The sequence below is a fragment of the Paroedura picta genome, chromosome 2 (genome assembly GCF_049243985.1).
Source record: "Paroedura picta isolate Pp20150507F chromosome 2, Ppicta_v3.0, whole genome shotgun sequence".
NCBI lineage: Eukaryota > Metazoa > Chordata > Lepidosauria > Squamata > Gekkonidae > Paroedura > Paroedura picta.
Window position 1 is genome coordinate 152,964,784 of NC_135370.1, and position 70,335 is coordinate 153,035,118.

The 70,335-nt window shown below is 42.8% G+C and overlaps 1 protein-coding gene across 1 annotated transcript; it reads right to left on the reverse strand.

Moving 5' to 3' along the window:
- Positions 1 to 33,701: 33,701 nt before the first annotated feature.
- Positions 33,702 to 58,478, reverse strand: DIO2 (iodothyronine deiodinase 2). Its single transcript, XM_077323392.1, has 2 exons — positions 57,637 to 58,478; positions 33,702 to 40,548 (listed from the first exon to the last, which is right to left on the reverse strand). The coding sequence occupies exons 1-2, from the start codon at positions 57,856 to 57,858 to the stop codon at positions 39,979 to 39,981; spliced, it is 792 nt and encodes a 263-aa protein (XP_077179507.1). The 5' UTR covers positions 57,859 to 58,478; the 3' UTR covers positions 33,702 to 39,978.
- Positions 58,479 to 70,335: the final 11,857 nt, after the last annotated feature.

Genomic DNA, 70,335 nt, shown 5'->3' on the forward strand with positions numbered 1-70,335 from the left:
AATAGGGAAAGTTGGGTTTTGTTCCACTGAGTGACCTGCATGTTGGAGGATACAACTTGACTTGCCTGCAGGATGATGAAGGAAAGAAAGTTTAAATTCCTTTGAATGGCATGTGGGTCAGTCTAATTCAGCTCAGACCAGCTTCTCAAAAGCCAATCTCAATCAGATTCCACCATCATCACCCTAGCTATTTGAAGAGCAATTCAAAATGTTTATATACTGCTTCTGAAAACAGTAATTGCCCCAAATAATAAACAACTGATGGGTTGGGGGACTTCCTTCCTTATCTGTACATACCCTAGTGTCAGTGGCCCTGAACTCAGTGGTGCCAATTCTGGTTGACCCTCTGGCTCATCCCCCCCCCTGCCCATGACAGCAGTGCTAGGGGAGACAGCATGAGCTGACACTGATTATCAACAAAGGATCTGAGCCACGTGGTCACTGGCAAAGATGGTGGGGTTTGGCTGCCAGTGTCCTTCTGGGGCAGTGGCCCACCAGGAAATTTCCTGGCAAGTTAAAAGGCCAAGCTGTCCTTGGAGCTACCATCTAGCTTACTCCCAGACATGGCATATTGCCTTATTCAAGAGCATATGAACAAACAGCACCAATTAGAATGCAGGATCACATAACACACAGCAATTTAAAATGGCCGCCTGAAGCTCAAATACTACTTCTTGGTGTTAATTTAAAATGGCTTTCTGACAATCAGCATTTAATTCTAAATTCTGGCCTGGTCTGGCGGTAACTGTGATCACAGGCAAAACAATGACCACCCCCCTCCCCCATAGAGCTTTCTTGAAGCAGGGGACAGCTGCATCTGTTAAATTTGTGTGAGCCATGGAACTTTTAAAGGCACAGGAGCCCAGCCAACATATAAACATCCAACCATGTGGTTGGGCTTCCTTGCATGTTTACATGCTAGCAGTATCTTCCCAGGGGGCAGGTATTGCTTGAATATTATATAAACCCAGAAGGAAGCCCAGGGATGTGGGTGGAAGTTTTTATGTGTTCCTGGAAGTGATATGGGAGCAACTGTGGAGGCGGTGGGAACCACATTGCCCTGGGGGTAGGGGCTTCTTCCAGAGCCTTTTTTCCCCAGTTCTGCTTTGAAACCAAAACATAGCATCACTTACGTCAGATGATGGAACTGATTGCTAAAATGGATTTCACATTTTTCTCTTTTGCTAGAATTTGTTCCAGTAACTTCAAAGTCCATGGTAAATATGGATGGAAGAAACATTTTGCTGGACCTTCAGAATATCTCATGGGTTCTTGACTGATCCTACCCATCTTAGTGAGAAAGATTCAAGTCTAGGGGCACCTTAAAGATCAACAAGATTTCCAGAGTATCAGCTTTTGAGAATGAAAGTTCTTTGACTCTTGAAAGCTTCTACCCTGAAAATCTTCCTGGTCTCTAAAGGTTGTCCTATACTCAAATTTTGCTTTTCTGATGCAGACTGACATGGCTACCACCTAAAGCTATCTTCAGGGACAGAGGTAGATAATAAATGAAATAAAATGAACTCCCTTTGGATCATTGTATCCTCCACATAATTTAAAAAACTGTTGAATAATATCATTCTATATATAAAAAAGCATTGGATTCTTCTTACATGTTGAACATCCCAAAGACTCCAGATTGATCCCCACCCATACCTGGAGGCTATGGAACATTCAAGTCGCAATCCCACCACTAACTTCACAGGCAAAATTTTGCCTGCAAAGGTAGAGAATAGCTTTGGGGCTGTCAGAATCAGCTGTAATGGGGGGACAAAGTGTGGGGAGGATCCAACAGCATTTAAAAGCTCTTGACGAAGGTTGGAAGCCTTTAAAGGGACTGCTCACTTCCATGTTACAGCTGACTGCCCTACGGCTGTCATGATCACCTTTTAGGTGGCCTGCAGTCCCTTTCAGTACTCCCACCCTCCCTCCCTTGGCAAGCTGGGAGGGAGTATTGAAAGGGAGTGTGGGCAGCCTAGAATCTGTTGTACAACAGACTTTATTGCTAGTTTGTATATAACCTGTTTCTGGAAAATTATATGCAACAATGCAATGTAGTTTATGGATTTTTAGAAGATTCATCACAAGGTTGACTCCAAAGTTGCCTTTATGTATGGAAGGCACATCCACTCATATAGGGGACTCTCCGCAATCCACACTGAACCTCAGAAAAAGCTTTTCATATGATATGGGGAAACACAAAAGACAGGAGGAAGCAGGAACAATCTGCCCCACAAGCAATTATTTGTCTTCAACCCACTAATTTTAATCTTCAAGTTCTGTTCTTCTCTCCACAGGATTATTTTTCTTAACGAGTATCTTAAGAGCTTCCTAGTCAATGGTAACCTATTATCTCCAGCTGCCCTGCCTCTGAGGTCTCAGTCCACATGCTGTTAGTAAATGGTACTATGCAAGAGATTTGAGAGAACAGATAAAATTCTAATAGCCTTGTCCCAGGTGCCAGTTTTAGTAATAGGGGGAAAAATGATTACATGTCTAGTAAATCGCCTGGCACTCTGTAGCTGGAAGGGACTCGCATTTGCCTTCTGGCCTGAGACTGAAGCCAGTATTATGAAGAGGGAGGAAAAACACACAGACAGTGGTAATATTAACCAAGACCTTCTAAAACTCTATTGCTCCCATTAGACGGAATACATAAAAACGGAGCCTGCATCATTACAAAAGAGACAGCTGGCAGAGCGGCCACATAGGAGCAGTGGGCGGGACATGAAGCTTTGCAAGTTTATAATAATGAGCCAAGCACAGAACAGCATGGAATGATGTGGAGATGTGCCCCTTGATCCCTATTCTTGCACAGCTGGGAGCAGGCACCTTCCAAATGTATGTAAATCCTTCTGCCAGCTATGGCGCTCAATGGAAACGTTATTGCTTTAACTGAAGAAAAAAGGGAACTCTTGGATAATATCCAATTGCACAGAAGTGACCTAGATCCATTAGAGAGGCAGATACACAAGAGTGACTCTAAGAACTTCTGGAGGTGAAACAGACTCGAGAAAGCTTCAGTGGGTTTCACAGGTGAGATGAGATTCGAATACAATGCAGCCCAGAATGAATTTGACTCGAGCAATGCCACTGTGGGTTGGTGGTTAATTTTTGCAATGTGCTTTTCCTCCAGTCAAAATCACCAGTGCTACAATAAGAGAAGGAAATTCACGTGCAGCATCTATATCTCTCCAGCAGTTTAAAAGCAGCTTCAGAGGAATGGTCGATTTTGACCCAGAAAGCACGTGCAGGGGGCAAATTAGCCATTCCTCTACCATCATCACCTCCCTAATCAAATTGGGTGCACTCTGCAAGTGAGCATGCTAGGATGAACTTCCTTGGCAGGTACAATAGCACTTACAGTATGAGCAATCTCCAATACATGTTCATGTGACAAACTTCTTAATTTTATGGGCAACTCTAGGTGCTAAAGTAATTTTTATTAAAACTGAAAACTGTACAGTGGTTCTGACTTTAGAAGTGCCTTATCCGAATCCTTTGTCATTTATTCTCTCTCTCTCTCTCTGTCTGCACAATGCAAACACACTCTAATACTTGTTTGATTATGATGATATGATGATTAATTGTTTAATGCCTTCAAATGCAAAATACTAATACCAGGGGACAAAGGGGAAAGCCCAGAGGCTCAGGAAACAAGTTTGGACCTGTTGTAGCTTATTCATCAGGAAGAACGTGTGGGCTCCTGCAAGTTAAGCAACCAGCAGATCTTTTCACTGCTTTTATTTGTTTGCATAGCATAAATGTTTTATAATCTTGTCTTTTTAATAATATGCAGTGTTGAGAGGAGAGTCCAGGTGCACCACGGCTCTTACATTATGCAATGAGGGGGAGGGGGAACACCGTACATAGAAAATGAATACTGGATGCCAGCACAAAGCCTGGGTAAAAGACTCAAAAAATCATTTATCCAGTGAAAATGGGTATCCTCATATGCTGCATGAGTGAGGAGCCCATGAAAAACTAGGGAAGAGCAACTGTGCTCTGTTCCTATCTTACTATATTTGTTTCTATTTTGCCAATTGTTTTCAGTCTCCTGCTTTTCAATGTTGGTTTTGTTAATTTGTTAATTTGCACACGTGCAGAACACTGCTCACATACCCTTTGTACATTTATTTCATTTATATGTATAGTATGGATATGATGTGTCATGTTGATTTACGGATAGAATCATAGAGTTGGAAGGGGCCATACAGGGCAACTGGTCCAACCACCTGATCAATGCAGGATCAGCCAAAAGCATCCTAAAGCATCCAAGAAAAGTGTGTATCCAACCTTTGCTTGAAGACTGCCAGTGAGGGGGAGTTCACCACCTCCTTAGGCAGCCTGTTCCACTGATGAACTACTCTGACTGTGAAAAATGTTTTCCTGATATCTAGCCTGTATCTTTGTACTTGAAGTTTAAACCCATTACTGTGTGTCCTCTCCTCTGCAGCCAACTGAAACAGCATCCTGCCCTCCTCCAAATGACAACCTGGGTTGATAAAAGACAATAAACTGCTCTTAAAAATGTATATCAAGAGGGTCCACATATTTATCAATCTGTTCTTCTGTTCATATGTATCAACGGAGGCATCACATCAAAATCACAAGATATCATATCCCATTGTATACGGCACTGGTCAGACCACACCTGGAGTACTGTGTGCAGTTCTGGAGGCCTCACTTCAAGAAGGACGTAGATAAAATTGAAAGGGTACAGAGGAGAGCGACGAAGATGATCTGGGGCCAAGGGACCAAGCCCTATGAAGATAGGTTGAGGGACTTGGGAATGTTCAGCCTGGAGAAAAGGAGGTTGAGAGGGGACATGATAGCCCTCTTTAAGTATTTGAAAGGTTGTCACTTGGAGGAGGGCAGGATGCTGCAGAGGAGAGGACACGGAGTAATGGGTTTAAACTTCAAGTACAACGATATAGGCTAGATATCAGGAAAAGGTTTTTCATAGTCAGAGTAGTTCAGCAGTGGAATAGGCTGCCTAAGGAGGTGGTGAGCTCTTCAAGCAAAGGTTGGATACACACTTTTCTTGGATGCTTTAGGATGCTTTGGGCTGATCCTGCGTTGAGCAGGGGGTTGGACTAGATGGCCTGTATGGCCCCTTCCAACTCTATGATTCTATGATTCTAAAGCAGGATGTGTGTGCAGGTTTATTTATAGGAAATGGGGTGTGCAGGTGAGGGCAGCTAAACCCTGTCTCTTCTCACTACACTCTCTTGCTTGATGAATCTGGTTTTGGTTGCCGGTTCAGAAGGGAGCCAGACTATAAGAAACAGGGTTGTAAATCCTGGGTTGGGAATTTCCTGGAAATTTGCAGGCAGAGCCACGGCAGGATGGAGTTTGGGGATGTGTAGGTGCTCAGCAGGATGTAATGCTATACAGCCCACCTTCCAAAGATGCCATTTTCTCCAGGAGAGTCCATTTTCACACCCTGGAAATTAGCTGTAATTCCAAGAGATCTCCAGGCCCCACCTGGAGGTTATTAATTGTACAGATAGACGGTTTAATGTACCTGGAGCCCACAAGGATTGTAGTAATATTCAACCTTCCCATCATTATGATGGGCATTTGCTAGTTTAAATAATGAGCCTCAAGGGAAGACTTGTATTAAGCATGTTTATGAGCTCTCCAAAGCTGTGAATTGCAATCATGCAAAAATTAAGAGAAGATAATGATTACATCAGGGTGGGAAGAAAGAGGGGAAACCCCTGACCCAGTCATTAATGAACTCGAAAGCAAGAGATGGTTTGATTTCCTCTAGCTCTGGTGCAGGCTTGGAGAATCACACCAAGGCTTAATTGTATCTGTCAACAGCAAATCTTTTGGCAGTAGGCTACAGATGTGAAGGCTGATCCGAACGGCCACCCTGCTTTAATCGTATCTGCTACCAAGTAGTTCACTTTCACTCTGATTAGTTTGATCAAATCTGCCAGAAATGGTTTCTCTTCTTCACTGAGCATCCAACAGGGCCGAGCCAGAGACTGAAATTGAGAACAGAAAAGTAAGGCAGCCAACTGCAACTCAGACTTGCAAGAAAAAATGAACAAGCAGAACAACGAAGGAAGAAAATCCATATGATGAAAAATGCACTGATTCAGAGTCAGACGGGGCATAGCTGGGCAGGAGTATGTAAGGTGCGATCTTAGTGACCCCTGCAAATTTAGAGAGGCTTCAGGGGTACAGTTCTTGGCAATAGGGACCCGTGGAAGGAGCCACAGCTAGAATTGCCACAGCTACATAGGAACTCAGATATTCGCCATCCTAATCTGGCCCATTTGCTACTGGCATTTCGCCTCTTCCAGAACAACAAAAAAAAAAACTGGTTCAGCTGGTTCCAATACAAGTAATGTAAAGGAGGGCGAATGAATGAATGAATGAATGAATGAATGAATGAATGAATGAATGAATGAATGAATGAATGAATGAATGAATGAATGAATGAAAGGATGGATGGATGGATGAATGAAAGGATGGATGGATGGATGACACATACAAAAATACAAAGTTCTTTTTTGCTCTTTAAAAACATTGTTTTTATACTAATATTGAAGACATTGATGCTGCAAGGACCAGTTCAAGAAGAAGTTGGGTTTTTATACCGTACTTTTCACTGCCCAAAGAAGTCTCAAAATGTCTTACAGTTGCCTTCCCTTCCTCTCCCCACATCAGACACTCTGTGAGGTAGGTGGAACTGAGAGAGCTCTGACAGGACTTTTCTGCAAGAATGGCTCTATGAAAACCTGAGTAGCCCCATGTCAACCAGCTGGCTACATGTGGAGGGGTGGGGGAATCAAACCTGGTTCTCCAGAGTAGAGGCTACCACTCTGTAACCACTCTCTAAGTACACCAAGATACTCAAACAATCCCTATAATTCCTACAACTAATAACAGCTCTCCCCTTTTCCATTTTTGCAGCTACATTCCAGTTTCCTCCTGCAAGAGACAGGATAGAATAAACAGTGAAGAATCACAGAATCATAGAGTTGGAAGGGGCCATACAGACCATCTTGTCCAACCTGTTGCTCAACGCAGGATCAGCCTAAAGCATCCTAAAGCAGTGGTCCCCAACCCCCGGGCCAGGGACCGGTACCGGTTCGTAGATCAGTTGGTACCAGGCTGCAGCTCCTCCTCATCCTCCTCCCTGGCTGCTGCCTTGGGGGCTGCCCTGCCATTCTCCTGCTGGCTCAACTTTGGTGCTCTCCGGCGGCTGCCATGTCTGTGGCTGCCCCTTGGTGTGGTACTGTGCAGCTGCTGCTGGCAGTGCCCCCCAGTGGGTGGCGGGAAGTCAGGGGTGCCAGCGGGAAAGCATGCAGAGTAGAGGCTCAGGCGGTGACATCCCTCGGCAAAAGACTACCCCCCCCCCGGGCCTCAGTAAAATTGTCAAACGGTGACCGGTCCCCGGTGATAAAAAGGTTGGGGACCACTGTCATAAAGCATCCTAGAAAGTGTAGCAAAAGGCTGAAGAGATAGCTCCCCATGGTTTATGGAATTCTGTATCACCTGGTCTTTTTTTTCAGAGAGAAGTTGATGCATATTCCACTGCAGTTTGTATTTCCACAAATTGTAGACAGCACCATGTACCCCCATCTCGTAGTATTGTGTTCCATCTGTTCACATGTACACTTCTCCCTTGTACATGTGCTCCTGTGCCTTGGAAAGGTGCTACAAATATGCTCCCTTCCCATTTGTCATCGTGAAGTTTTTTCATTTTACCCATTACTATTGTTGGTGTTCCCAATCTGCTGACACCTTTTTGATGCAAAGCAGGCATCAACTTTGACAATGATATTCAACTCTGACAGTAATGTTTCTATTGAATTTCATTAATATGTTTAGGGAAGAAAAAGATTGATGCAGTATCTTCCCGAACTAGGAGTTTAGGACTGAAACGGTATAGACTGGAAGACATTTGTATCTTTCTTACAAGGAGCTTATGCATAGGAGCTTCCCACTTCATCCCTGCTGTAGGCCTGTCAACTATGTTAAACTGAGAGATTAGCCTTTTTCAGTCATTACTATTGGCCTTCCTATCTCATGTACTAGAAGGACATACTAATCATCATCTTGATGCACACAGTTGCCATTAGGGTGGCCAGCTCTGAGTTGGGTGGAGTTGGAAATGGGCGGGATTTGAGGCAGGAAGGAACCTCAGTGGAGTATAACGCCATGGAATCCTCCAAAGTAGCCATTTTCTCCAGGGGAACTGATCTCTGATGCTTGGAGTTGAGCTATAATTCCGGGGGATACCTTGGCCCCGCCTGGAAACAAGCATCCACACCTGTCATTTTGTATGAAAAGGGTATTTCCAACTGTGGTTCATGCACTCAGAAACTCATTTTTTAGAAAAAATAGTTTCTGCTTGCATGTACTGATGCTGGAAAACACACGCATTGCCTTAATCTCACAAAATGGTGACTATGCATATTCCGAGACTGAGCATAGCATGCTATAGAAGCGCATGAGGTAGGAGCCCCAAAAGTGCAACAACTGAAAAGGACCCATCTCTCGGATTAATTCATCTGGCAGGGTTGTTGCAGGGGAAAAAGGAGAGGTCCCTATGCATGCGGCCTTGAGCACCTTCAAGGAAAGGTGCAATCAATAATTATGAAGGGATTAGTCCAGGGGTAGTCAGGCTGTGGTCCTCCAGATGTTCATGGACTACAATTCCCATGAGCCCCTGCCAGTGTTTGCTGGAGGACCACAGGTTGACTACCCCTGGACTAGTCCACATAGTGATTTCTAACAATTATCAAATCATTCATGATCACCACAATCAATGTAGAAAAAAAAGAAAGCAGCTCACAAAGATGTGTCTCATTTAATGCTCCCCACTTCCCTGAGCGCTGGTGAGAAGATCCATGGACAATGTTCTGGGGTTTAATATCCTGCGGATAAGAGAGCACAGAGGACTTAATGGTGTTACAAGTGCTTGTTTACAATAATTGCAAGCATATAGGCAGAGAGTACTGGAAGAATGTAAGCACTCCTTCAGTCGGCAGCAGATCACAAGTACGCAGCCTGAACAGCTCCCTTTCCCAAACTGTACACCAGCTCCAGCTAATGCCAGCTACAAATTAATTGCCACTATGTAATAGCCTACTGGCTCCTGGTGTCGGGATACAGCATCTGTTCACAGTTCTTCAGAGGTAAGAAAGCCAAGGGGGGTTTCCAAAGGACAGGGTCATTTCAGTCTGAAGTCAGGGTTCCAGAAGTACATCAAAGCAAGATACTGCCTGCTGTTTGCATTGCATCCATGCAGTACAGTCTCTCCTGGGAGACTTTAAAGTTCCACACCAGCTTTTCAGCCACAGTCCTGCAAAGACTCTATTGCTTTCAGCAGGTACCTGGCATGGAGCCGGGAAGCTTGCGCTTTGCCTTTTTTCTTGGAGCTCTTTGTACAAACTCCTTCCGCATCTTTTCCAAAGTGTAGGTCATCTTGGATGACTAGGAATGGGCAACTGGCTTTCAGCTCCTGTATCAGAGCTGGGGGTGGGAGGTGATTCTGCACCAGCTCTTGAGTCCTGGCATGCCTGCACCTCCTCTTCCTGATAGTAGGCTTCTGCTGCCCCTGGGCTGGCTATACCATGCCCCACCTCCTCTGAGGAGTCCTATGCTCTGGCTGACCCACAAGTGGTGGTTTTCACCTATTCTACTTACTATGTAAAATTGGGTGAATTGATTGGATTTTGCAGATGATTTCCATAAGTGAAAGAGAGGCAGCTTTTCCCCTTTTGTTGTAGGCCTCCAAGGCCACCCTCATGCCATTTAGGAGACTCCCTTTCTCCCAGGACTAACAACTCAAGGGGCATTTGGACTTTCAGTCATGCCTGGTCACCCCCCACACACACTTGTTGGGTGGGAGAGCTGGGAGAGAGCAGGGTGGACACGCTGAACAGATGCTGTGGAGCTCACCTGGCCACTCCTCCCCCACTTGCTTAGTGGGCAGAAGGGATGGGAGAGACAGGGATGCCAAGGCATGTGCTGCATTCTGGGTCATAGTGCCACAGACTCACCTGGCCACCCTTCTCCCACTCTCTTGGCAGATTGGCAAGACAGTAGAGAGGGGAGCATCTGAGGCTGGCACAAGGCTATTGGGTGCAGTGTGCAGAGCACACCTGGCCACCCTCCCCCTGCTCACTTGGTGGGTGGTAGGGACGAGAGAGAGCAGGGCGTCTGAGGCCAGCACTAGGCCACAGGGCACAGCACTGCAAAGCTTTCCCAGCCATCCTCCCTCTACTTGCATGGTGGGAGGGCTGGGACAGAGCAGGGCAGCTCAGTCAGGGGAGACAGGCTTCTGAGGCTGGCACAGTGCCATGGAGCACAGAAAGCCTCCTTTTTCCTGCTGTTGGCTTTTCATCCTCCCAAATGCCTGGAACGGGCAGTAAGGAGGAGGATGGAGGCGGGGGGGGGGCACAATTGGCCATCAGTGGGAGAGTATCCTTTTTCTATTGGGAAAAACCCCCACTGAGGGCCAATTCGGTAGGTATGCATCATCCACATACCAATCCAACATTATCTTAGCTAAAGATTTATTTCGATAGGTTTAATGTCACTCTCCAAAGATCTGCTTAAGGAGGATCGTTCACCAAGATCAAGTCAAAATCACCATGTTATTTTAATTGTTTGTAGATATGTGTTGTCTTTTCTGTATGTGTAAGAAAGATAACATGGTATATCAAGTGGAAGGCAAGTCTGGATCACAGATTTCTTTCCCTTAGGCTTGGGCCAGGATTTACCAGAAAAGTTGCTTTGTCAATGGGCTTGACAAGAACTGTCAACACCTTGACAACAGTCGAAACACCTGCATTGTGGTTAAAGTTGCACTGATTCCACAAGATAACCAGGTGCCCTATGACCTGCTGGGACACATCCCATTTTCTCAGGGAGCTGGGTTTTGCTTTCCCCCAAAGTGTTAAGAGAAGAAAACAGCAGCAGACTGAGGTATTATCAAATTGGTCTTTTAAAAAAGAGATTTGAGTGCCTTGTGCAACCTTTGAACTCCCCCCCACCCTTATGTAATATGACCTCATTGTCCCAAGGGGTAAAAGGCATGGATTACTACGGAAACGTTTGTTTTTCTGCACAAATAACACAAGACTTAATGGTGATGTTTTTTAATCCAGATCACTGGCCCCAGCATACGTGTAAGTGTTTGGTTTCAGTCCTCTTTCCCCCCAGTCACAGTTCGAGAAGCCGCAAAATACAACAAGGCATTTTATAACTTATAAATTTGAGCCAAGTTTATACAGTTACATTAGTTGAACACATTCATTGCAAACCCTTCAGGCTTTTTAATTCTTGCTCACATGGTTCCCAGTAAAGACCGATTTGTGTATGCAAAGCAGCAGTATCTTTTTACATTTTAATTCCACTTTTTCCAGGCAGCCACCCTGATTATCCTGCCTGCTGCTTGCTGGCCACATGCTAACCTGTACATGGAAAGTAAATCTATGACTAGGATAGTGAGTGGCCAGCCTCAGACGCAGGACACTAATAGGTGCAAGCTTTTTAAAGCAAGCTTTATTGTTAGTGACATGATTGCTTTAATTTAAAAACAAGGTCTTGATTTCAGAAAGGGGGAAACTTCTGGTTTGAAAAAATCCAGTGCCTCCCCAAAAATGGTAGTACTGCATACTTCATCTGAGAGATCAGAATATACAGTATTTGCTGGCATATAAGACTACTTTTCCCCCCTGAAAAACATGCCTCCAATTGGGGGGGTCGTCCTATACGCCAGATGCACTTCAGTTGGGATAGACATAGCTGCCCATAGTGGCCCATAGTACTGTAATGTAATGTAACAAACTCTATATTTTGAGTGGAAATGTTGGGGGGTCGGCTTATACGCCCAGTCGTCTTATACGCCGGTATCTACAAGTCACAGGCAAAAAAGTTCAAACATTTGACAACATTTTTCCTGTGGCTTCCCCTCCACAAATACATGTGCTCTGCTGACATATCCCTTCTCTGTCTGTTGTTAGCCACCTTCTTTAAGTATCTACAACATTTACTTTTCACATTGAGATGTCTTACGTATGTGAAGTGTCTCCTCTGATACTGAGAGTGCTTGAGTCAATGTTTATTAAGAGCAAGGGCAAGCAAAATGTGCAGATCATGAACAATTTAATCATATATATTATCTTACCGCCTTGTGAAAATTAGAACAATTAAGGATGGGATGGGCTGTGCCGGGCCAGTGCTTGTACATCAGCAGGGCAAATCCTGGCAAACACAAGACGTTGCCAACATCCTGGCTCCCTCCCGGCCCGGGCCAACGTTAGTGCCTCTGACGCCCCGCAGGAAGGGAATGCTGATTTTTCAGCATTCCCTTACCTACCGTGGGCGCCATTGGTGCCCATGCTGGGCTGTGCCTGTGTGTATAGGGAAAATGTGCATAGGCCTGTGTGTATAGGGAAAATGGCCTCGCTCCTCCCCCACCCATAGTGTCCTTGAATGGACACAAAATGCCCGGTTCTGCGTCATGGGGCTGCAGAGCCAAACGGCATTTCTACCAATGCACGATGGTGGGAGAGTAGCATGCTACTCTTCCACCATCATGTGGTGAGACCCCTGTGCCCCCCTGTCCCTCCTGCTGCCACCTCTGCTGCAAGGTGCGGCAGCAACCTCTGGCCCCGGGGTTGTGCATGTGCATGCACAACTTCAGGGCAGACCATGTGCGTTGGGGGATGTGCATACATGGGAAGCAGTGGGACACGCTGCCCTGCTGATAGGAATTGGCGGCAGCCATTGTGGCTCCCGCCGTGCGTAATTGGTTTTATAGAGCAGCGGTCCCCAACCTTTTTTGGGCTGGGGAGAGGGAGGCGCTGGCACATAGGTGGGTGCACCCGCCTAGCGCAGTGCTCACTGTGTCAGGATTGATTGGCTGCCAAAGCCAAAGTGTCCTATTGCTCCCGGTGCAGCGAGCGCCATGCACAAATGCGCAGGTGCGCCAGCTCTGCTCCTGCACGTTAGCACCTGCCTGCATGCCAGCGTCCATGCCTCACCCCCCCCCCCCGTGCAGCATGGCGCTCGCTGTGCCGGGGGCGAGAGGCTGCTGAGCAGTCGATTGCTCCCAGTGCAGCAAACACCATGCCATGGGGGGGCACACCGGCACCTGCACCTCCCTCCCCCCTGCCACAGCACGGTACCAATCCGCGACCCGGGGTTCAGGAAGACTGTTATAGAGGTTCTTTCCCCCATCTTTTTACACTCCCCCTCACAGTAGGGGTAGCAGGACTGTGGATAGCAATCTATCCATAAAAAGTTATGGTTGAAGATAACATCATACAGCTGCCTTGCTAAAGGTGGATCTGATCAGTGCCTGGACCAGAGATCTGGACATCCTGGAAAAGCCGTCTTGAATTCCATGATAGAAGAAAACTGGGATTCAAATGCCATAGATTGATTATTATTATTAATTATTATTAATTATTTATTATTATTAATTATTTATTATTATTAATTATTAATTATTAATTATTAATTATTAATTATTATTATTATTATTATTATTATTATTATTATTATTATTATTATTATTATTATTATTATTATTATTATTATATTTCCCGCCTCTCCCGATAGGCTCGAGGTGGATCACAACAACTAACCCCATTAAAATTCCCATTAAAACATCAATCTACTAACATGACGGCTAAAAATCCCATCCCTCCTCCAATTATCAAAGAGGTGAAGAGGAAAGGATAGGGGAGTAGCGTACACTCCAACTTCTAGGGGGGGAGCGATGTCCCTAATTCGCTGACCCCAGCCTCAACCATAGACTTGGTGGAAGAGCTCCCATTTATAATCATTTTAATGTATTATTGATGACAAATAATGTCATCAACATACAATACAATTTCACAGCCAAATAACAGGTAGATTTCAATAGTATATGCACAATTAATAAAAAGACTTAGCTGCTGCCTTGCTGAACATGCTGAGATGCAAAATTTGTCCACCTTAAGGGTGGGTTCGTTAAAACAATCTGAAAGGAGAATGGAATCATAGAATCATAGAATCATAGAGTTGGAAGGGGCCATACAGGCCATCTAGTCCAACCCCCTGCTCAACGCAGGATTAGCCCTAAGCATCCTAAAGCATCCAAGAAAAGTGTGTATCCAACCTTTGCTTGAAGACTGCCAGTGAGGGGGAGCTCACCACCTCCTTAGGCAGCCTATTCCACTGCTGAACTACTCTGACTGTGAAACTTTTTTTCCTGATATCTAGCCTATATCGTTGTACTTGAAGTTTAAACCCATTACTGCGTGTCCTCTCCTCTGCAGCCAACAGAAACAGCATACTGCCCTCCTCCAAGTGACAACCTTTCAAATACTTAAAGAGGGCTATCATGTCCCCTCTCAACCTCCTTTTCTCCAGGCTGAACATTCCCAAGTCCCTCAACCTATCTTCATAGGGCTTGGTCCCTTGGCCCCAGATCATCTTTGTCGCTCTCCTCTGTACCCTTTCAATTTTATCGATGTCCTTCTTGAAGTGAGGCCTCCAGAACTGCACACAGTACTCCAGGTGTGGTCTGACCAGTGCCGTATACAATGGGACTATGACATCTTGTGATATATATGATTTGTCAGATCTACCAGGAAAATTCAGTGAGACTGGAGTTATGCATAGCCACTAAATATCCCTAGACTCAGGGTAATACAATAGCACATGACTAATGGTTTCAACTGTGTCCAGTTGTCAGGGGCAAACATGTTGAGAAGGATATATGTATATCTCCCTTCCAAAAGGGATGATGGCAAAGTGTTAAAGCAGGCCAAAATCAAGGCTTTTTGGTATAGAATTATGATGACCTAAAATGTGTACTGTGCGTTTACATGCAGAGTATGAGAGTAGACTCCTTTCATTCCATTCCCGGAATACCTAGGGCGGCCACTGTTTATTTACTTCATTTGTCATTCCCCTTTCTCATTGAGGTTCAAGGCTGACTAGAGAATTATAAAAACCATGCAATAAAGACGAGGGTAATGCTTATAATGAATAGTGCAATGAGACTGGGTCCCACAATTAAAGAACAATGAAATAAAAACAGTGCAATGCATCCTATTAACGGGGATTCACAATTAAAGAGCAATGATCCGATAAACTGGATTTCTCATATTAGAGTGGAGAGAAATAAGAGCATTATGATATATCCAACAAAAAACAAAGGGAGAAAAAGAAAACTGCCAAATGTTTTCACAAACAATTAAAATTAGAACCCTATTAGATTTCTGAAAAGCTAACCTTCCTTCAGAATTCGTTTTTCCCCCTCACATCACTATGGCCATTTGGATTGTCAGAAACAGAGCAAGGCTATTGCTTCTGGGAGCAATGTTGGCAAATCCTGATATTAAAGCACAGGGGAAGTAAGACAGTACATCAGGGGTAGTCAAACTGCGGCCCTCCAGATGTCCATGGACTACAATTCCCAGAAACCCCTGCCAGCATTTGCTGGCAGGGGCTCCTGGGAATTGTAGTCCATGGACATCTGGAGGGCCGCAATTTGACTACCCCTGCAGTACATCATGGTTGACAGAAAGGTGAATGAATATCTCACAACATGTGAAGAGTTGGATTTGGGGCAAGACTAGATTCAGGGCAGGCTAGGACTGGAGCAGAGTGATTTTGCACCTTTTCCCTGCCCAAGCATTCTCTTGTAAGGAAGTGTCATGTGAGAGTGGGTCCTAAGATTGCTAGCCAAATTATCCAGCCGTACCTATTGGTGATGAATTAGAGGCAGCAGAGCAGAAACACAACTGAGCCTGAAAAACAGAGATCTTTCCTAAGCTAAGCAGCCAGGCATATCTTAGAAATAAATAGGCTGCCTAAAATCAAAGTGCCGGTTGTATTTCAGCAATAGCATCCTGAATGGTCCGGTTTTGCCTTGTTGGAAATCACTTTTCTTCCTCTCCTTCTGTCTTTCTTGACCAGCCTGAGGATTTCACTAGCAAGCATCCTCTGGCTCAAGGAAAGTCACACTGCAAAGTAAGACTCTAACCTGCATGAGACTCCCACAAAAATGAGACTCCTGGCAAAATCTGTTTTTGATATCTTCGCTAACTATAAATTAAAAAGGGCCCGGAGATTTCAATGGCAGCATCTTGATATGTCACCTCTCAGCATATAGCCAAAGTATGTCAGCAGGCTATCTCACACTCTCTTCAAAAGCAGCACACACCCATGTGATAAATGCCTTGGCAACTAAAGTGGATTAAGGAGTGTTACAGTACAGTCTTAAAAAGAGCTACACCCTTCTGTCTCCATTGACTTCAATGGACTTAGAAGGGTGTAACTTTTCTCAGCACAGTACCGCTGGGGCCAAATTAGAAGTTATAATTGTTTAGGAGTCCAATCTGGGTTCTCCAAACTCAGATCTTTTTCTCCCATCACCTGTAGGGATTGCCTGTTTAAACATAAAGGAGAACTTGACTGAGCTGAGAACTGCAATGTGCAGAAAGAAGGATCTCTTATCTTCCCCTGCATGCCATTTTCCCCCATCTGAAATGACACTAAGGGGGAATTGTTTTCCCCTTTGTTCTGTTCCACATACATAAAATACTGCACATAGCACATGGACATGACTCTTTAACATCTTTGTAATATCTCTGTAACGTCCAGTTTGGCCCTTAGTGTCTTCACACACATCAGTTTTGGCCCTTAATGCCTTTACAGTCCATAACCCTATTGACACATCAATTGGAAGGCTCGGCTATCTTTCCTTTTGACTAGACCAATAACAATGTAGCACCAAATCCGTCTTCTAATTGGCCAAGAAGCCAAAGAAAAATTCCACCCCCTAAAAGGTCCCTTAAAAAAAAAGACAATATTCATTAAGGAAAAGACTATCCATTACATTTCATATTGAGATGTAAGTACACTTGTTCTTTAATTGTGATTAAGATACATGCTGAGAACTTAGTGGGCACATTGAGCAGGAAAATACACATTTTGGATAGCCATGATCACCAAAAAGCCAAGCCTCAGACTGGTTTCTCTTGCCTTCAGTTTTTGGTATTTCCCAGCTTGTCATGCAGTGCTGTGGCTGCACAGTAGTGGTGGTGGTGGGGGGAGGAGTTTAGTTCCCTTCTGACTCAAAGCTGCTGTTATACCTAGGGATTAGCTGAAATCGTTCCCCCCCCCCCCAGGGTCGTGGCTGGATTAGGTAATTAAGTGATATTGTGGAAAACGGAAAGCTGTGAGCTGCCTAACAAAGATGCACACACCAACTACTGGCACTTCCAGACAAACTGGCAGCCATTAACATTGATGCATGGGATGCAGGCTAGAGTTTGAGCCAGACAGGTTGCCCCACCTCTTCCTGCTCCCTCATGGGGGAGCAATTGGCCTGGTGCACCTTGTCCACCCTGGATTTGTGCTCCCGCACAGGAGACAGGGCATTGAAGTTCCCAGTGCGGAAACAGTCAATGTTTGTTTCATTATTCAATTGAGGCAGTGTTGTGACAGAACTGAAATGCCAGCATTATATTCAGATCTGACTGTACTTCCTTCCTTCCTTCCTTCCTTCCTTCCTTCCTTCCTTCCTTCCTTCCTTCCTTCCTTGACAAAGCCTATAGTTCGTGGCTCTATTTATTGCAAGCATTTTATTTTTCTTGCTCTTATTGCATTGTTTTCTAATTTCTGCAGTCCAGGTTTCTTACTCTATTAACTATTTTCTGTAATCTGTTGTTTGTATTTATGCATCATGTATTATTTATGCATCATGTCTTATGCATCATGTCTCACTGGCAGTCTTCAAGGAAAGGTTGGATACACACTTTTCTTGGATGCTTTAGGATGCCTTGGGCAGATCCTGCATTGAGCAGGGGGTTGGATTAGATGGCCTGTATGGCCCCTTCCAACTCTATGATTCTATGATTCTATATGCCATGTCTTAAATTTCTTGACGTCTTGAATACACACTGGCATAAATACACAAGTTCAGATACAACTGCACAACCTCAAGAAACTTCAAGAAAAATGTCTGTTCCAAGGAGAAGTGTCTACTGGAGACACTGGTGATAGCCTAGCAACCCTATAGCATATTCTCCTAAGCATTCACTCAAAGGGCATTCCCAGCTGGTGAAAGCTGCCTGTCTCTAGGAAAGAGCCCAAGGGTATATTTAGCACCTGGAAATACCAGGCTGAAAAGGAATTGCTGGCATTTTGTCACAGTGAGCTGCCTCAGACATTGTGAAATTCTCCAGCCAGTGCTCCTTTCTGGTCGTAAATGCATGCCCAGCTCTTGAGGAACCTGTTCTTGATTAGTTGGTATGGGTTGATTCACAGTTGAAATTGTGAATTGACTCCCTGTGTACAGGTAAGGGGCTGTGGCTCAGAGATGCAACATCTGCTAGTATGCAGAAATGTTCCAGTTCAATTCCTGGCATCTCTGCTTGAAAGGATAAAGGAGAAGGTGACCATGCCATGGGACACTTGCAGGTTTACTGCCGATCAGGGTGGTTTGAAATGAAGTTATATCCAAATGGTGTTTAATTTTTTTGTTTACTGAATCTGTTTCTAGGTCATGCTTCCACCCAGAAAATTCTCAGGTCCCTGCTTGATGTGGCCATCAATGTAGGCTGAATATGACTGGCTTTGCATTGGAGAGCCAGCTTGGTGCAGTGGTTAGGAGTGCAGACCTCTAATCTGGTGAGTCAGCTGGGTGACCTTGGGCTCCCCACAGCACTGATAATGCTGTTCTGACTGAGCAGTAATATCATGGCTCTCTCAGCCTCGCCTACCTCACAGGGTGTCTGTTGTGGGGAGAGGAAAGGGAAGGCAACTGTAAGCCGCTTTGAGACTCCTTCTGGTAGAGAAAAGCTGCATATAAGAACCAACTCTTCTAAGCCAGCTTCCCAGTCTTGATGCCTCCCAGTTTCCAGTTCTTCTGTTTCCAAGATAACTGGATTTCACAAGTTGCTCTAAGCATCACTTGCTGAAGTCAAATCATTGGGCTAAGATGCAAGAAAAGTGCTAAGAAAAATGATGGAGGACTTTTCAAGGCCTTTCAAAAACTGCTGTGCATCTGGCGGCTTTCTGTTCATTATAATGCAAATCTCAATGGGAGAAGGGTAAATCCTATCATTTAAAAGTAGTCTGGGAAGAAAAAAACAACTCCCAAAGAGAATCTCACAAAGAACAGTCTTGAACATGCCTTCGGGCGCATGGATTAGATGAAGAAGCAAAACACGACCAACTCAAACCCCGCTGTTTCTATTGTCTCTGCAATCCAGGAATTGTCATAGACAAGAAATAACCAGCGGTCAAATTATTGTAGTTACCTGTTTGGATGCATTCCAGTTCTTCCGAGGAAGCTGAAACACTCCTAAAAATTGCCAGGTCAAATGTTTGACTCTAATTGCCAGGACAATACTTGGGGACCTTGGGATTGTAAACTAAACATGAGCAGGCAGTGTGATGCAGCGGTAAAAAAGGTGAATGCCATTTTGGGCTGTATCAACAGGGGCATCACATCAAAATCACAAGATGTCATAGTCCCATTGCATACGGCACTGGTCAGACCACACCTGGGGTAGTGTGTGCAGTTCTGGAGGCCTCACTTCAAGAAGGACATAGATAAAATTGAAAGGGTACAGAGGAGGGCAACAAAGATGATCTGGGGCCAAGGGACCAAGCCCTATGAAGATAGGTTGAGGGACTTGGGAATGTTCAGGCTGGAGAAAAGGAGGTTGAGAGGGGACATGATAGCCCTCTTTAAGTATTTGAAAGGTTGTCACTTGGAGGAGGGCAGGATGTTGTTTCTGTTGGCTGCAGAGGAGAGGACACGCAGTAATGGGTTTAAACTACAAGTACAACGATATAGGCTAGATATCAGGGAAAAATTCACAGTCAGAGTTGGAAGGAGCCGTACAGCCCATCTAGTCCAACCCCCTGCTCAACGCAGGATCAGCCCTAAGCATCCTAAAGCATACAAGAAAAGTGTGTATCCAACCTTTGTTTGAAGACTGCCAGTGAGGGGGAGCTCACCACCTCCTTAGGCAGCCTATTCCACTGATGAACTACTCTGACTGTGAAAAATGGTGGGGGAGGATCCTTTTTGGGCAGAGCCTGAGTCTGTGCGCCGGGTTCAGCCCATGTGTGGGAGCCTTCTTAAGAGGCTGTCCATGTGCTTGGTTGCTGGCTTCCCAGGTGGGGAGTTGGCTGCCTCTCATGGCGGGGTGGCTGGAGAAGCTCCAAGAGAGGTTGATACCCATGGGGCTTTCCTGTGCTTTACCTTCCCAGGGTCCAGCAGGGCTGATGGTTAGTGAGACTTTGACTGGTGTGTCGCTCAGTCCCCATGGGCAGGCCTGCTGAAGGGTTTTCCCTTCCCATGGGGCTGTGGTCTGCTGGCTGCAGCATGAGGAGAGGCAGGTCTGGATCCGCCCCCTCACTTTTGGTGTGCCCACACTCAGTTTGTATAACAATAAAAGCTGTGGCCCTGTTTATACCAAAATCTACCCATACATTTGTGTTTGTGTTCTTTGTGCACCGGAAACTGCCCTCCTGCCCCGCAATTAAGAAAAAAGCCCCCCATTCCAGGCACCCGTTGCTGTTTTGAGAATTTGTATAAATTGATGCTGCAGTGAACACAGGCAGATTTGCCTTTGCAACCATGAAAGCAAGTAGTTCTCATGATCATGTACTTTGCCTTCGACACCCAGCATCTATCACAGTGTCATTCCCCTTATGAGGTTGCCTTGCAGAACAAGGTTTTTTTTTTTGGGGGGGTGAGCCAGATTACTAGAACAAGCTTCTTTCTCAAGAACTCCTGGGATATTTGCTGATTTGGAAACACTGAGATGTGTGAGACTAAATCAACTGAAATGTAACCTGGCAGATCAGTTCTAAAGTGAGTGTTTAACACTTACAGAAAGGGCAAATGGGTCTTTTAAAAACAGCAAGACGTTCTCTGATAAAACATGACTGTTTCAGCCCAAATTCTTTGGCACTTTATGGGATTGTTGATTGAAATCCAGGGTGTAAACTGCACAGAGCTTTTATTCCAACCCCAGATCGATTCAGTCCCTGCCTTCTACACAGAATGCGATTTCCGTTTGGATTTTGGGCGATTTAAATTTTCCTTCTGCAGCAAGAAGGATTGATCCGGAGTGACCCTACCTTTATTGTGCGATATCTCAGACTGCTTTTAATCCTCAATATCCATTTGGGAAAGAAAACTCCGTGGTAGAAAACCTCTGATAGGCTACACCTGGTCATGTGACAAGCTTGCCTTAAAGGAGAAGCCCCTAATTTCTCTCAACTTCTGTCGGTCCTGGATTTTTCCTCCCTCCTCTGCCTTTTTCGATCCTCTCTCCCACCCCTTCAAGAAAGAAAGAGGCTTGGCTCCCCACCTTCTGAGCCTCCCTAACCACATGCAGAAGACTTCCCTGTTTCAATGGGGAGGTGGGGGGGGGGGAGAAGAAGACCCGAGTTCAAAGCGATCTGAATTCAACAGGATTGACAATGGAATAAAGAAAGTAAGTGCAGACTCTGCCCAGGACACAAGGACAAATGAGCGTCTTCATTTCTGTGGCTGTTTTTTGTTGCTGTTGTTGTTTTTCTTTTGTGTTGCATTCTTATATATTATCTAAAGTGGGGATTATCCTGTTTAAATTGCAAATCCAGTAAGGTGGCATTGGGTCTGAATCAGTCTGCCATGGTGGTTTAGTAAAAAGAACAAGCCAGTAAACCAGAAAAAAGAGCAAAATAACTTTTGCAGAAAACACCCTTTGCTTGCTCCCTTGGTAAGAGTACATTGATTTTTAATTATTTATAATACATACATAGGAGGAAAACTATTTTCTCATTTTCTTCCTGCCGTTGTAGTAACGTAATCTGCCTAACAACACTTTGCAATTTAATCTTCCCTAAATAGGAAGAAATTTGCCTTTTGCATTCAAATTATGAGATGTTTGGATAGTGGATTTTGAATTAAAAGGGATGCCGCAGTTTAAGACATTTTACAGAAATATAAGCACATCCTCTGTTTCCTTTTTCCATTACAGAAACAGATTGTGTACAAGAAGCACACCAGAGAAAAGACAAGGAAAGAAGACAGCAAGCTAATAAAAGAAAAGGAGGGATAAACAAGATTGACAGCCCTGTGCGACACCCAACAATGGTCTTACCACTTAAACTATTTGCTCCTTTTCATTTGCTAAATCAATAAGGATCTCTAATGTCTATAAACTAACAGTCTATCCATGAAACAGGAGGCTAAATCTGCCTGGAAGTTGTGCTGTCTAAGTACCACTGCAAGAGCACTAACCTGGATGAACATTTTGAAGTTTAATTGATTTTCTTTATTTGAGTCTCTCAAACAAGGCATCAAAAAACTTGCCTGGCTTGCAGAGATGGTTTCTGTTGGACGGAGCACCACATATGACCACTATGGTAACTTGGCAATTTAAAGCAAGTGGTTTTACATCTGCACAGAGAACACTGTAGAGCAGGGGTAGTCAACCTGTGGTCCTCCAGATGTCTATGGACTACAAGTCCCATGAGCCCTGCCAGTGTTTTCTGGCAGGAGCTCATGGGAATTGTAGTCCATGAACATCTGGAGGACCACAGGTTGACTACCCCTGCTGTAGAGCATGGCCACAGGTAATGCATGCTTGCTATTTATTGCCTGTACAGATTCCCTATAGCCCAGGATGATCAGGGGCAGGCCATGCAACACTTAAACTAATTGCATTTCAAGTGCATGTGCTACTTTGGCACCTGTGCAGTCAGTGGCTGTCGTTCTATTTGATAAATTCTACAATCAAACTATAAATTTTGCTTTTCCTCTTCAGATTTCTTCATCAATGCATAACTTAGGGCTACCAACTGTTTCTCTTTGGTTGCTTGCTCAAGGATACATTTAGACTGAGCGAAGGGCCAGATAATGTTCATCTTATTATTATTTATTAGATTTCTTACTCGCCACTCCCAGCGGTTTGTTGCTGGTTACAAAGTCTGAGATTGGTTTGTATGTAAGAAATTCCTGATTTGGAGATGCTGAATAAAAGGGGGTGTAACATCACCACTTTCCTATGAGTATCCTATGAGTATCTGATCATATGATCTTTAGGAAATTTTGACCCAGCACCAATAGGAAGAATGTATATTCTTGTGATATAATTTGGTGCAGTTGTGAGTGATAAAAGTGACACTTTTGAGTGCTCAAAATGTACCGCTTACAATTGGTGCTCAAACCACAATTGGCACACAGGAATACCTGTCACTGTTTTTGTTGTTGTTTTTTTTAATTTAAAAGGACGCCTGGTCTGCCTTATTCTAACAGCTTATTGTTGTGTTGAATGCATGTATATTATTCTGTACATTTTAGAAAATGAGCCAAAACATAGCCCATTACAGTTTTACCTTGACTTTCAGGGATAGTTCAGATAAACAATCATTTGCCCTCTCCAGGAATAGAGAATTCTCAATAACTGGGGAATAGTCACTGGAAATAAGTACAAATCTAGTGTGTGGGCACACAGACAATTCATTTAACCTCTCTCCTCTGATTGCCTCCCTTGCCCCCAATTGTGTTCCTGTAGCTTATTATTCACAAACAAACAGTGTGGGGAATAAAATGGAAGTGTGCAGCTGGAGGTGGAAATGACAAAAATCACCTCCACAGAAAGAAAAGCCTTTGTTCCAGAGGAGCTCCTCCTGTGCCAATGAAACAGCACCTTGGGATCCAAGCCTATGATTGAGTAGTGGCTAATTTCCACCTTCATCAGCTCACCAGCATCTTGTTCCTGAAGACAGTTAGGCAGGGAAACTCAGGAAGCACTGAGACTGCAGAGTGTGGATGAGATGGAGGAATACCGAGGATCCCATTAAATTAATGGTAGCTTGAAACTCTCTTTGACCGTTTATGCACTGGGAACTTTACTGGCCCAGCTTCCATGCAGGAGCACAAATCAGGGGCGGATGAGGCATGCCAGACCAAATGCTCCCCCAAGTGGGTGCAGGAAGAGGTGGGACAACCTGCCACAACTAAAACTCCAGGCTGCAGCCCAGCATGAAACCTCCAGTGCATAAACATGCAGGTAATATTTTAGAATTGTAGAGGACAACAAAAAAGTAGAGTACTCAGCTGCCATGGCTATGTACTGATCACAAGAATGGACATGTATGGTGCAGAGGTTGAGAAATCATTGGAAGAATTTGATTTTTTTAAAGGTTACTTAAGCCTGCCAGCCCTAAGAGAAGCATTGCTTAAACCAGTTAACAATGGGTCCAGCTTCTGATGGGTTTATACCATTTAGCTTGGGAAATCAAATAACAGGGTTTGTTTGTGTTTTGGAATATGGAATTCTGCTACAGGAACACCAAAATATCCAAGAATTTATTACTTTTCAGAATGTAATCACATTTCATGATTTTCTTAGGAGTTTTTAAAACAAATTTTCATATTTAACAAATATTTTCGTATTATTTCGTATTATTCATATTTTAACAAATATTTCATATTTTCGTATTATTGTATTTAAACTAGTAACCCCACCCTGATCATTTCTGTCATTTCCAGGCAATGATAAAATGTATTTTAAGCGGCTAATGACTTAGGTTCCCCCCACCCTCCGTCAGTCTTCAATGCTGACCAAGATGGTAACATGGGATTTCTTCTTGTTTTTTTAAATGTAAGCTTTGAACAGAATGTCTTCCTGGATACACAACTAAAAAGGGACATGTATATAGGCTCAAAAGAAAAAGCTGTAAAGTTTGGTAGTATCATAGCCACTATGTTCTCCATTTTTAAAATGTTTTCTGGTTCACAAATCCTTCTGCAACATTAATTATACAACAGGCTTTTCGCAAACATATAAGATGCCCCTAAGGAGACATGGATTGCTCCATTCTACGGTGACTCACAAGCAATTCTGATTCTGACAACAGGAAATATAAAGGAATAGTGAAATCGTGCATAATTTGGGGATTCAAAAAGGATGCCTTCGAGGTACTTGATGGATTTTGGAAATCTTTGATTTCAAATATTTAATTTACATACATTCTGCTTGCAACATTCATGTCACTGAAAGAATTACATCCCTGTTCATAAATATTTGTACAGGTGTGCCTGCTTGAGATGCTGCTAGGATAGACCTTGTACAAAGTAAAGTTTTAGAGGAAGAGGGAGTGTGTTCTCTGGCACTGAATAACAAATTGAAAACTCAAAATAATTTTAAAACTTCATATGTAGAATCCAAGCCACTGTGATTTCACAAATATGTATGCCTGGGCCTACGTCGGATTAGTAGAGCACAGCTACTTGGATGGACCTCAGGCCAGAACAAATTAGCAGATAGCTGATGTCAATTTGCATATTAAGCAAAGGCTCATGTGGCATGCTTTTGAAAGAGTCACCATGGAAAGTATACATGTTGTAAAGCAAGGCTGTGGCAGCTGAAAAGGAAAGAAAGAAGGAATTCTATTGAGAACCTCTGGAGGTAGTGTTCTTTGAAGGGCAAGGCTTGGTTTCCAAAGCTTTGATCCTAAAAAGAACAGAGGAGAAAGAACTGCTGCTGCTATATGGAAAGACTTGAATAATTCTCTGGGAAGAGTTGCAGAACAAGAATTACTGACAGTTGAACTCTGAATTGACTGCTTTGGAAAGTCAGCATCCTGGTTCAGAACTGTCCCACTTTGTCATGCCAGAAGGAAAAGGAGAACTGCTCCTAGGACAGCAAAGACATGTCCATCGTCTTTGCCGGAAGAGCTCCTGCAGCTGTCTGGCTGTCTATGAAATGTGTTCTGACTAGCAGGACACTGCTCTGGGATAATTAGTGAACCAGTACTGATATCTTTCTGGAAGGTTTTCCACAGTTGCTGCTTTTGTTGCATTTAAATAAATGGGATTCACCTTTTGGAATTTATGAACATTAACCTAGAAGACTTTGAACCTGGCCCCAGGGACTCAAGGGTTACATGCTGGGGTTCCAGATATTTTTAACTAGAGATGAATGTCATGGGAAGCAAAGAGAGAAAAATCTTTTGCATTCCCTAAAGCTTGATTATAGCTAGCATCCTAAATCCTTTGTGTAAAAACAAACACTCGTAGAGTGGTACACAAGGGTGTGGGCCAAGACCCTGCTTTTTACATAGAACAATACACTGCAATGGCTCTTCTGTGCTACAGCTGTGCTCAGAAGACAGCAGGGCAGAGGCAGTGTTAATTCCCAAGACTGGACTCTCATTCAAAAGCAAGGGAGTGAGCTCATCCTTCACATTAATGCTGGTATTTGTACACCGGATCTTCAGAGGCAGATTGTGAGTCAACATTATCACAGGAGCAGAGGCAAATGTTGAGTTCCCATGAATCGGTAGTGAGCTGTGGCTAAGTGACTGAACACTCTTGAAAATTCCCCACAGTTCTCTCCAATTTACTCGAGTTTCATGACCGATGTCCAAGGGCCTTTTGACACAGACCTCTATGCAGAAATCTTCCCCAGAGCAAGAAAATGGAACATTAAATGAATAGAAGCCCAACATCCAACCGGTTGAACTATCCAACAGTGAAAAAGAAGCCAGCCACAACAGAACTCAAATTCATTGATTGTCACAATGGCTTCCACTCTCCCTGGCTGTTGACAAGGCAATCTGATTTAGAATATGTTTAATTAAGTTCCTGTCACTGATTAAATAGATCGTGACTGACACCTGATGCTAGCAGGGACAATTAAAAAATAGTTAACCAATTTCCTACATATTCATCAAGTGGACTAATTTATCCACTGCCCGTAAGTGAGCATCAGAAGCAATTTAACAGCAGTTTACTAGAAGGAGGCTTGACAAAATACCAGCAGATGGTATTCCGTGTAATGATCCAGCCCATAATGATGGCAGTAATGGCTTGTCTTATCTGTTTACCTGGCCCGGAACAAAGCTCATGAATATAGGGAAGCTCAAGAGTTCAGTTGGATTAGGTGGGCTAAGAGATACAAGTGCTTAGGTCACTGAAATAGCCCATTCACTTTTGTTCTGGAGAAAACTGCTTCCGGGCAGAGGAGGAAGAGCAAGCAGAAGGTAAGTCCGGGTGGCCCAACTCACCAGCTAGGCCAGCATGCTCTGAAGCCCCCTGGCCATCAGGAAGTGGGGGAGGTGGCCAGCCACACTCTGCTGTGGGCACAGTGCTGGCCCTGGTGGCTGAGCTGCCATGATCCCAAGCATCCTGGCCTCTCTGGGAGAGGTATCTAACTGTACACTGTCATGGGTGTAGCATCACCCAGACTCTATGGCTGGGCTGCTGTGCTCCCAAGCCTTCTGGCCACCAGCAAGCAAGAGGAAGCCAGCTGGCAATGCTCTACATGTCCACACCACCCCAGGTGGCCCAGCCTCCATGGTGCTCTCAGGCCTCCTGATCACCAAGGAGTGAGGAGCTGCAGCTGCACTCACTGGCTGGGCCATTGCCCTCTGTGGGAGCCCTCCTGTCTGCCACCACTTTCAAAGCCCATTTTTAAAAGAGGTTTTGATACTAGTTTTCTTTATACAGAGTAGTGTGATCAAAGCTTCAGAGTGATACTTGAGACTCATACAACTGCTTAGTCAAGTACCCACCACCAAAAATATTCCACTATATTGAAATTGGCTTGGATTCATAAACATTCCCGGTAAATGTCTGAACTAGTTTTGAGGAAACATCTCAAAACACATCTGGCTAGAAACACAGCTAGGGAGGACTCCTCTGAGTCATTCTACAACATCTGTTTGTTCAGGAGCAGAAACAGATTCATGCTTTTACTAATGGATTTAAAAAGCATCTTTTTCCTGTGATGTGGGTTCTGTTTTTTAACATGCGTATGTTTAATGAAGCATGCAAAGCAGAAAACAGTTATTTCTAATCCCAGGGATGGTCTTGCTGAAAGTACCTTTTCAATTAGGACAGTTTGAACAATACACTTAGTATGGTTCCTAGTTGTATGGATGCACTATTAGAGGCAAAGCCTGTTGCGCCTGGGGAAACAATAGGCACTAGAATGCACACCTGCACTGTGGCCTTCCTGGGGGCTAGATACATGGCAAAAGTGTGAAGGAAGGAAGGAAGGAAGGAAGGAAGGAAGGAAGGAAGGAAGGAAGGAAGGAAGGAAGGAAGGAAGGAAGGAAGGACAGACTGCAGAGGCCAAGCTGGATATTCCTTCTCCTGTCCCCTGGACTACTGAGGTTCCACCTCCAAATCTCAAGGAACATTCCTAACCAAGGGGTCACCAGTCTCCAGGTGTAGTCTAGAAATCTCCTGGAATTGTAGGTCATTTGCAGACTATAGAGATCAGCTCCCAAGGGGAAAAAAATGTTTGTTCTGGAGGGGGGACTCTGTAATGGCAACTGTTCTCCAGGTTTCAGGAGATCAAAGGGCTGTTTGGGAGGGGGGACTCTGGGGCACTGTGCCCCAGAGAGGTTGTGGGATGTGAAGCTCCAGTTAGGACCTGAGGATTTGCTGGAATTGTAGGTCATTCCCGGCTGCAAAGATCAGTCCCCCTGGAGAAAAGGACTGCTTGGGTGGTGGGACTCTAGTTTTGGGTCCCAAAAAGGTGTAGGGATACCAGGTTCCAGGTGGGAAACAAAGAGAAATGCTGTATGGCAGTAATTTCTAATAACAATACACATCAAATAATTCATAAACTTGTCACAGTTTCTTTCAATGAAAATATTAAATGATAGCAAAATTTGCTTGAAGAACTGGAAACCTCTCGGTCTGTACATTCTTCAGTTCAATGTCAAAGTAAATCAAAAAGAGTTGTATGTTTCAAACAAACATGAAAACATTGGTTGGCAAAAAACTTACAGTTGGTTTCTCAATGACTGCCTCTAAGACAGCTGTTCTCAACTTCTTTACCATTGAGAAACCACTGAAACATTCTTCAAGCTTCAAGAAACCCCAGAATTAGGATCTCCAGGTCCCAGCTGGAGTCTGGCATCCCTGTCATTGTTCAAGGATGCCAGCCTCCAGATGAGACCTGAAGAACCCCTAGAATGAAAGATCCTCTCCAGACTGCAGAGATCACCTGGAGAAAAGGGCTGTTTGGGATGGGGCTGTGTGGCACTCCCCTACACACACACACATGCACACACAACGACAGAGAGACAGAATATAGGAGCCAAAAGTATTCCTTTCTTATGAAATGGCAAACTTTATTAACCCCACAATCACATCTCCATTTATGAAATACCTGAGTGTCTCCCTCCTTGGATTGCTAAGAGAAGCCATTGGCCAGAAGGTCCAAATTGAAAGGAAAAGAATCCCATAACAGGTAACGAGCAAGTCAAAAGACACTTACATCATCCTTCTGCAACAGCTTCTTCTGCCTGTGCTTTAGCTACATTTCTTTAAGGGAAGGGCAATTTGTACAATTTGGTGGAGTGGTTAAGAGCAGTGGCTTCTAATGTGGTGAGCTTGATTTGATTCTCTGCTCCTCCACACGCTGGGTGATCTTGGGCTAGCTACAGTCCTCTTAGAGACTGTTCTCACAGAGCAGTTTCTCTCACAGCTCTCTCAGCCTCACCTACCTCACAGGGTGTCTTGTTGTGGGGAGAGGAAGGGAAGGCTATTATAAGCCACTCTGAGACTCCTTTGGGAAGTTAAAAACAGGCTATAAAAACCAACTCTTCTTCTACTGGAAAGGTGTTACTGGGAAGTTGCTATTGGGAAAGAGTGTCTTCCCTCTCCACATGTCCCCATGGCTTCATGGTGCTTCTGTGCCCCCTCTACTGTTTTCCCATCTTCCATGCCTTTGGTCTTAAATTTGCCTTGTTGTGATGGTCTTGGAAAGACTGCAGCAAGACCAAGGTGGTATCCATATGGAAAGGGAAAGTCTGCATCTTCGCTGTCCCACCCACATCAGTATTATTTTCCCTACTGCAGTTGCCTGTGATAGTTACCCCCAAAGCATTATTCTACCCTTAGATTACAAATTGCAAAACTCACATAACTTACTCATGATTTCCAGGATAGAGGCTTTTTCTGAGTGCCCTGGGTCCCAGCGGGTGAGCAGGGGGGATGTTTCCGGGGCCCCAGCTCCCCCCCCCCATGTCCACTGAGTTGAAAGAGGCCAGGAGGCCAGAGCACCTTACTGGCAGCAGGTCATGCTCTGAAGCTGGCTCCTTTTTACCCAGCAAACTTCTGAAACAAGCAGGAAATTGGAAGTGGAGAGCTGATTCCTTATTAAGTTTGTCCTGGCTGAGGACGGCCTCCTGATTGGGTCTAAACTACCTGGGCGGGCCATTCCTGGATCAGGGCCAATCCAGCAGTGGGTAAGTAATCAGTTTGGATTTTATAAGTTTTACTGATGATTATTAGCTCTATGTCTTCTTGGTTCATTATTGTCACCATATACAAATGTGCTCCCTGTGGCCCTTGGGATCACTACTTGTAATTTCTGTCTTTTTTGTTTTTGGGATGTGCTTTGCTATTCATGATGATTAAAGGGGACCCTCTGTATTCAGAGGCAGTAGCAGGTGAAGGTAGTGGAGAATTTAACTTTCAGAATTTTGTTATTCTTTGAAGAACTGGTTTTTTGGGGTGTGGTTGGATAATTTATCCTCTTGGGTTGAGGAGTCTGTAATAAGAAGCTGAAATGAAGGAATGAATCTTGTTACTTTAAGCTCTTCAGTGTTGCAGCTGAAATAAAGTATTTAGATAATATTTTGATTGTGCCTGGTTCCTTTCACATGAGATTTTGCTTTCCTTGTAACTCAAAGTTAGCCTGGGAGCAGAGAGGTTAACATTATATCCTGTTTTTGGTTGTCCAGACTAGTCCATCCAGGAAAGCTCTTCTTAGGACAAAAAACAAAAACAAAACACATAATAAAAGTTGTTTCTGGGCCAACAGAACATCTTTTCTGCTGTAAGAAGACTGTTACTGAATTAGACCAGAGGTCCATTGAGCTTGCCAAGCTAAAATCAAATGGTGGTATCATTCTGAGACTTCACAAATACTTGCTGCTATATAAAATGTTGAAATCTAATTCAGCAAGGGAACTTAGCAAGGAAGTGGGCCTTGGTTCAAGAAGATATTCAGATGCTAACTTAAAGCGGATGGGAATCAATGTAATGTGTCCTTTTCTCTCATGAGCTCTGTATCAGGTTCTAGCCTATGGTTTATGAAACAGATGACAATTGTGTGTTTCTGTGCGCTGGCATAAGTGTGAGAGAAATCTCATTACTCACCCCAATGGTGCCTGAAGACCGAGTGTTCCAAGCTAACAGTAAGCATTCCCAGAATATCTCATGTTTGTCTCATTAAAACATGTACACCAGTGGGTTTATTGATGTGACTGGCAAATTTGAGGCAAGCAGACAAAACGCAGCGAGTCAATCAATGCGATGAACCATACAGGAGATACTGACGTTAGCACAAATGGATCAGTTCTCTGTGATCAAGATCTTTAGCCATAATTAGGCCTTTTGTTGAAAGTGTAAACTTGGGAAACCTTTTCGGTCCTGGCCCCTACCTGATGGAATGAGCTCCCCGGAGAGCTGCGGGCCCTGCGGGACCTTTCAACGTTCCGCAGGGCCTGCAAGACGGAGCTCTTCCGCCAGGTTTATGGTTGAGGCTGGGGCTGATAATAGATCAATGCCCCCCCGGGACTTGGGTTCCGGACCCGAAGCAAAACATCATCAGGACCTCCTCTCCACCCGCTAGTAGTGGGAGGGAGGGGGGGAAGTTGAGCTGCCGTTTTATTATGCCTTAAGAATGTTTCTCTTTTGTGTTCAGAGCAACAGTGTGTCCATGGATGTTTCTGGATTCTATTCACCCCATTGAGCACTGTAAATGTTATGGGGTCCTGTTGGATAGAGAAGTTTTCTTTTTCTTGTATCTAATTTGTGCATTGTTGCTGGTGGGGCTTCTTTTAAGCTACCAGAGGAGCAAGGTATGCATGCAAGACTCATTTTGCCTGTACAATGTTAAAAGCACAGCAGTAGCAGGAGGTGAACTGCTGATTATTTGTGGCCCAGCAATAGTCATTTTTATTACTGCAATGGGAAAAGTACCCTTCAATGCAGTGCTCTGATAGATAGAAGAAAACAGTTCATGGCCTAAAAGGAAGCACATGTCTGGATTCCCACCATGTATTGAGGGATCTACTATCCTCCATGAAGAAACCAGTCATATATCAACAAAGAAGACTGAGATATAGCTCACTGTTGTGATACTCTGATCCAGGACCTGAAGAAAACAGAATCTTTCCCAACTACTACATGAGGTCATTTAACTGTGGGTGGCAGAGCATGAACCTGTGATGTGCTGGATGCAAAGCCTGTCACTGACCCCAGAACAGTGGCCCTTGGTACGATAGGTGACTGAAAAGTACCTCTTGCTGGGAACAGCTTGCCTTGAGAAGTGGGAGAGGAATGCTTGCCATGCATTAGATGCAGATTTCGATTTCAAGACCTTCATGTTTAGCTTCTGGTTGGCCACTGCTAGAAATGGATTACTGAAACAGCTGCTCTTTTCTACAATATTCCTAGTAATTGTGAAAAAACTGCTGTCAAGATGATGATTATAGTCCTTCTTATATGGACTTTAAAATATACTTTTGGACTCTAACTTGGTTCTCCTACTTCAGGCCAGCATGGCTACCCTCATGAATCAGTGATATTGTATGAAAACTGGCATAACTGGAAGAAAAAAAAAGAATGCTTTTACAATTCTTTATTTGCAAGAATGTTAAGCTGCTCCACTAAGAATGTCTTCAATGAGCGATCTGAGTGTTACATTGAACACGAACAACTGCACAGTTCACCCTTGTCACTTATATTTTTCTGCAATGGATTCCAGTTGTGACACAGTGGTAGAATATGTACAGAGGGTGCCAGGTTTAATCACAGTCATCTCCAGCTATAGGATCAGGTAGCAATTATGTGTAAGACCCCCGAACACCTGCTGCCAGTCAGTGTAGACGATGCTGAGCTTGAGAAGCCAATGGTCTCACACAGCACAAGGCAGCTTCATGCATTCACCATAGACATTAAACACATTCAGCCAGGATAAAGCAATTTTACCTCCCATTGACTTTAATGGGAGTATTGTGCTTGAATCTCTCCCAGGGTTTAAAAGTGCTGAGGTTTGGATGCACTGCCCCCATCCAATGGCCTTGTTTTCTCTTTCTTTCCCACCTGCCACTGGGGATCCAACCACTCCGAGGATCCGCTTTCCACCATTTCAAGAAGTGTATGATCCATAAGGCCCTCTGTCACTCACAACAGGGCCCTGCGCTCTGCAGGTGAAAATCTGTTGGTCGTTCCCAGCCCTAGGGAAGCATGCCTGGCCTCGACCAGGGCCAGGGCCTTTTCGGTCCTGGCCCCTACCTGATGGAATGAGCTCCCCGGAGAGCTGCGGGCCCTGCGGGACCTTTCAACGTTCCGCAGGGCCTGCAAGACGGAGCTCTTCCGCCAGGTTTATGGTTGAGGCTGGGGCTGATAATAGATCAATGCCCCCCCGGGACTTGGGTTCCGGACCCGAAGCAAAACATCATCAGGACCTCCTCTCCACCCGCTAGTAGTGGGAGGGAGGGGGGGAAGTTGAGCTGCCGTTCTTGACATGCTGGTAATATTGGCAATGTTATTATTGTTTTAATGGGGTTTTAATGGGGATTTGTGATATTGTTACCCGCCACGAGCCGCAAGGGAATGGTGGGATATAAATCTAATAATAATAATAATAATAATAATAATAATAGCAAACACAAGCAAAGCCAGTTCTTTTTCTTCCATTTTTATTAAAATACAAGGGGGAAAAAACAGTTCTATAAAGTACATGGTCCACGCAGCACCAATAATGTAACGTTTTTGCTGGTTGTTCTACAGAGTGTATTTGTGATGTCTAAACAAAGATACATGCATACACACAAACAAGTGGCTTCCCACCATATTTACCCAGGACTCATATTAATGGATTTCAAATGCATTCCCATTTCTGAAGGTAGAGATAGCAAGGCAAAAAAGGAGAAATGCCAGTGTGGAAGCATCTGAACACCAACTGAGTAGAGTCACTCTTTTGTCAGTGATCTTCATAAAGACACCAGTATCTCTGCTTCATCCTCATCTCTCATCCTTGCATACCAAGTCTTAGGTCCAGCCAAAGTTTGGTCAATATGAATCCTGAGCTCACACAGTGGGAAGCTGAATAAAACTGGCCAGTATTCCCTACCTGGTACATCTTGTATTGCTTTGGTTATATTACTGAATGCAGATTTTGAATAGCTAAGTCCAACATCCAGCAGCACAAAAGGCCGCACACAAAATACTGGTTAAGTTCATGAGAAGCTTTACATACTATTCATACTAGTTTCCCTCCAAATAGGTGATCCTACCATAAACTTTCATGCACAAGTATGGAATACTTTTTTTTTTAAGTAGCACTGAGTTTCATCCACTGCCTTCGGGCCTTAAATCTGTACTGGCCCAAGCACAAAACAGAAATAAGATGCTCCAATTACACAGTGGTAAGTGAAATCTATTTTTCTACAAGTCTATAAATCATTCAAAAATTAGTTTCTGGAACTGTAACTAGCTTAATGTGGATGCTACATTATCGATTTACTTCTTAGAATACTTATCAATGGTAGCTACATTAGGTTGCTACAACCCAGTGCACTTTTTCAACATGTACTTTTCCCTGTAATTTTTCAGTTCAGTTTCTCATCCCTTCGGTGACACTTGAAGTTCAAATGACAAGGCAAGACAGTTGGTCCTTCTCAAAGGTAATTTGCCAGGGAATTACCTCCTGTTTGTAGGACAATAATGGAAATGACACAGAGACCTTTTTAGCAAAGAAGCATAGCAACCAGATCCTAATATGGCAGATCCATCCAGTAGCCTGCTTCTGAACAAAGCCCGTTCCATAATGCACCCGAACAATTAACACTAGAGCATGTGCTAATTTCAAGAACACTTTCTCATATGTATCCTGAAGCCTGTCTGTCTAATATTATCAACCTCTCCTACTCTCACTCTATACTGCTGTTTTCAAGAGATGGTCTAATGCTGACAATATGTCTCTCATTAACAGTAAGGGGGTCACACCCAAGGAATGCAAAGCCTTTTCCTAAAACAAAGAATTTTGCAACTGTAGCCCAACAGTAAAATATAATGTTAAAATTCCTCTTTCCAAATTAATTTTAAAGGGGAAAAAATATAACTTCCTCAGCCTTTTGGTCTGCTGTTTTCTTATACAATTTTTAAACAAAACGAATTCCTGTTATAATAGCTCTACAGGTTGATGGGCATAATTAAGTTAGTGGAAAGGGTCAGAGATTTGTGTTGTTGGGAGAGAAAGAAAGCCAATGGATTTTCTGTTGACAGAAGCTGGTTTTCTAATCCTCGCACTGTGCGAAGAACACACAGCTATGAATAACAAACATTTTGCACACAAAAAGGACAGCATAATAGAAATCCAAAAAGAAGAAAACAGCCATGCAAAATTGCTGTGACTTTAGATATGCAAATTGGTATTAGAGTTTAGTCACTCACAATCCCTCTTGTGAGTTTAAGGTATGTCCCAACAGTCACAGGGAATGTGTTAGTTTTTCTTTCCAAAACACACAAATGAGAAGGAAAGGGAAGTTTTGACAAAATTATTTTTGAGAAGTTTAAGAAATACACAAAGAAAGAATATAAAGGATAGCTTAAAAATGTAAATCAATTTGTGGCTCCATCCAGAATAGTCATTCTCTTTGTCTTCTTTGTTTCCATCTACAACATGAAAAGAAACCATTTACCAAAGAAACAGATATGGGATGAAAGTGATCATAAATGTGAAGGGACTTAGGCAGAAAAAATTAAAATAAAACAAGTTTGTGATTGTATGAAGCAGGAAAAATAAAAATCGCACTGAATGCTCCATTTTCCTCAACAAGGCAAGAAAAGGGAACAGTCAAAGGGCAGATATGACAACTAATTTTAAAGTGATCACAGAAAATTATTCTGTGTGGTGCGAATGAACCCAGTGAGCAGATATTATATACTGGTCATGCCCAGAGGAATCTGTTGTAGCAAAAGCCACTGACATAGCAATCCCAGGTCTTTACAATAGGGTCTCTTCCTTGGTAAATGTGAACAGGACTGCAACCTGAGCCTCTAATGGCCACTCACAGATAAAGACAACACTTCTATTAGTCTTTTCAAGCACTTTCAAGACATGTGATTGCCTTTGATCAGATCAAGTATTACATGTGGATGTTGAAAAACTGACAAGGGCATTCCAGTGACCTCAGACAAAACGAACACACAACTAAGCCAGACCATTGATCCACCTAGCTTTATTTGTCTACTCTCTGACCTGTCTTTCATTTCATTGGCTCTGTGATCCTTTAACTGGGAACTTAAGCATGTGAAGGGGGATATGGCTAAGATAAGACTAAACAAAGTATTAACTCCATTGAGTTCAATGGCAGAATAAAGCACATGAATGAATGGGATGTATGAATTCAGTATTATTCCATCGTATTGAGCTTTTAAGGATAATCTTTGAATGTTTGGGTCAAAGATCCATCAGCTTCTTATGAACTATCATGAAATCAACCATAATTGAGGCTCAAAAAAAATCATCCTTGCTTTTCCATCCGGCAGACTATTGGAAACAGGAATCTGAGTTCAGTAAATTAGATTTAATTGCCAAAACTCTCATCTAGAAGTAAGCCCCACTGAAATCAATGGGATATCTGAGTAACTTGGGTTAGAAATTTACTGTTATTATGATCGCTGCATGAATAAAGTCAGCATTCAAGAACAAATATATATAAAAATCTAGAAAAGGCAACTTTTTAGAATTAAAGCCTGTTAGGAATCTACACACCGGGTGATTATTTATAAAGCATACATCTGGATGTATATGCCAAACAAAAGGTCTTGTGCCACAATGAGAAAAGAAGAAAATAGGGGGGGGGGGAAACAATTTGTGCTTGCGGGGACAGAATCTCAGTTTCATACTTACAGAAGGGCAAGTAACATTCTACTTAGAATGGGAAGCGATATGGCTTGATGTGAAACATGTTGGGGTTTCACAAATATTAAAGATTCTTTCCCAATTGTTTTTTCCCCTATTTTCTTCATTGGTATGGCCCTTTTCTTCTTACAATGATAAAAGACCAGCATGGTACCTGTCTATAAATTTCTTGTAACAATATCTTCCTCATCTCTTCACCCTCTGGCTACCTGCTTTTGAAAGTTCATTTGCCCACAGCTTCTCTGACATTCTTGACCAGTATTTGTGTGCTCATGTGCAGTGTGAACATAGAAGGAAGGGAAGGAACGCAGGTGAATTGTCAGCAAAATATCATTCATATCTTACGGTCAAGTTTGCATACCTGCAGTATGGAGAAGCATATTTCAAAGCATGCCTTTGTGCATTAGCTGAAACTAGGAGTAAAGCAACATTGTCCACTTATGGAAGGGGAGACTTTGAGTGTCACTAAAAAAAAACAATCAAGGAAAATAGGCTTGTAGGCCATCTGCCTTCCTTCCTAATCTTCATGTTACACAAAAAGAAAGAATACTTCAAAACCAAGTTGACAAGCCATGAGGATGTTTTCTTCCTTTGTGATATTGTGAACTTTTTGTTCATTTCAATGGAGCTTGTGCCAGCCTCCAGACGGGGCTGGAAGATCTCCCACTATTAAAACTGATTTCTAGAAAATAGAGTTCAATATCTCTGAAGAAAATGGTGGTTTTGGAGGGTGGCATTATCTCTGCAGAGGTCCTTCCTCTCCCCATCCCTGCCTTCCTGAGGCTCTACCCCCAAAATCTCCAGGTATTTACTGGGGATGCCAGCCTTCAGATGGGAACTGGAGATACTCAAAAATTACAGCTCATCTACAGACTACAGAAATTAGTTCACCAGGAGCAAATTGATGCTTTGGAGTATGGACTGTGTGGCCTTGTACCCCTCTGAGGTCCTCCTCAGGCTCCATCTGAAAATCTCCAGGAGTTTTCCAACCTTGCTCTGGCCAACCTGCCCCTCCCCATCCACCACCAGTGGCCAGAAGGAACCTGATATCCATAGTATTTTCCAACCCAGAGATCACAACCCTATGCTGATGAACTTCCCGGTTAGACTGAACTCCAAGTGTCAGCGTTTTTCAAAACAACTTCACATGATCCCACTCTCATGAAAATCCAGCCCATTCACAAAACTAGTTCTCCTCAACCACCTTTTAATGAGGAACAAGGGCAACAGCTCTGCTACTCAGAGGAATGTTTCCTAGGTCATGGAAGTTGGGCAAAGGCGCTGGTCTGCCGTAGCACTGCAGTTCAATGGCCCTGTGGCTGAAGCCTTTTTCATGCTGAACTAACCTCAACCAACAAGTATGATTAAAAACTAATTGCAGGCTCCTAGGAGGAAATACATTGACGCAAACCACATTTAACTAAGTTTCAATATCAATGAGGTAAAGTAGTGTGTAACCCCCTCCCCCTCCCCTCTTTCCCCCTTACACAAAAATACACCTTCTGCATCACTGTTTCCAAATGCAATAAATTATATATATATATATATATATATGTGTGTGTGTGTGTGTATGTGTGTGTATATATATATATATATATTTAAAAAGGCCTAAACACACAGTAACTCCTAATTCTAACTGCATTGGGTTGTTGCTGTTTTCTCTAGGAAAGGAAGCAAGCATACTGATAAATAAACTGTTTCAATTCCATGCATTCAGGGCAAGCATTAACTGAGTTCAGCTCTAGTTCAGGACTTGTGTGACTGCAAACCCTTGCACTTGATACAACAGTGGTAAGTCTGTGCAGTCTCAATGTTGGAAGTTTTGAACTGGGCTCCTCTGCAACAGACTCTTTCTTGCACTTGTCCCCCTCTGCTCTACCTTTATGCTGCCTTACTTTCCTTCCTGTTTCTCCCCTTAAGGACTGCCACATGCCCAATTGTTCTCTCCTCTGTCCAACAGAGACTGCCTTGTGGTTCATGCAGTGACTTCCCACTCAGTTTATATCTATTATTCACGACATGAAATTGTCTCCATGCAGGAAAAATATTTCTGTGGCTTTAAAGACATGTTCCCATGGTCCTTACTCATGGGTTCAGAGGCATTGTCTTAGGGTGTCTTACCCCTGAGATCACACATGCAAGACTCATTTGCCAATGCACCAATGCAGGGCCACACACGTTGATAAGCATAGGGGTTGTCTGAATCAGTCTAATGCACAATGGACTTCTCAGCCACCACAGTATAAGAAAACTAGTTTGCAGGGTATGACCTGAGATCCCAAAATAGCTTGAGTCATTTCCACATTGGCGACTACTGTAACATCTGTAATGCTCTATTAGCACCTGAAGCCACAGTTAAATGGCTCAAATGTGACAATATAACCTGACATCTTAGAACCCTTTTACTCCATCATCTGACATCAATTCATCTGTACTGGATTTAAGAGGTTACAGGATTGTAATTAGACTATGCTGCAAAGGAAGTTTTCCAGTTGTGAACACAAGTTTCTAGTTACAATGAATAAGGACAACTGACTGACAAGCCAGTTTGTAGAGGATGCTGGAATTTGTATGATTTATAATATCGTACCTCTCTATTACAAAAATGGCTATTTATGACAACTACATACCTCAAGCACCAGTGGATAAAGAGCTTTCCCTTGGTCTTGGTCATGGCTGAGCCTCCAAATTGGAGAGAGGTGGTTGTTTTTGTTTTTAGGAAGCAATGTTTTCCTGAATCAAACACAGTAGTCATCTACTCAAAGCACAGAAATATCATTGCAACCATCTAGCAGCCTTAAAGGTACAATTTTTCTCAACTCTCTGTTGGGCAGCCAAGGGGAATTCAATTCTCAAGCATATTATGGGATTTTTTTGCCTGTTGTATTAATTTGACCTTGTCATGAAGGCCTATTCAAAACAGTACAGTTCCTTTCCCTTCTTCACCACTCTAGAGGGGCAGTACTATCAACCTAGCTTCTTCTGGTAAGTTTGGATTTCACTTCTTCCTGACGTTGTCTGAAGTTCATCTCTTCATAAAGTTCTGCTCCAACCAAAGTCGAACTTCTTGGAGATTGTAGAAAAAGGGACCCTTACCTCCCAGGTAGGCAATCTTTTGTCTTTGTACTATGCATACACGTTCAAAGGAGACCCCATATGCCACATTGGCATTATTGTCCATGCAGTCTGCCACAATCTGGCACTGAGGCGGCAAAGAAAAACGCTTCAGGAGCTGGTGAGCAGCTGCACATCTGTCTTCTTGGTTCCTGTGTTTCTTGACATCAAAGAAGGATGAGACACCAGGAGCAGCCCAGCCGTCTGATGGGTGAGCCTCATCAATGTAGACTAACAGAAAGTCAGCCACACTGGAGAACTCTTCCACCAGCTTGCCGAAGGCTGACAGCTGGTTTGTGAAGGGGGGTCAGGTGGCTGAGCCAAAGTTGACCACTAATGGACGCTCCGAAGAAGCAAAGTCTAGAAGGTGACATTCAGTTCCATACTTCCCACTGGAGCTTTTCCATCTGGTGGTGTTCTCATCAGTGCCATTAGTGATGTGAATCACATTGGAGTTAGGAGCTTCTCCTCCCAGTTTCACCTAAAAGAAAGATATGATAAGTTAGAGTGATCCACTGCCACTTATCTTTCCGGTTTGCTTTTACAGAACAATTAACAGTGAGTTGCTCAAACAGCAATTCTTTTGTTTCCCCATCTTGTTTATAGGTGGCAAAATCAGGATAAATTCAGATAGTTCAAAACCATACTTCATGATTATTATATAGAATAATAGAATTGGAAATAGCCATAGAGGCCATCTAGTCCAACCCCCTGCTCATTGCAGACTCAGCCTAAATCATCCAGTAAAAGTATCTGTCCAGCAGCTACTTCAAGACTAGTCATCACCTCCTTTGCTGGATTCCATTGCTGAACTACTCTGTGAATTCCACCCCCCGCCCCCCGATCTCTAGCTGATATTGTTCTAAACTCTGGGAAATCTCAGGTTCATGTACTCCTTCCTCTAATTACATAGTGCCAACTACTTACACATTTCTTGATTTTCAGGAAACTGTAGCTAAATGTTACTTTCAAAATGACTCCTAGCTTGGAATCCCAGATTGATGGAAAACTTTGCTGTGGTATACTATAGCCATGAACATAGAAATCTCTAAATGTCTTCCTGGCGTGTAAGAGGAAAAGGAAGAAGGAGCACAAGCCCTGGAGAATCTCTTGGACTCATTCTTATACCCACAAACTCTGCCTTGCTGTTCCAACTGAACCAAGCTTCTCTGACTTTTTTCTAACTCTCCTTTTGATGCATTTGATGATTTTGGCTAAGCTTTATAATTTATCAGTGCCTCATCCTTTTGTCTATAAAAGAGAAACATTTATATCAACTAGAATTATGGAGATTAGCTGATTTCTGAAATCTAATCTGCAGTCTCTGACTGAAATGGTGTTATGTAAATCCTATTGGAAATAGAAGCTCATTTTGACTTTTCCGGTAATACTCACCATCATGTAATTTCCCATAATATTAATTTGGGCTTGTTCAGTTTTCTTTCTATCTCATTCTCCCACTCTTATTATGAAATATTATATGAACATGTTTCCTATAGCTCTGGTTGCAAATTAACAGTTTCATAGCATGAGACCCAGTAGGCCAGGGATAGTCAACCTGTGGTCCTCCAAATGTTCATGGACTACAATTCCCACGAGCCCCTGCCAGCAAACGCTGGCAGGGGCTTGTGTGAATTGTAGTCCATGGACATCTGGAGGACCACAGGTTGACTACCCCTGCAGTAGGCAATCAAGTTCAAAATTATTTTTCAAAGCAAAAAAAAACACAGGTAGGTAATGCAGTGAGCAACTCAGCATGCCTGGAAATCAGTGTATGGGTGTGTGTGTTCTACATTATGTTAAGTGTATGTAGGTGTCATCTCCTTGAATTGGCTGCCTTTTTCTGTCTTGATTTGGGAGCTGCCCTCTGACCTCTGTTCTCTCTCTTGCTTTGTCCTCTTACTTGCTTCACATGGCCTTCCATGGAGACACAAATCTCCACAGGTCACTCCTATAGATACAATGTCCTCATATTCTCACACCCATTATGCGGGACAAGTTGGGCATTTGTGGTAAGGGAAGTACTTTTTAGATGAGGTTCCTGTTGGCAGCAGAGGGTAGGACCTGCAGTAATGGGTGTAAACTTCACGTAGAACAGTTAGATATCAGGGGCAAAAAATTCACAGTCAGAGTAGTTCAGCAGTGGAATCAGCTGCTTAAGGAGGTGGTGAGTTCTCCCTTACTGGTGGTCTTTAAGCAGTGGTTGGACAGATACTTATCCTGGATGCTTTAGGCTGATCCTGTATTGACCAGGGGGTTGGATTAGATGATCTGTATGGCCCCTTCCAACTCTATGATTCTATTAAAAAGTTCCTTTCTCTTTCTTTGACTGCAAACTGAATGTGATCTGGATTTACTAAAATAAACGCAAGTTTACTTTTTTTGCAATATACTTGTTGGGAGATTTATTATTGTACTCAGTATCATTCTTTTATAACTGGGCAAAGCTCTGTTATATTAATGAGATATCCCAATAGGTAGCTCTGTGAGTCTGCTGCAGCCAAAACGACACAAAGACTTTTATGGTCCCACAAAGACTAACATATCTATTGCTTTCATGGACCATAGCTCACAGCCTCAGATGCATGAAGCAAGTGAGAAGAAGAAGCTAGACCAAAGATTCAAACACAAGATTGAGGGAGGCGGCAGGGAGAAAACTCACTAGTGTATGCAGCAATCATCCTTAAAACTCCTGCCTCTCCTCCAGAGCTCTGAATCAGTCATGATTTAGGTCTCATGCAAATCTAAGCAATTGTCAGCCAATCAGAATCCATGGAATTCCACTGGATGGGAGGAGGTTAGCCAGTCTCAGTTTAAGAAAGGTGACTAAACCTTTTCTTTTCGTTTTAACTTTCTGAATAGGGATTTTGAGGCTCTTGAAAGGAGCTTAGGCAGGCTTGTATTTGGCTTTTAGTTTGGGATGGACAACTGGGACAAACATCCAGTTAAGGGCCTATCATTCCTAACTGGTGTGTGTAGGGTCTGTGGTAAGGTGCTCTGTGAGAGAAAAGAGCAGCCTTGAACCTGCTGAGGTACCCTGTCTAGAGAAAGGAGAATCAGGGGTTATTTATTTGAGAGCCAACTTTACATTTACATCTAAATTATTCACATCTCATATCTACATGATTAAATGCTTCATTTTCTATGTAATAATAAATAAATAAATAATCTCCACCCAAGTCAACAGGGGTATCTGTTTATCTCAAATGTAAGTAGAGCCTTAGTCTAGCAGGCTTCCAAATAAGAGACCTCTAGGGCAGGGGTAGTCAACCTGTGGTCCTCCAGATGTCCATGGACTACAATTCCCATGAGCTCCTGCCATGGACATCTGGAGGACCACAGGTTGACTACCCCTGCTCTTGGCAACATCTAGCTTACATGCTACCAATCTTTAATTTAAAACTTGTGTCCCCCTTTTTATTTGATTGTGGGTGGCTGGGATATAAAGAATCTACAGAAGACTGGCCAGAGTGGCTGGGGGAGGGAGGGATGGGACACTGGATATTCTTCAGTTTAGAAGGCAGAGCTTCCCCCCACAGCTGTCCCACCTAATATATAGGTCTTTACCACATGTTTCAGAGCAGAAATGAAAATAATAAATGATCCCATGACAGCAGTTATAAACAGTTGCTGATGAAAGGGCAAGATATTAATATAAATATAGTGTAAATATAATGAAAATATAGAAACATATGTACATTTCTGCCATTATCTACATATGCTTCTATTTTTCCAATAAATCTGTGCTCCAGATCTTCAAAGGTAGGATTCTTTCAATGAACACCAGGAGAATATTCACAATCCAGTTACTGAGTTTAGGAAATAATGAAAATATAGAGAACTATTTTATTACAGGTCAAAATGAGGATGTATTATTCACATGGCCCAGTCATGGGTATTGATGACTAAGGATGTGCTAGCATAAACACATAACTGGAAATGGCAATCCCTTTGATTACATGGCTATCATATGCATTTTCTAAGACCCATCCAGGATTATCACGTGATTTGGTCTATTATTCATTACAACATGAAACAGAGGGATTCTCAAACAGAATTTCTGAAGTATGAGAAAAATACATGTATACCACAAGTTCCTGGTGTGTAAGAAATGTGTGTTAAGAAAAAAAAAAGGAAAGGAAAGGATGACTTGGTTCAGAAGATGACTAAAACTGGCCTAAAGCCAGTTGCTTGTCAGGGTTCACCATTTTCACGTTTCAGACTCTTTTCATGAAAGCCTGTTGGATTTACTTGTGGGGTTAACACGAGACAACATCTGGTTTCCCACCCAGCACATACAAGATGCAATTTTTACAGGCTACAAAATGATCATGTGACAAACCTCAGTGTTTCCTTTATCCAGTGGGTAAAAAAGCAAAGCAACATCTATGTAACTGTGTCATCCATCTGAACCATCCACTATCCACTACATATTATATAACATCATTAAAAAAACGAATAGATTCTTAAAATCTGGAAGTTGGAGAGCACCTGGTTCTCTTGCTCATTGTTATTATTTGGCCATTCATGTACTAAGTGCCCTTTGAGCTCAGGCATTGTTTTAGTTATTCTCCTACAATGAAAGGGTGTTCTCTATGCCTGTCTTCTAAGAGCAGTACCTTACAAACCAGGGGGAGACAATAAACTTTTGAAGGAAAACAATAGCTGGTTTCACGTCATCACCTCTCTGGAAAGTAATCAAGCCCTCCTCTAGTATGACTGGCGTCACTGCATTTCCCACAGCAACAAAGGAAATCTCATGGCCACAGGTTACCTATCGTGTTAATTTTTTGCTCCTAGCAGCCCAAACAAACACAAGGAGATTTCGTCCTTAATGAGATAGGCTTGCCAAACAGACATTCACAAGGCCTCCTCTGCTCTTGCAGTTAGAGTAATTAGGTCGGTGCCTTGTTCAGCGCTAGCACTCCAGAAAACCAACCCTGCCCAGTAGTTAATGCTCCAACACAACCAGCAGCATCTCCTGCTAATTGGTCTTGATGAAGCGCTAACATTCCCAAAGAGCTTCTTTATTCCAGCAGGCTCTGGAATGGGCCTGACATCCTCACTGATCGTTCGCTTTGTGGGGCTTTTTTGTTTCTCTGCTGTTTCTCTTCATTATTGAAAGGGAGGCAGAATTAGCTCTTGGAAAGATACCCACAACACACCACAATGAAATGTCATCCAAAAAAATAAAAATTATTGCTCTGCCAAACCTCTTTTGAAATTACAGACAAAGGCAGGCAAGAGAGCTGCTCTGAGAAACAAACCCAGAGAATTTCCCTCACACGCAATAACTCTAGCTCCAGCATAATCATGGACTTTTGTGCTAACCAGTCCTCTAGCTACCCAGTGTGCTTTCCGTGGCAGCTGACACAGAAAATGGACTAGGATTTTTTATTCCTTCTACAAATGGATCAGGGAGCATGTGAGTCTGTTAGAGCTAAAGCAAACAGGATTCTTTAGGCACCCTAAGACTCCAGTGTGAAACTACTGAATGAAATTGTATCAGTAAGTTTAATTGTATTCATCAGTGTTGAAATACATGTCTCACCCAAGACAGGTATTACATTTACTAAAGTAACTGGGATGACTGTGTTATTGCTATCATGTGAATGGCCACTGTATTTAGCTTGTATGTAGTTTTGTATTCAAATGTCAGGCTTACATCTTGCATTTCAAAGCATTTAAATCTTTTCTATCTGTTTTTTTTAAATCTACCTTTTCTCTGAAGAGTTTAGGATCATTTACAGCATTCTTCCTTCCAAATTTTATTGTCAAAACAATCCTGTAATGTTGGTTAGCAAAGAGAAAGTAATTGACCCAAGGTCACCAGCAGGCCTCATGGAGTTTGAACCTGGGGTCTCCCAGATGTTACTCCACCACTCTGACTCTTTTAACACTTAAAGAGCTTCCGTATGAACCTGCCTGACCACTTTTGGTGGACCTGCTTCAGTTGTCTCCAGCATTTGGTTTTAGATGGGCCATGACCAGTGAATGTGCTTTCTCAGTCATGGCACTAAAACTGTAGGGTTGTGGATTAGGGTATTTCCTTTCCTATGAGGAAAGGCTGATGGGATGTTGCAGTCTAGAACAAAGAGGGCTAAGTAGAGACATGGTAGAAGTTTATAAAATTATGTGTGGGATGAATAAAGTGGATAGAGGATACTTTTTCCCACTCCCCCATAATTAGATATAGGGGAGACCCAATGAAATTGACAGGAAATTGTTCTTTACTCAATGAGTAATTAAACTGTGGAATTCACTGCCAGGGAGGGGATTAGGCAGATTTTTGGAAGTGGAAGAGGTCCACTGATGTCTACTAGCCATGGTGACTGAAAGGAGCATCCATATTGAGAGGAAACAAATCTCTGAAAACAAGTGCTGGGAGGGAACAGTGTGGAGAGCCTCGGCCTCTATGCCGTGTTTGCCCTCCAGGGGACATGGCTGGCTGTGGTGTAAAATCGGATGCTGGACTATATTGGCTACTGGTCTGATCCAGTGTTCTTATTCCCTCTAGGGGGAGATTTGATCAAACCTTTCTATCACTTGTCCACTAGCAAGTGACAACTTTTCTGCTTTGTTTGGCATTCTCTCTATGAGCCTCATTGACCCTTCTACCTGTTACATGTTCCTACCTGTTTCTGTTTTGATTAATTGACTTACGTGTGTGTGTGTGTGTGTGTGTGTGTGTGTGTGTGTGAGAAATGCTTTAATGCTTTGATGGATCTGTGCTTGGTAACTGCTTGGCTGACCTTCAATTTTAATAGATGTTGATGATGATGTTTTGATGATTTACAAACTTGGAGAACCTGGACTGCCTGGAAAGATAGCATGAAAATGTTTTAAAATAATTTAAAATCTATTTACAACTCTGCAAAATCTATGTGCATATTTGTATGAGTGTGTATATGCATTGTGAGGAATCATTCCATGTATCTGATAAGAGGGGCTATAGCCCAAAATAGCTTATGCTACAATAAACCTTTAAACTGCCTTTTTTGCTTGTATTCTTTCTAGTGCCCACAGGAAAGTTTAGAACACCTCCCTTATCAACGTTTTAAGTAATCACATCTACTGAATTTAAAGTAATTGCTGTAGTCTTTCTGTTTCTGAAATAACAGAAGAAATAGGAATCTGTCAGAGAAACTGATTAACAACAGATGCAGGATAAACAAAAGGAAGCATTTCTTCTTGCACCTTTGGGGAGGGTGGTATATAAATATAATTAATTAATTAATTAACCTGTGAATTAATTGCTGCAGCATAAGTTGATACTCAGGTGGCATGGAATAAAATCAGGTCTAGCAAAGAGCATAAGAATTAAAGTGAAGCCTCTTTATTGAGTATCAATATATCAGCAATTCTCAGGTGTTAGGGATGCTGGTGGAGAAGAGTTTTACAGATACAGTGGTTTGTCAAAAAGACAAATAAGTGTGTTCTAGATCAAATCAAGCTTGGTCTCCCTAGAAGCTAAAATGACTAAACTGATGCTATTGGACATTGGTCAAATTATGAGAGGAAAAGACTCACTGGGAAAGAAGAGTTGGTTCTTATATGCCGCTTTCTCTACCAGAAGGAGTCTCAAAGTGGCTTACAATTGCCTTCCCTTTCCTCTACTCCCAAAAGCGACCCTGTGAGGGGGGTGAGGCTGAGAGAGCCCTGATATTATTGCTCGGTCAGAACAGCTCTATCAACACTGGGGTGTGCTCAAAGTCACCCAGCTGCTTGCATGTGGGGAATGAGGAATCAAACCCGGCTTGTCAGATTAGAAGTCTGCACTCCTAACCACTACACCAAGCTGGCTGAAGATAAGAAAATTATGCTAGGAAAAGTTGAAGGTAGCAGGAAAAGAGGAAGACCCAATACGAGTTGGATTAACTTAATCAAGGAAGCCATGACTTCAGTCTGCAAGACCTGAGCAAGGCTGTTAACCATAGGATATTTTGGAGGTCATTCATCCATAGTATCTCCATTAGATGGAAGTGATTTGGTAGCACAGGGATACTGGATGATTTTCAACAACTTATCCTGCTTGTAAACATCTCAGATGTTGGGCATCAGGTTTTCTACTATGAGAGGAAAGATAGAGGGCTGGGGGACATGGGTGCTGGGGACATTTGCTCTGATCCAACCATTCTAGTCTCATATTCATACATTCTCTTTTTTGTGTTTTCAGGGACAGAAATTTAGTTCATTGCCCAAATACTTATTTTAAATCCTTTTAAAGCTTCATTCAGTGGCAAGAGAATGATTCGTTTTGTTTTTACATGCAAGCTGAAAAAGAGCTAATTGAGGGAGGGGGAAAAAGAGACCCATTCATAAGCCACCAACTAGAAATAGAACTCCCACTGCTGTGCTAACATTTCCCATCGAACACGCATGAACAAAGCATAACAGCATTTGCACTTTCTTCCTCCTTACTTTTTGGGGATAAAATCATAACTCTTTTTCAGATCCTATGTTTGTAAGCCCTGTCATTAGACACTTTTGAGCTCTGTGGCAGATTGTGTCAACTCCCTACAGAAAATAGATGTTGTCAGATAATTAGCAGGCTATGGCACTGGCCATTTAAAACAGAGTCACGTTGTGTTAGAGCTATGTAAAGAATCCATTTGAGCTCTTAAATACTTTGGACGACCTTCACTTTGATTTTGTTCCATTCACTGACGGGCAACCTCTCAGAAGCCTTTCTCAGGGCTTCCTCCCAGTTTTCATAAGCTATTGGCAGGCAGATAATTAATAGCTACTATTGTATTTGTTTGTTTTTCCTGTGGAATCCAAGATTGTGTCAGAGGCTACATAAATTGTATATCATTCCTGAAAAACCACACCCATGAGGTGCAACTGGAGGCCTTGAAGCTAAACATCCCATTCTTCCTCCACTCACTGGGATGCTACTTGCTTATGAGCCTCCACCCTTCTCTTCCTCTGCTCCTGCACTCCACCCTCTGTCCCTCACCTCTCAGAAGCTAGAATCATCTGGTTTTGACTAGAGGAGGAATTAGGTGAAACTGTATATGTGTGGTGTAGTGATCCCTCACCCTAATTCAAAATTGTTTCAGAATCAACCAGAGTCCTTGGAGAACTCACAGGGAACAAAAGAGTAAAGCTCACCCTCTGAGAGTTCATGCCCACCTCACAAAGTTGGCTGTCATTATTATCATTTTGAACTGCCTCCTCAAAATGGTATCTTTTTAGCCACATCCTGCACCCTAGTTACGCTGATTGGTAATCATAAAGGCAACAAAACCTCTCTGTCCTCTCTTAACTGCATTCCGGCTAAAAATATCTGAACCTGCCTCATAACATCCAGTAATTGTTTCATATAGTTTAATATTATTCCAATGTGTAGTCTTGTTGGTCTGAGTCCAGTTTGAGTCCAGTGGCAACTTTAAGACCAACAAAGTTTGATTCAAGGTATGAAAGTTTATTACATAGTTGAGTGTGCATATTTCCTACAACCTGTTGAACATTCCAAAGCCTCCAGGCAGAGCCTTGGAATGTTCAAGTCACCCCCCCCCCCACACACACACACACAAACACACACCTTCACAGGCAGAGCTTATTTAAAGGGAGGATGCTGCCTGCATTACAGCTTATCATGACAGCCATGGGGCTGTAATGCTGGGTCCTCTCCATTTAAACACTTCCCACCTACCTTCACAGATTGGTGAGGAGAATTTAAAAGGATTGTTCCCCCTGTTACAACTGATTATGACAACTCAGGGGAGCTGTCATGATCAGATGTCATACATGGATGGGTCCTTCTGCCTTCAAACTTTCCCTGTCAAGGCCAGGAACATTTAAAATGAGCTCCCACCCATGCAGTACAGCTGTCGAAATCAGCTGTAACACCAGGGAAGGGATCTGGCTGCCTTTAAATGCTCCCAGCCAAGGCCAGGAGCATTTAAGGGGACTTCCCTGCTGCAGTATTCATGATCATCAGTTAGGTGGTCTTTGGCCTCTTTCAATATGCCCCCTTACCTTGGCAAGCTGGCGGGCAATATTGAAAGGAAGCATGGGCAGCCTAGTGACTGCTGTATTTTTTTGCTAGTACCTTGAATAAAACTTTGTTGATTTTAAATATACTACTGAACTCAAACATAGTTTAATATGGTCTACTTGCCTGGTACGAATTCTCCATACACTTGGTGAAGGAAAGGTCTTTTCCCAATATCTACAACTGAGATTCTTTAAACAAAAACTGGATCTTCCACATGAAAAGCGAAATTGAGCCATGACCTCTTCTTTAGTCAACTCTTTGACAGAAAATGATTAATGCTGATAATCTGCAGGTATTAGAGTTTGGTAGATGTGTGAAAAAGAAACACAGGCTGTGATCAAGAGACTATAGAACAGCAGGAAGAGGAGGAGGAGGAGGAGTTAGCCACATGTATATTAGCAGTGATGAGTGAAATGAGAAACTTGCATGGAGGATGATCCTGAAGGTGAAAGAAAAAAGGCCAGGTTTAAAATTAGCCAGGTGGTAAGATCTATTCCTGTAAAATTTGACTGACCTTATAATAATCTCAGCCAGTATATTATTTGACCATCTATTCTACACTAACCACAAGCAGTTGGGCTTCTAAACCTTGCTAGTTTCAATTGGAAGAACAAAATTTTATTGGACAGCTTTCAACCAATCTCAGAACACTATTGACCTAGATCTGCCTGACAGATAGCTTCTCAGAAAAAGTAGGCATTTTTGAGTAGGCCTAGATCAGAAGAAAATAAGATTGGGTATCTCAAAGATTAGTGCAGGGAAGATTATGCATTTGTCAAGGATAATATCAGTGATATTCTGGAGATGATTGTGGAAGTTCTTGAATAGGACAATGACCTCCTTACCCCACATCAAGGATGATACCCTTTCCTTTCAACTTCAGTGGATTTGGGGGGAAGCATAGGAAAGAGTACATTCCCTGCTCAAGTTATCAAGTTCAGCCTCCCAAAACTACATAGGAAACAATTTGCGATATGTGTTATAAAAACAGTTTGTAGATTTTTGTTCCTAACATTCTGCGGAGATTAATTCACTCCACTCTACATGGTACCTAAGTGCAGTCCTAGGAATAACTTACTGTTTCTTAATAAAGAAGTTAGAAAGGTCTGTTTGGGATCTAGAACTACTGGCGAAAAATTAAATAGAGCTTCCTTTCAAAAGATACTCTTGCTGCTGTGAAATACAAAGAAAAGCACTTCCTTGAACTTCAGGCCAAAGCAAACAAAGATGATGAAAACAGAAGGGCTCAGGCTAAGAGGGCTTGTTCCACTGCCCTAAAAGCCTGCCAAAATAGTATGCTCTCCCACTGGCGTGTCAAACAGACAAAAAGTCATAAAGAAGCCCAGCTATTATTCCTTATTTTGCGATGCTTGACTTTGTAAATATTGTCTCTGCAGTGACACTATGCAACACTATCTCATGTGAGCAGCGGTTGTATCAGGATGTCATTCTGGGAAGCATTGTAAGTGCTTCACTCTAGGAAGAAGTGAGTTGAGTAACAATGAATAATAGCCAAATATGTTTCCTATTCCATGTCTTGGATGCTAGCAGGATTAAAAAAAAAAACTGATCATTGACACAACCTCCCTTCCTGAGGCTTCCTCACATTTATCTATGTGGTGGTTCATGTCATTTTGAAACACTAACATTCTCTAGCTTGGATCCTCAGATGCTGTTTTGCTACTATGAACAGCAGTTTCTCAATCCCAATGGTATTTCCATTTGCAGAGAAGAGAAGGTTTTGGGGTACCTCCCTTTTTTTGCCCGCTCTCCTTCTTGTGAGAGATTCCCATTTTGCCCACCACAGTGTTCCTGGATAGAGGTCCACTGAGCCACAGCTGCCCAATTAGGAGAGGCACAGAAGATTTCAGTAGGAGAAGGTACAGGGAAGTGCCTTCTTGCAGGGTGACTTGGATTGCACTGCTCACAAACGGAGCCCTTCTGTGCTACTTCTACAGTGTACTGGACCCCAGTGTACTAACGGACCTCAGATACCACCAAGAGTATAGTGACACTGAGGAAGGGAATTGTACACCCAAGGCTAGTAGAGACTAGGGTTACCAATTCAGGATAGGGAAATGCCTAGGGAGGGGGAGTTTGGGGGGGAGGGACTCTTCGGGAAGAAAGGCCATAGAATCTCTCTTCTGACGCCATTTTTCTACAAAAGAATAGATCTGTGTGATCTGGAGAGGAGTCATAATTCTAGAAGAACGACATCCCCCCCCCCCGAACATTGGTAGACCTAGGAGAGACCCTTAAGATTTGCAAAACACTTGTAAAGTGGGAACCCACTCTAGTCTCATATGCAATTACTGGTATTCATAATTTCAGTAACAAGTGTCTATATTGCCTCCAACTGGAAGAGAATGTGTACCAGTGAGGAACACTAAGTAGCGTTGCCAGGTTTCATAGAATCATAGAGTTGGAAGGGGCCATACAGGCCATCTAGTCCAACCCCCTGCTCAACGCAGGATCAGCCCAAAGCATCCTAAAGCAATCTGTTTCCTAGCAATCTGCTTTGTGGCCTGCCAGCCACTGAAGCATCAGCAGAAAGAAAGAAAAAAAAACAGGGCTGCACACCGACATCATGACAGTGCTCTGATGTACTTGCACTGAAAACCAGATGTGATGTCATGCTGTTGAGGGGCACTCTCAGGTTTATAAAATCCCTATGGGAGGGCTACTAGAGCTGGGATCAGCTGGAAAGTCAATGTGCTAAACTGATCCTTGATGCGGCTTTCTCTAAGTTTCTCATACAGCTTACTCCATAGAAAGAGGTTTTTCCCCTCCTGCCAAACATGCCTTCAAATACTACGTTATTATCTCAGAAATTCATTGACTGGATATGCCCACTATTTAGTTTTGGACCACTTAGGGTTCATTTGGGACAAATCACATCCATTTAAGTGAACTTAAACATGCTTAGGTGGCTATAATTCTGTTTAGGTTTGCATTGTTATGTCCTAAGCTAAGGCAACCGAACCATCTTAAACAAAAGGCTTTGAGTGGCTGAGGACTATCAGTGTAGAATATTAAGCTCTGGACCTATAAAGATCAGGATTCTTTCCACTTGGGCCTGCATTAATAACATCCAGGGGAGACTCTGAGGTGGCATTCCTAGCCCTGAATTGGAGAGACTGTTTGTGCCCTTCCCCCAATATACTGACTTTAAAACTAATTCAAAAACCTTAGACAAGCATCAATACCACACAGAGCACAGAGCATACTCCAAACACCCTGCAACCTTTTATATGTGTACGAAAAGCCTGTATACAGACCACTGTTCTGACCCTCATCCTGCCTGCTTGGTTTAATGGTTAGATGTAGATCCAGCTTGTTATAGTGGTTAGGAGTGCAGACTTCTAATCTGGCAAGCCGGGCTTGATTCCCCACTCCTCCTTCACATGCAGCCATCTTGATGATCTTGAGCTCGCCACAGCACTGATAAAGCTGTTCTGACCGAGCAGTGATATCAGGGCTCTCTCAGCCTCACCCACCTCACAGAGTGTCTGTTGTCGGGAGAAGAAAGGGAAGGCGAATGTAAGCCGTTTTGAGACTCCTTTGGGTAGAGAAAAGCAGCATATAAGAACCAACTCTTCTTCTTCTTCTTGGCCTTACTCTAGAAAATACAGGCTGCAATGACAATAGCAATATTTGGAGCTTCAAACAACTCCCATATGGATCACCATGCCTCAGCATAACGAAAGAAAATCCATCATATCCTGCATGAGCTTTTGGAGTTTCTTATTCCAAAGAGACCCACTTCTTAGGGATCGGCATATGGAGACACTGAGATGAAAAGGCAGGGTTTGGGCATTCTAGCAAATACTCAGCACTTGCCTTGGAAGTGCCACAAAAGAATGCTCCACTTCTTCCACTGGAATGCATCATTAAACCCCTTGATGTTGTTGTCTGCTCTTACCTTTGGGTATTTAATAAAATCAATCTCACCATAGCACCGAAGCAGAAGCTGGTACAGGAAAACAATTTTTTCAAAGAGCCCCAGTGGGAGACTGTCTGCATTACTATAAAAATACTGCGTGTGTATAAAAATGTGTGTACATGTCACTGTATATAGATCAAACCTGGGAGGCCCGCCTGCCACAAAGTCTATATTGACACTCAGCTGGATGACCTATATAATTTAGGAATATCGTAGACATCCTGCACATACACAATCAGGGGTTTTCATCGTCCTGTTTCCCCAACAGGGACATCATTCTGTAAATATGTGATGGAATTCAGCTGCCTTTTTCAGCCTGATGGCACCCAGCAACATTACTGAACTTCTCTGGAGCAAGAGCACCAGGGTCCTTCAAAACAAGTCCTCTCTTTGAACTCTTCCCCTATAATATAAAGACACCTCGTTTAAAAAACTCAGACCATTAACCCTCATTAGGGTAATTAGCCTTGTTGGAAGGAACCTCTCTTGGGGGTCGCTATTCCAGTGATAAGGAGGGAACAGCATGGTGACAGTCCACACAGAGATCCTGGCAGGGGTTCAAATCAGAAAGCAAAGTTCAGCAGGAATGTAGAAATTGTACCAAAGCTGGTTAAAAATACACATAGAGAGAGAAAAAAAAATTAAACAAACACGAGAGAATCACCAACAGCCTCTGCTAATGAATCAACCTAGGCCAGCATTAGCAACATATTACTCATGAGCTGAATAAGCCCATTAAATAATGCTCTTTTCTCCACCTTTAAATTTAGCTCCTTTGCTCATGGTTGCTGCCCACAGTGCAAGCTGAAGGTGTCCACGCATAGCTTATATTGAAGGGGGGAAAGACAAATTAAATTCTGTCACATCTGGAAGCCTGGTAAAGAGAAAGGCTCTCCACACAGAGCCTGGCCTTGCACTGACTCAGTCCCTTCTACCTGTTCTGCCATTTTTTTTCTCTCTCTCATATGGTCACATTCTTTCTCTCTGCAAGCATCCTTGTAAAAGGAGAGGTCATTATCACCTGTTTAATTTTCCCTTATCAGTTCAGGCTACAGGGAGGAGGAGATGCTATCTCTTTGGACAAGCCCTCTTTCTGCAGAACTACAATGTTGTGCATATTCTCTATATTAGAGAGCTCCCTGTGTGCAATTCTCCCATGGAAAATTTCAAGCCAACATTCATAACAACCCAAAGCCCAGTTCTTAGGGGATTTATGCCCCTCATGTCTCTGCATAAACTGCTGGAAAAGATACCTCAAATTAATGTTGTCCCTGCTTTTCATGGGTTTATCAGTGTGCAAACTATCGAAAAAAACATAACAAGAATGTTAATTTGTGTGTTTTTCTGCCATTGCTGTCTGCATATGAAAACAAAGATGATAGACTTTTGTTATTGCTTTTGGACATTTTAGATTGACAGAAGATATTCAGAAAATATCTAACATTTTGACCACCATGATTAACAGCAGTTTTGTTCCTTTGTCATTTTCCAGGAACTCCAAACTACTCACAATTTCAATATGGAGCAAACAACCCGGAATAAGGGATGAAGGATTCCACATTCTATTTCACTGGCTATCCTACTAACCCGCTGTATTGCTTTGATCCACTTTTTATTCTGCATAGATGTTCATCTCTGTAGGATCCCTGGCAAAGTAACTTTCAAATCAGCACTCTGGAAGATCATAGTAGCCTTTAAGAATATAAACTATTATTAAGGGGATCTGTGATACTTACTAAACCCAAGATATCTAGGGTATGTAGAGTTTAGGTACAATGAAGCAGTGGATTATTTTCAGCCCATGAGTTCTGCTCTAAGCATATGCTACAGGGTCCAGTTAGATGCCTTCCTGAAGAAACTTGGGATAATACAGAGCTTTCGTGAACTCCCCCACCCCAAAAAAGAGCCAGCTCTACATACCAAGTGGGAAACCTTTTATCTCCTTAACCCTGGGTACCAGCCACCTCATCTTCTTCCTGATGTAATTGTGGGAGCTCTCCATGGTGCAAGGAATTCCTAAGAAGTATTTATGTGTCCAGGGGAATGAACTGGGCTAAACAGATGAATTAGGCCAATCTCACAACAGCTTGAAAACTCATGGCAGTTTTCACAGTGAAACAAACAATATATTTAAATAGTGTAAGAAAAAGCAATTGACTGAACTACTGGGAGAACAGCAACATCAGTGCCTTCTTATAAGGCAGAGCAGCTATTTCAGTTTTCTACCCAAAGTGGTGCACTGGCCCATACGAAAAACTGGGGACTTTGCAGTGTCCCCCCCCCCCCCAAGACCTTAACTTAAGGCTTTCTCATTGTTACTTAGCCCAATAAAAGCATTAAACTTCTCATTTTAAAAGGGTGTTCTTGATCCTCTCCACATGAGATGGGGAAACACCAAGCTATCAGCTCACAGTTTGGCAGCTAAAAAAGAAAGATCATTTCAATTTCCACTGTCCCTCAGTCTGTTAACCCAATCCTCACATGCTGTAGATGAAGACTGCTGAAGGCAACAGGGCTCCTAGTGGAGCTCCTACTGGTGAAGCTCAGCAAGAATCACCACATCCATTTCAAAGCACAGATGTCAAAGGGCTTCATCATCCCAGCCTTTTCATCCGGCATGGAACCCATGTCCCTAATAATGGCCCTACTGTTAGCAATAGCCTGAGATAATGGTTACAGTTTGTTATGGGACTGGGGCTTGTGGGGATTTCATTGTATTATTTTATCTGTTGTTAGCCGCTGGGAGCTGGCAGGCTGGGAGCAGCGGCCTACAAGTATAACAGGTAGGCAGGCAGGCAGGCAGGCAGGCAGGCAAGCAAGCACACTAACTAACTAACTAACTAACTAACTAACTAACTAACTAACTAACTAACTAACTAATTTTCTGGCATGAACTTCATTCACCACACTTTCCTATTCTGCAAAATGGGGACAATAGCAGCCTGTTTAGCATGGGCACCTTGTAGACTGTTTACTTTCAGTTCTGTCTAGACATCTGGAATCAGTAGGAAGTGCCAAGTATTTTATATATATATATATAACATTCCTTTTTCAGGACATCTAGAATCAGTAATGTTGTTATTTTAATGCTGGGAAATCCTGACTGTACAGTTGCTTATACACTCTGTACTTCTGCACATATTCATTCCCCCATGAATTATGTTACAATCAAAGGAAACATGCTGGAACCCAGACATTTTACCTTGCATACATATAATGTTATATCTCTATATGGAGGGGGGGTCTCTTTTTTTCCTATGAAAAAAAAAGATTACCACCATTAACAGTTGAAGCCCTAAAAATCTATAACATCTCAACAGTGCTACTGAACAGATAGGAAGCCACACAGAAATCCACAGCATTGAGCAGGGTCAGGAACAATACCTAAACCCACACAGCATAACTAGAGTTTAAAGGAACTTTTAATGAAGTTGTACGTTTTTGGAACCTTGAATGGGCATCAGGAATTCATATCCTGGCTCCGCTTCTTCCGCGCTCAATACTTCCTTTCATGAAACTTACCTCCATTGCAGTCTGAAGCTAAACTTCAGACGCATCTCCTATTGTCAATCACAATCCCCTTTCCAACCGGCATCTCCAAGAGCCCAGTTCTATCAACCCACCTGTTTGTAGGCATCTAGGAGGAAGCTATTCCAGACGCAGCGCAGCCCCTCCGATGTCAGCATCCTTCGCCACTCACCACGTGCAGATTTGGAGCGACTCAGGAGAAGCACCATGTGCTTCAAGAGGACCACCGAGTCATAGAGTGCAAGGAAGAGGCAATTGGAGAAGAAAACCGGCAGGATCTGCAATGTGATCAACAGGTCCACGCTTAACAGACCCATCTCTTTCCCGATGTTGCTCTTCAAAAACTTCCTTTGAGTTCCCTGGTCATGCCCTGTATCCTCATTAACAAAACAAAACAAAACACAAGGTGCTTCTCAAAAACCCATTGTGCCCCTGTCTCCTCGCAGAAAACTGGCTCAATACAACAAGGCAGGTTTAAAAAAGAGAAAGAAAGAAACTCAAAACGCCGGCGTGAAAGTCCTTCCACCCTGAACTGCTTTTAGTTTGTTTTTTTAATTCTCCCAGAAACTCTTGTCAAACTGTTTTCCCCCTTAACTAGTAGCCCTATTCAGTCCATTAGAAAGAAAGAGAGCGAGCGAGCGAGAGCTAGCTATGCTGCCAACTCTTTGCAGTTCTAAAACTGCCGCAGAACCACGGCTAACTTCCCTCTAACTCTCAGCTCTTTCAGTACAAAAGTAAGCAGCTCCCTCAGTCCTTTATCACCCAAGCTATCAGGTGAAACATTACTGGAGGGGGGGGGGAAGTCTTTGTACACAAACTTTCTGCTGTTCTCTCACTCCCTTCGGCTCCGTCTCTCTCCTGCCACTCTCCGCTTCCTCTCCCTCTCCCTATCTGTCTGTGGTACAAAGTGCTTTCCCTCTGGAGTTTTAGCTAGCTTCCCTGAAGCCTTTTATACATTCCCTGGCTAATTGCTGCAATAGAGAAATGAAACCCTAATCTTAGTAAAGATCTTGACGTCAATGTAAAAGAGGGCTTTACTTTGGCCAGGACTGCACTGAATAGAAAAGTAAAATTCTCAAAACTCTTTTCTTTTCTTTTCTTTTTTTTAAGGAAAGAGAAGGGAGTGGGGAGGGAAGAACTTTGCTTTGTAGTTTTAAAAGAAAAGAATTCTCCAGCTACCTCTGGGGTGGGTGTGTTGTTCTCCAGAAATGTTTTCAAACATTGGGATAATATTTTCACATGGCATGGAAAGTGCAGCAGAAACGTGCTCGTCTATTGTTTGAAATGATTTTTAATTCATTGGTAGGATTTTTTCTCTCTCTCTCCAAATTACTGTTTTGCTCTTTTTGTGCTGTTTTCCAGGAAGGTGTGTGAGATGATGCATCCTAGGGCACATTTTGGTACATTTCCCTCCCACAACTACCAAGTACAAAAGCATGGGCTGTTTGAAATATCTTTTGTCATCTTCTTGGTATTTAAGGAAACACAAGGAACACCCAGGTCTGACTTCATCCACTTATGTGGAAGGGAATTAAAGAGAGGAGAAATAGAGCAAGGTCTTCACGCCATTTTTGTTTTAACACTGAAGTTTGTCAGCTGACTGACAGTGACCCCAAATCAGAGATAATGGAAATCAGAGTGCTTCACACATCCCAATTATGCTGCTTCAAAGGGTTGCATTTACTTATAAGAACCCTCCACCCAAGAATAATACTTTGATTTATTCCAGTCTTTTCCTGTCCAAGGGAACCATATTTCCACTGGTATATCCAAATGCTCCAGCAGGATGACAAAGCAGATGCTATAGTTACATTTGGAATATATAAATGATACGATTGGTTCTGGTTGACCTGGTTCTCAGTATAGTTACAGATTCAAATTGTGGTTTCACATTTATAGGCATGTAATCGTCTTTCAGCCTCAGTTCTCTAAGTTGTAAAATGAGAAGAATCGATTTACCCATCAACTAGGATGTATGGATACCCCATGGATACCCCAAGGAAACCCCAAGGGACGGAGGGCAACTACGTATACATCACATGCACCCTAGGTGACAGGTAAATCGATTATCCCCATTTTACAAATTAGAGAACTGAAAGCTGGTAGCATGCCTATAGTCAGCGTGAAGTCACAATCTGAACCTGAAACTTTATTTAGAACTGGGTTTACTAGAACCAATCTTATCATTTCTCAATGAGTGATTATTTGAAAAGCCTTCTATTTCCCTACCCACTCCAGCCCTCTCAAACATAAAACACCATGAGATAAGGATTAAACAAATCAGATACAAAAGAATAGTGAGAAAAAATAGTGTGTATCACACTAGCATCTTGAAATCTGCCCCAAAGGTCATCTCTTAGAAATAGTGTGGGCTCAATGTGGGGGTAGTGGCTTGATTGCTTGGGACATCTGTGTTCAAATACCTGTGTCAGCTTTGAAGCTTACTAGTTGACTTTGGGCCTGGCCTAGCTCATAAGATGGCTGTGAGACACTCATGTGCACCATTCACAAACACTACTCCAAGTGCCTTGGAATAAATATTCCACTGCATCCTGATAGTACAAAGAATGGGCCAATATAAAAAAAATATTCTTGACAGTATTAAATTGAACTTGACCTTGCTTGCCTTCCCCTCCAGCATTCATCCAATAATAATAGCTACGACTTGTATAGGGATTTCCAGGGTTCAAATACTGGTGTGTGCTGAGCATGTACACTAAGCAAAGTTTGAGGCTTTCTTCCATACTAAGGAGACTTCCTCTAAGTGGTTTTTCCTCCACTGGAAGTAGCCAAAGGTAAGGTCCATGCCCTAATTTCCAGACTGCAAATGGGAAGCTGTAGCTAGTCTAAAGCCACCTACTGAGTTCTTCTGGGCAAAGAGCAGGGGTCGCTGGAGGAGAGGGAAGGGAGAGGTTGATGTGAATTGCCTGCATTACCCAGTTGGACTACATGCCCCTTGGGTCCCTTCCAGCTGTATGTTCCCATGAGTCTTGGAAGAGACAAGATTTGAAACAGAGACCTTCTGATCAATGACTCAGTGTCTTAGTAAATCAGTTCTTACATACTTCCTGAAGCTGAGATTGTTTTCTTTCCTGGGAATTGCCTATGAAATCATAATTCTTTGTGGGAAGGGGGAGTTGCAATCTGTTTCCCCTTCCAAACTGACTTCGTTGTCATTGACTGAGCATTGTGACTTTGCTGAGAAGAATAGCCCACTGTGGACAGACAGCTCAAGCATGGCAATGTCAGTTCAAGTGAACTAATCCTATGGATAGCAGGCAAGGAAACCTTGGATGCGAGACCCTTTCTCTGACACAGATTGATCAAGCACACAGAATCACTCTCCATCAGGAGTCAGCCTGTGGAGGCTGGTGATGAGGCAGAAGAGGAGGAAAAGAAGAGTTGGTTTTTATATCCTACTTTTGACTTCCCAAGAGTCTCAAAGCAGCTTACAACTGCCTTCCTTTCCTCTCCCCAGAACAGATGCCCTGTGAGGTAGGTGAGGCTGAGAGAGCTCTAAGAGAAACTGCTATGTGAGAACAGCTTCTAACCGGGCTGTGACTAGCTGAAGGTCACCCAGCTGGTTGCATGTGGAGGAGCAGGGAATCAAACCAGATTACAGGCTACTGTTCTTAAACTCTACACAAGCTGGCATTTCCAGCTCTCTTTTTTGGGATTAATTTACCACTCAATGAAATGCCTGTGAAGACACATAATCTACTTCAAGAGAGCAGTGTGATTATCACTTACATGGAAATGTGCTAAATAAAGGTAAGGATGGAATACTACAAAACCAAGTCCAAATCAGGCTTGCCCTTGCCTGCTGCTTAAAAGTAGACACAATCCACAAGAATACTTTATACTCCAGGTTCAGTCAGCCATAGCCTTACTGTCATCACAAACAAAAGTTGACTCCATGATCCTTAAGACACTAATGCTATTCACAAGTCACAGTGAATGCGCATATAATCTGGGAATAATGTACACTTGGTTTTTAGAGAGTAATTTTCATGTTACATTCAACACATGTACAGCTGAACATACTGGTCTCCAGTTTCATTTGTAAAGTGAACCCATATTGGATCTTGCTTACAAACAGGTTCTGTATGCACATGCACATTGCACCTATGTTCACTGTAATGTATCAACAGGACCCATGCGAAAATGAACTGGGTTTGCTAAGGCACCATGTCTAACCTTCTTTCTTTGATTTTCTCCTCCTGGCCTTCTTTACTTCCCCCTCCTTCTAGGAAGCATATTTTATTTTGCTGTATTTAAATGAATTAAGACATCAACATAAAGTGAAAAGAAGCCTTGTATAGTTCAGAAAAAAGGGGTGAAGGGCACAGGACACTTCCCAGAACAGGCCAGGCCATTCAGTGACAGGCATGAGAAAGAAATCCCCCCCCCCTCTTCCATTTCCCCAAATTTACATTGCAAGGACATATCAATGTGTCAACCATGCCATCCTATAGGAGAAAGTGGAGCACAGAGAGATTACCAGGACAGGCATGAAACATGCTTCCTGTCCTTGGTAACACAGGTATGAAGAGCTGGCTTGGATACTTTTCAATTATGAGCCAAATTACAAACTATTTGCATTGGCCGCAGGGTTAAGTTGAGAATTTAGCCTTCATTTGCATTGCTTTCCTTAATTCAATTTTCAGAATGTGACAAATGGCAAGAATCTAGGTACTGCTGTATATCTATATCTGAGAGAACGATTATTTCCTTGTCGCATCCCTATCCCCTGAATCACCATAATTTTCATTATAAAGATAAGTAAACTAAGACTGAAATATATACAGAAAAGCTGGTTGCTTTGAATTCCTGCTTCTGTACACATAACCTTACACTTCAGCAGATGATTACATGTGGCAAGCACACAAGGGAGTCTATCGCTGTGTGCATTCAGCTAGTTATGGCTTCCCAGTGTGGATTTGCTCATTTATTTGGAAGTAAATCAGAATGTGTGGTGCCCACTCACAGGTAAATTGAATATACCATCTATCAACCATGTGAAATACATAGATATCTGAGGTCCAAAATATGCCATTGACTTCAGTGACATCTGGACTCTAGTCAACAAATATCATGTCCACTAAGTAAAACACAATGACTCTTTTCTTCTGCCTCTGGGAAAGGTGACAAGCATACTGAGACATACAGTACAATCTGTACATTCATGAGGACACAGTATTCTTTGAAGGATTCTACTGCAAGGCTTGGTATGGAGTTGAGAAATATGGGCATTCCTGTGTCGAGTGCTGTGAAAAAGGTGGCTGGGCTTGCTGAAGGAAAGCACAAATCTTCCCCCGTAGCAATTATTCCCCTTTGTGACTGAAGACCAGCACATGAAAAGCTGCTGTACGTTGGTGCTCGTTAGAAGTTTCCCAAATGGTGATGAGATAGAGGGTCCTTGCCGTAATGAGATCCCTCTCTTAGCGTTTCTTCTCTAGTCTTACCCATCTGGCATTCAGCTCGGTTTCTAACAAGCCTAGTTGAAACCTTACTGATCAGGGAGGTGTTTAGATTGCTGGGAACTTTATTTAATTCTGCTCCCTCTTGTTTTATCTTGGGAATTATATTACTGTATTGCATTTTGGGTTTTTTTCAAACCCTACAATCTCCTTTGACATCCCACAGGGCTAGCAACCTGATAAAATTATAAAAATATATAATTTAAGCAAAAATAAAAGCTCTCATTTTCAGGAACCTGGCTGAACCTAACTGAAAAGGAAACTCAAGCTAATCGTATGGCCCCTAATAAAGTCCTACAATTTTCTCGCTTGCTCACCTTGGGAGGCCACAGTCACCTTGCTCCATGCAGTACTCATTCATTCCTACCTCTGCCATTCCTGAGAGCTCTGTAAGTCAGCTCCAAAGGAAAGGGGGGGGGGGGAATGTAAGTACCAACAAGCACACTGAAAGCTCTGAGGCCAATGATGACACACTCCCTCCTCTAGAGGTCGCACATAGCACTCAAAAAGGGTGAGCATAGGAGCCTGCCGACTGGGTGATTCATGTGGCTTTGAGAAGGAGACTTGACTTGCCTGCCATGTAGTAACTGAGCAAGCAGAGGCATCAGAGTCCTTAGTACGTCACCTCTAACTTTTGGATCCTCTGTGCAACTGAACAATAGTATGTTGTCCTCCAGACCTTTGGGAGAAAACCAGGGCATTTAACATTATTTGCTTTATCTGAATGGCCTCAATGATTGCCTACATCCATAACCACTCTGCCAAGTTTTTGCTTCAGCTTTTTATGAGTAACACATATACAAAACAAGTCAACCATCTGGATAACTGCAAGTACTTTTTTGTATATGGCTGTGTAAGGGCTTGTGGTTCAAGGGAAGGGCACACAAAGGATCCTAGGCTGTTTCCCTGAATCCAGCTAAAAAGAATTAGATAGTAAGAGGGGTGAAAGGCTCCATCTGAAAGCTGTCCTAATAGGTAGCATTGACCTTGATGGACCAAGAATTTCAGTACTTGGCAGCTTTAAGAGAGGTTCATACATTTGCCACTTTTTAATGGATACTGCTCCTGTTCTGTGGTCAAAATTTTTACAGAGAATGTTTTTTCATGGAATAGGGGAGAAATGGTAGAGGAAGTTTCACTTGATGAAGTTTGAGGAGATGGGCTGAGATTAGTGGAGTAAAAACAGTAGAAAAAAATCACCAAATAGATAAATAGCTCAAATAAAATATGAATACCACATTTCCCCAAATCTGCACGGTCTTATCTTTGGTATTCAATGAAAGAGGATGAATTTGTGCCTTTTCTAGCATAGCTTTTTCCCCAGTAGGCTGACCAGCCTCCAGAGGGCATGGAGATCTGGATTTATCACTGATCTCAGAGGACAGAGATCAGGTCACCTGGAGAAAATGGCCACTTTGAAATATGGGCTCAATGACATTGTACCCTACTGAAGTCCCTCCCCTCCCCAAAGCCCTCTCTTCTCAGTCTCCCCTCCCAAATCTCCATTTATTTCCTAAACCAGAGCTGGTAAGCCTATTTCCAAGCATGAAGACATATTGTTGGGGAAGAGAGGCAAGTTCAAGATGAAGGCTCTGTGTTGGAGGACAACAATTCTGCTTGAGTGCTACCATCCTTAGAGACAATCAACCCTTCCATTCAACCAAAGTCAAGTGTACCTTCTTGATACTCCTACCATTGTTCCCAGTCATGAGGTATTGTAGAAAATCACCCACAGAAGCTGTCTGTTCCACAGCTATGGAACCTAGGAGACATTTTCACAAAGTATCACCTTGCCCTCTTGTTTTGATTGTGTTTTGTAATTTTGGAGCAATGTATCATTGTAGGTATTTTCTATAGACATTTTATTGTCTGCTTTTATAATCATTTTAGCATCTCTAGCTGACTGAAGATTTCAATTTGGCATAGGTTAAAATGAAGGGGGAAAAGAACAAGGATATATGCAAGATCCTCAGATACAGACACTGCTAGTTCCAATACAGAGATGTCTATGATAATGCCAAAACTCATGTAACGGAATTTGTTCATCTTTGTTTCTTTGATACCTTTGGCTAAGTACAAGGAACTGCAAATAGGTTGGGTAATGCCAGTCATTAGCATAACGTTAATGTTTCTTGGGATAAACCCAGACAATTACTCACCACAAACATTTGGCATAATTTCCCCTTAAGGCAACATTGATACTCTTGGTTGCAGTTCTCACTCATGCGCCCTAAAACTTTCATTATCAACTCATACTGCAGAGTCTGTTATTGCTATTCCATACTTAGGCAAAGTTCCTCAATGCCCATATAAGAAAACTTGATATGGTGAGTTGCCAGCTTGCTTTCACTTCTGGTTTTTGCTGACTCTTGACTCAACCAGGTTTCTAAGCATTTTTGATCCTGCACTGTGTCATCAGAAGGTGCAGATGATCTCAAGCCTTCCTGGCTTTCTCCTCCCCCAGAATCCATTGATGTCCTTGGGAAACCATATTGTCAAAAGTCAAACACCAAGGGAAGAAGAAAATGGCTCAGAAAGGAGACAACTGGAAAGAAAATCAGAGATCAGGGGGAAAAAGTAGGATGGCATTTTATTCCTGGACAATCCAGAAAGTAAGGCTGGACAACCACTTTAACACATAGATCACATCCTTTTGGTGAGAACAGAACCAAAGCAGTATGTGAACAAATCTGGTATTTTAGTGCTGCCCTTAGTGGGATTTAGAGAGCCCTTTTCAGGAGAGCTACAATTCAGGTAACTAACCTGCATGTGAGAAAGTGGACAAGAGGTCGGAAAGATCCCCTGCATCTTTTACTGATGTTCTACAGCAGTACGTGCAAAAGAATCAAATCTCTCACTGTAAATTCTGTTGAGTGAACAAACCTGGCAATAAAACACACCTGGATGAGTCAGCCTTGATTTTGGAACAAAAACTAACTAAACACCCTGCCCAACCCCGTATGAATAGCAGTTTCTCTATAGAAAAACAGGAAGGTTTGTTTATAATTATTGACAGCAGTGGGAAAAGCTTCTCAGATAAAAATCAAGAATGCAAGAAAATCTATTGCATATGTTGAAAGATATGTTCATCACGGCAACACCTAGTGCTTGGATGTTCTGTTATTGGTTCCCTCAAAAGAGGGGAGCTGGATATTTTATCCTTCTGCCATATAACTCTCCTTCATATCTCACTGGCCCCTTTCAGTCTTTTCTTAAGTTAAGAAATTTATATCAGATCAAGAGCTGAGTGTACTGCGCTGAGGTATTAGTGACGACTCTTGTCACAATGCCTGAGTTTGGCAGCTCTGAGGCCACAAGTTGCCAAGGACACAGTTTCTGTCACAATAGAAGGCTACTTAGAGGAGCAGACCTGTGTATGACATAGTTCCAGAGAGACTTTATGGACTCTCAGCCTACTGTGGAGGTTCCTGAAGTGGACAGTACACCCCACCTGGGGGCGGTGGAAAGATCCAGGGGTACAATAAGGAATTCTGGGGCAGTAGAGGGGGGTAGTAAGGACATTTGAGTCATTAGAGGGGCAGCAGTCTGACTCTTCCTGCTTCAGCTGCATTTTCCTAGCAAGGGACTTTCCAAGGTGGCTTGCCATTGCCTGTGTCTGGGTAATAGCTACCCTGGACTTCCTTGATTTTCTCCCATTCCAGTGCAGACTTAAATCTGGAGATTTGAGTCATGAACAGATAAGATGGATCTTTCTACAAATCAGAAGCCTTGGGTTGGCAGAAAAATATGGAATCTAAAAAAAACTTTATTGGGGGACACCCCCTCTGGCCCCATAGAAGCAGTGCCTGTGGAATTAAGAAACCAGTCCTCTCTGGCCATTGCTGGGCAACCACAATATTGCTGGCCTTCAAGCTCTGCTTTCTGTTAGTAAAGGGCCGAGCCCTTTCCAGGGCTATTTTGGCCTTCAAGGGAAGATTCAGTGGGACCAGGCCCAAAAGTAACCATTGAACAACTTGCTACCTACTTGAAGCTCACTGGATAACCTTCAGCCACTGAAGCTTACAAAGCAGCTTACAATCACCTAACTTTGTTGGCGCTGAGAGAGCTCTGGGGGAACTGTGTCTCAGCTGGTAGGAAATCAAAGCTGGTTTTTTAGATTAGAGGCTGCTGCTCTTTAGCCACTACACCACACTAGCTCTCCATATACTCCATATACACACTCAAGTAGCAATGTGTACCCTGATTGAAATGGTTGTGGTGCTAGTGAGAGTTGTCATCATTCTTCCTGTTTAGTTATTCAGATAAAATGGAAAAGCAATGGCTAAGGTCTGTCAATATTCTGTTAAATAACATAATAAAGCCTTCAGCAAGGATTAGCCCCATTCGTAGCTTTTTTGTTATTCACCGTGATATTCCACATACAGCAGATTAGTAAACTTGCTTTTCTGGACATCTCGTTTGATATTGTTTCATAAATCATGCTTTCTGAAGTATTGTTCCCATCAATTGTGTGATTTATAAAGGAATGAACAGGTGTATGGTTTTCTTAGTATGGAATACTATGGAGGCTCAATCAAATCTTGACAAAAGGACAAAATTGGGTGGCGATTTACTTGCCACCCAAATAATTTGCTTGCCAGTCAAACAATCCCACTATCTAGGGATAAGGCCCATCATGGTGGATCATTCACTCCTTGAGACTGAACCATAGATTCATTGTGACCTACGCGGGCAGTATGAGAACTGCTGGCTGATGTATGCCCAAATCATTTCTACTTAGTTGGGCATGTCAGTCTTATTAAAGCTATAGTCAGAGCTAGCCCCGAGAGCTTCAAGCATCAGGACAGTGTGGTAACAAATGTAAAATAACTTTGTCAGGATGGTGGCTGTACTGATTAATATCACTCAATGATGGAAATATATTCTCTTATTTACTATAAATTGTGTAGGCAAATAACCAGAAGCCTTACTAAGGTCCTCTAAGATCTGCTATGTGTTGTTTCATGATGGGCTAAAACAAAAAGATCAGTGTCAGTCCCAACAGAATAAACACTGCCTTAATTTTAAGGGAAAAAATAGGCTATATCCAATTGGAGTTAGTACGTCTTTAATTAGAGGGAGGGAGCCCATAAGCAATATAGTATTCTGCTAGAGTGGCAACTCCATTCACGACTGATAATCCTGGCCAGTTAAAATTCCTCTTGCAATTAGAAAGCCAGGCAATAATGTCAGTTAAAGCAGATGTTTTCCTATCTGGACAGAGTTTTCTCTGTTTGTGCTCCTCAAAACATCTTCCTAAAGTTTGCTTTAAAATATTCAGCATTTCAGAAATGTTTGAGGTGGACAGCCGTCTTGAGACCCAAAACCTTTATTTCCTGGTTGTGATTCAAAATTACCTTAGTTCCTCAAATAAAATATCAGTGGTAACAATTTATTTTACCGTATGATTCTAAATGGCATACAAAAAAAAAGTTACAATTGGCCCAGAATTTTCCATCCATTTGGATCAGTTTAGCAAAATCAACACAAATAGACCTAATTCACCAAGCAATTTAACCACACATCTAATTTTAAGCCTGGGAACCAACTCAGTGGTAGCAGCAGAGTTTGCTTAGCAGCAAATTACTTGCAGTGCCCAATAAGTCATAAAATAGCAGCCGCCTCCCTATGACTGTTTTGCGCTTTTTACTTCATAAAAGACCAACATTATCTTCCCTCATTGTCTAAGCCAGGGGTAGTCAAACTGCGGCCCTCCAGATGTCCATGGACTACAATTCCCAGGAGCCCCTGCCAGCGAATGCGAATGCTGGCAGGGGCTTCTGGGAATTGTAGTCCATGGACATCTGGAGGGCCGCAGTTTGACTACCCCTGGTCTAAGCTCTGCAATGCTAACTGTTCAGCTATATTCAACTTTATGATATATATAAATATATATTTTAAAAGGACTAATGAGCTTAACAATTGTCATGTAGCACCATACTTATCCAATAGGACGTACCAACGTTAACTGGCCTGTTGAATTTAGAAGGAGAGTTAGTTTTTATACCTCACTCTTCACTACCTGAAAGAGTCTCAAAGCAGCCTGCAATCACTTTTCCTTCCTCTCCTCACACCCTGTGATGTAGGTGAGGCAGAGAGAGCTCTGAGAGAAACTTCTCTGTGAGAATAGCTCTATGGCTAGTCCAAGGTCACCCAGCTGGTTGCATGTGGAGGAATCAGACCCAGCTCTCCAGATAAAACTCTGTAAGAGAATAACTTCAAATCTTCCTTAATGTCAATAGGTGTGAAGGAGAATATAATACTGAAAATGTTGCCTCAAAGCCTTTTAGTTAGTGGTTAATCTTAGCTACAGTCTTATTGCACCACAGTTAATAACACTAAGTTTACATGGTAGAATATTTTATGGGATTCATTTTAAGGTGCCTTTGAAGCTTACCATTTCCTTTCATAAGAGCATAACAGCCCTGCTGGATCAGATCAAGGGTCCACCTAGTCAAGCATCCTGTTTCAAACAGTGGTCAACCAGTTCTTCTGGACAACCAGCAACAGGACTTAAAAGCCAAGGCTGTTTCCTGATGTTGCCGCCCGGCTCTGGGATTCACCGGTATAGTGATTTAGAAGTTGGGAAATACCTGGAGACTTTGGGGGTGGAGCCAAGAGTGGGTGGGATTTGAGATGGGAAGTGACTTCAATGGAGTATAATGCTATGAAGTCCACCCTCCAAAACAGTAATTTTTGCCAGGGGAACTGATCTCTGTCACCTGGAGATCAGTTATAAAACCAGGGGATACCCATGTTCCATCTAGGGACTGGCATCCCTAGTGTAGAGGCTAGAGGCAGTAGGTACTGATACACACCAGAACTATTCAGCAGCTGTGGTGAAGGAGATTTACGTTTGATAAATGGACATTTTTTATCAGTTCCATTTTTATTGATCTTGTTCCTCAAAGAGAATAAATTGAATTTTTTAATCTTATTGGCTGAGTTCTCTACTATAAGGATAGATTCAAGGGGGTAGCCTTGTTGGACTGAAGTAGCACAACAAAAATAGAGTCCAATAGCACCTTTAAGAATGATTTATTCAAGGTATGAGCATTCAATTGGTGTTCATTTAGTCTGAGGAAGTGTGCATGCGCTCGAAAGCGCATGCCTTGAAAAAATCATTGTTGGTCTTAAAGGTGCTATTGGATTCTATTGTTTGTTTAAAATTCTGTAATGTATCACATGTGTGTTCAGGATGAGACCTCTGAGGAAGACCTATTTTGGGGATGAAATGCATTAGGGCTAGCATTGTATAGGGCATATTTTGTGATTTCAGTGATAAGCCTATGGGCTTTTTTTGTGTTTATAACT